Raw genomic sequence first — 72089 nt, 5'->3', positions numbered from 1 at the left:
TAATCCGAGCAAACAAATCAGATAGCAGCGGCAAGGGGTACTGAAATTTGACCGTGATTTTATTTAGAAGGCGGTAATCAATACAAGGTCTCAGCGAACCATCCTTCTTGGCCACAAAAAAGAACCCTGCTCCCAATGGCGATGACGACGGGCGAATATGACCCTTCTCCAAGGATTCTTTTACGTAACTCCGCATAGCGGCGTGCTCAGGTACAGATAAATTAAACAGTCGACCCTTAGGAAACTTACTACCAGGAATCAAATTGATAGCACAATCACAATCCCTATGCGGAGGTAGGGCATTGGACTTGGGCTCATCGAATACATCCCGGTAATCAGACAAGAACTCTGGGACCTCAGAAGGGGTGGATGATGAGATAGACAGAAATGGAACATCACCATGTACCCCCTGACAACCCCAGCTGGACACAGACATTGATTTCCAATCTAATACTGGGTTATGGACTTGTAGCCATGGCAACCCCAACACGACCACATCATGCAGATTATGCAACACCAGAAAGCGAATATCCTCCCGCTGCGCAGGAGCCATGCACATGGTCAGCTGGGTCCAATACTGAGGCTTATTCTTGGCCAAAGGCGTAGCATCAATTCCTCTCAATGGAATAAGACACTGCAAGGGCTCCAAGACAAACCCACAGCGCCTAGCAAACTCCAAGTCCATCAAATTCAGGGCAGCGCCTGAATCCACAAATGCCATGACAGAATAGGAAGACAAAGAGCAGATCAAAGTAACGGACAAAAGAAATTTCGACTGTACCGTACCAATTGTGGCAGACTTAGCGAACCGCTTAGTGCGCTTAGGACAATCGGAGATAGCATGAGTGGAATCACCACAGTAGAAACATAGCTCATTCTGACGTCTGTGTTCCTGCCTTTCAGCTCTGGTCAAAGTCCTATCGCACTGCATAGGCTCAGGTTTATGCTCAGATAATACCGCCAAATGGTGCACAGATTTACGCTCACGCAAGCGTCGACCGATCTGAATGGCCAAAGACATAGACTCATTCAGACCAGCAGGCATAGGAAATCCCACCATGACATCCTTAGGGGCTTCAGAGAGACCCTTTCTGAAAATAGCTGCCAGCGCACATTCATTCCATTGAGTGAGCACGGACCACTTTCTAAACTTCTGACAATAAATCTCTATCTCATCCTGACCCTGACACAGAGCCAGCAAATTTTTCTCTGCCTGATCCACTGAATTAGGTTCATCGTACAGTAATCCGAGCACCAGAAAAAACGCATCAATATTACATAATGCAGGATCTCCTGGCGCAAGGGAAAATGCCCAGTCTTGAGGGTCGCCACGTAATAAAGAAATAATGATCTTAACTTGTTGAACTGGGTCACCAGAGGAGCGAGGTTTCAACGCCAGAAACAGTTTGCAATTATTTTTGAAACTCAGAAATTTAGCTCTATCTCCAGAAAACAAATCAGGAATAGGAATTCTTGGTTCTAACATAGAATTCTGAGCCACAAAGTCTTGAATATTTTGTACTCTTGCAGTGAGATGATCCACACATGAAGACAGACCTTTAATGTCCATCACTACACCTGTGTCCTGAACCACCCAAATGTCTAGGGGAAAAAAAAGGCAAAACACAGTGCAAAGAAAAAAAAACGGTCTCAGAACTTCTTTTTTCCCTCTATTGAGAAGCATAGTACTTTGGGCCTCCAGTACTGTTATAAATAGGTAATTCAGAACCACAATTGACCTTGAAGTTCAGAGCACACAAAGTGACCTGACAATAACCAAAAAACATAGGATGAGCTCTGAGACATGGGAAATCTGCTGACCGCAATCCCTAATCCTATCACACCACACTAGAGGTAGCCGTGGATTGCGCCTAACGCTCCCTATGCAACTCGGCACAGCCTGAGAAACTAGCTAGTCCTGAAGATAGAAAAATAAGCCTACCTTGCCTCAGAGAAATTCCCCAAAGGAAAAGGCAGCCCCCCACATATAATGACTGTGAGTTAAGATGAAAATACAAACACAGAGATGAAATAGATTTAGCAAAGGGAGGCCCGACTTACTGAATAGACCGAGGATAGGAAAGATAGCTTTGCGGTCAACACAAAAACCTACAAACAACCACGCAGAGGGGCAAAAAGACCCTCCGCACCGACTAACGGTACGGAGGTGCTCCCTCTGCGTCTCAGAGCTTCCAGCAAGCAAGAAAAACCAAAATAGCAAGCTGGACAGAAAATATAGCAAACAAAAGTAACACAAGCAGAACTTAGCTTATGCTGGGAGACAGGCCACAGGAACGATCCAGGAGGAAGCAAGACCAATACTAGAACATTGACTGGAGGCCAGGATCAAAGCACTAGGTGAAGTTAAATAGAGCAGCACCTAATGACTTAACCTCATCACCTGAGGAAGGAAACTCAGAAGCCGCAGTATCACTCACATCCACCAACGGAAGCCCATAGACAGGATCAGCCGAAGTACCACTTGTGACCACAGGAGGGAGCTCGACCACAGAATTCACAACAGTTGAGCCTTCTGATTGTCCTGGTGTGGATTCTGTGGTGGACAGGCTGCAGCAGATTTTGACTTATGTGGTGGACAATTTGACGTTGTCTCAGGAAAGGGCTCAACGTTTTGCTAACCGCCGTCGGTGTGTTGGTCCCCGGCTTCGTGTGGGGAATTTGGTTTGGTTGTCTTCTCGTCATGTTCCTATGAAGGTTTCTTCCCCTAAGTTTAAGCCTCGGTTTATTGGACCTTATAAGATTTCTGAAATTATCAATCCAGTGTCTTTTCGTTTGGCTCTTCCAGCCTCTTTTGCCATCCATAATGTTTTCCATAGATCTTTGTTGCGGAGATATGTGGTGCCCGTTGTTCCTTCGGTTGATCCTCCTGCCCCGGTGTTGGTTGAGGGAGAGTTGGAATATGAGGTTGAGAAAATTTTGGATTCTCGTTTTTCGAGGCGGAAGCTTCAGTATCTTGTCAAGTGGAAGGGTTATGGCCAGGAGGATAATTCTTGGGTTGTTGCCTCTGATGTCCATGCCGCCGATTTGGTTCGTGCTTTTCACTTGGCTCGAGCCTGAGGGTTCTGGTGAGGGTTCGGTGACCCCTCCTCAAGGGGGGGGATACTGTTGTGAATTCCGCTCTTGGGCTCCCTCCGGTGGTTGTAAGTGGCACTTTTGTGAGTTCTGCTCTTGGGCTCCCTCCGGTGGTTTTAAGTGGTATGGCTGCTCCTTGGATTTAGCAGTCTGCACCTGCTTCCACTGATTGTCTTTCTGCTCGGCTATTAATGCCTGGCTCTTCCCTTCAGCAGTGCCACTTGTCAATGGTTCCTGGTTGGATTCACATCTCTCTTGGATTTCCCTGATATCCTGACCAGTTCAGCAAAGTTAAGTCCTTGCTTGCTCTTTTCTATCCACAGTTTGTGGACTTATTTGTTCTGTGCTTTCTATGTTTTGTCCAGCTTGTCAGTATGGATTAATTCTGTTAAGCTGGAAGCTCTGGGAAGCAGATTTACCCTCCACACTTTTAGTCAGGTGTGGAGATTTTTGTAAACTATGTGTGGATTTTTGTAGTTTTTAATACTGACCGCACAGTATTCTATCCTGTCCTATCTATCTAGCTAGACTGGCCTCCTGTGCTACATCCTGGTTTCATTCTGTGTATGTCTTTTCCCTCTCCACTCACAGTCATTACTTGTGGGGGGCTATCTATCCTTTGGGGATTTTCTCTGAGGCAAGATAGTTTTCCTGTTTCTATCTCTAGGGGTAGTTAGTTCTCAGGCTGTGACGAGGTGCCTAGGGAGTGACAGGAGCATCCCACGGCTACTTCTAGTGTTGTGTTGAGCTTAGGGACTGCGGTCAGTACAGGTACCACCTCCTTCAGAGCTCGTCCCATGTTGCTCCTAAACCACCAGTTCATAACACTCCTGGCATCATGATGTTCATCGGCCAGACAAGCGGCTTCCTCAAGATTCGTTGGCCGCCTGTCCCGAAGCCATTCCTGTGTCTCGGGGGTAGTCCATTATAAAATCGTTCTAACAAGAAGACCTGGAGGACGTCCTCCTTAGTGGTTGCTTGGCTCCCTTGTACCCACTGTATCAGTGACCGCCGTAATTTACAGGCCCATTCAGCGTGGGTATCAGTTACACGTTTTAGAAGTCTGCGGAACTTTTGGCGGTATGCCTCTGGTGTCAGTGCATACCGGGCCAAGATCACTTCTTTGATCCGCTCATAGTCCATACAGTCCTCATCAGGTACCGTGCGATAGGCGTCCGCTGCCCGGCCTGTCAGCTTGCTGGCCAGAATCTGAACCCGTTCCTCTGACTTCACTTGATGAAGGGCACACTGCCGCTCAAAGTAATGCAGAAAGCCATCAATGTCTTCCTCTGCCTCCCCCAACTGTCGGAAGGCATTATACTGGATCTTTTTGTGGCTTACTGTTGAAGGTACCTGGTCGAAGGCCAGAGCTCCCCCTGCTCGCTGACTCTCCTCTCTCCGCTCTGCCATCTCGGCCAGCTCCACGTTGGTCCGCTCTGCCATCTCCATCTTGGCTAGCTCTACCCTGGTCCGCTCGGCCATCTTTTCCTTCAGATCAGTACGCACATCAGCCATCACCTCTCGTATGATCTCTACTGCAGGGTTTGGGCCATAGAACACCAGTCTGTTCTTTACCTCCCTCTGGAATTCAGTCTCCTCCACGTTCACATTGGGGGGCGCTGCACTGTCGTGTTCCATGATGGCTGCTATCAAATCCGCTTTTGTTTTGTTGCTGGCGATTAGCCCTCGGGCTTCCACCAGATCTTTTAATGTAGTCCTTTTTAACTTCTGGTAGTTGTTTTCCATTCATTCCTTTGCTCCTGTAGAAGGGGTATCATATCCCGCTGTCTGCCACCAGTGTAACGGGGTCTACCAAGCTGGGGTACCTCTTTCAGTACCACCCCGTGTTTCAGGAGGTCCACTCTGCTTTGGCTGGAGTCTGAATGAAGGACGCTGGCTGGAATCGCTTGGTTACATGGGCGCATATAAAAGATCACTGCTTCTCCACGTATTTCCAGTCTGACAACACTTTACTCACAGGACACAGAATATATCACACAGATACAGAGGGCAGGCCAATAGAAAAGCGGCGGGCCAGACATACATTACAATAGCATACAGGTGGCCGGAGCCTGCCGAGATTTACTGTGGGAATTGCAAAGGTGGGGGGAGGACAAAAGGTGAATATTGTGTCCCCTCTGCCCAGGGGCGCAGCCTGTGGGCTGATGCATTAGGGACATGCATCTCACATGGAACCTATTATACATACATATAACTGCACAACATATTCTGTGTGCTGATTGGTTCCGTAACACGTGACAGGGGGAAAACCCAATTATCTCATTTTTGGGAGCAGGTCATTTGTGGGAAAATAAGACGAAGCTCCCTACTGTTAGAGAAGGGATTTCTAACCTACTCAGGTATTCTGTCTTTTAGGTGCTTAAGCGATGAAGCAATAATCAGAGACACACACTCGTTGTCTGTCCAAATAGTCTCTGTTCTTAATTTTTAGGGCTGGGCTTTTAAAGCCCCAAGATCAAAAGGAAATATAGAGTTACATAATAAATTGGCAATAATATGGATTATACAATAAGTTGTCATACAAATCTTGGGCTACAAGATAAATTAGAAGAGAAGAATGTGGGGGTGCTTTGCACATGTCTGCGGTTTTATGAGATTTTGGCTGAATATTCAGGATTTTTGGGTGGATTCAGACAAAAACAGACACATATCATTAATCTGGACAAAAACAACAAGATGTCCTTGACAATTTCTGGGAATTATTGACCACTGCTATGTGGAATGTCAGGGAAATCGTCCACAAGGATACCCAGATGATAACATCTTGCACAATACTTGTTTTTCTGTAATTCTGTTATTTTTTTGTTATTTAAAAGTTAAGATTAACCATTTCTTTAACACTACTCTAGTTCTTATGATTAAAAACAGGGAAAAAACTAAGCAGCTCCTTAATATTGATGGGCTTACTCCAGTTACTCCTATATGGCAAAACTCAAATTTGCCAGAAATATTCAGGTAAAAGGGCTTTAGCCCCTGTCGATGAGCAGGGATCCTATTCAGTTGGATGGAGTCTTTATAAGTTTTCAGCAGTTCCCGCAAACCGCACTACTAGTACGGCGCACTGATTGTGTGGCCTCACGCTGAGCGTGGCGGCAGTTGACAGCTGACACCCCGCAGCAATGCCCACGATTGGTGCTAGCACTGATCTTGGGCATTTAACCCCTCTGATGCCGCTGTCAGTAGTGACAGAGGCATAGAGAAGCATCACACAGGGAAGGGGCTCCCTGCGTGCTTCCATCAGAACAAGGCAATGCGATCACCTTGGCCTGATGTTCTCCATGGAGACCCAAGATGGCCGCGGGGTCCTTCCGGATCCGGCAGGGAGGTGGCTTGTGAGCGCATGCTGAGAACAGGTGCTGTCATACCTCCTTCTCTGCCTGTCAGATCGCTGATCTGATACTCTGCAGTGCAGAGTGTCAGACCAGCGATCTAACATTATATAGTGATGTTCCATCCTGGGACAATGTAAAAAAACGTTTAAAAAAATATTAGAATGTGTAAAAGTATTTTTTTTTAATTCTTAAATAAAGAAAATAAAAGCATTTTTACAATAAATAAATTTATACAAATAAAAAAACCCAAAACAATAAAAGTACACATATTTGGTATTGCTGTGACGACCTGACCTATGAAACTGTCCCATTAGTTAACCCCTTCAGTAAACACCGTAAAAAAACAATGCTTTGTTATCATACCGCCGTACAAAAAGTGGAATAAAACACAATCAAAAAGACGGATGTAAATACAAATTGTACTGCTGAAAATATCATCTTGTCCTGCAAAAAAACAAGCCACCATATGGCTCCATCAGCAGAAAAATAAAAGTTATAGCTCTCAGAATAAAGTGATGCAAAAATAATTATGTTTTCTATAAAAATAGTTTTTATTGTGTAAAAGTGCCAAAACATAAAAAAATAAATGAGGTATTGCTGTAATCGTACTGACCAGAAGAATTAACTGTTCTTATCAATTTTACCACATGCGGAAGGGTATTAAAAAAAAAGAAAAAAAGCAATTCATGAATTGCTGTTTTTTGTTCATTCTGTCTCCCAAAAATCAGAATAGAAAGCGATCAAAAATGTCATGTTCCCGAAAATGGTACCAATAAAAACAACAGCTCGTCCTGCAAAAAACAAGACCTCACATGACTCTGTGGGCCAAAATATGGAAAACTATAGATCTCTAAATATGCTGATGCAAAAACTAGTTTTCGCAATAAAATGCGTCTTTCACTGTGTGACAGCAGTCAAACATAAAAACCTGATATAAATCTAGTATCGCTGTAATAAGCATCGACCCGAAGAATAAAGTCGCCTAATCACTTATACTGCACGAGGAACGGCTTAAAAATAAATAAAACCAATCCTTCACATGCTGTTGATTTTTTCATTCTGCCTCCGAAAGATCATAGTAAGGGTTGGAGCACATTTATCCTGCATGCTGCGTTGAGCAATAATTTATTAGGTAATAAGGCCTCTTTCACACTTCCTTCTTTCATCTCCCGTCATAATGTGTCGTTTTGTGAAAAAGAACATCCTGCGATTTTGCCCACAGGATGCGTTATAGTTCTCATAGACTTGTATTAGCAACGGATTGTGACGGATGGCCTTCCATTTCATCCGTCATGCACTGGATCCGTCATAAAATTACTGTCGGTCGAGCGGAGACAACGCATAGAGGAACGTTTTTACTGCACGTCGGAAAATCGATCCTCCGCTGCCGGTCGTTGGCTATAATGGAAGCCTATGGGCGCAGGATCCGTAGCTGACTGTGAAAAGCAGAAATCCAGTGACGGATGCCGTCTTTTCAAACTGAGCATGCACGGAAGAATTTCCCGTCAGGGAAATTCTCTCTCGCTCTCTCTCTTTTTACTATTGATGCTGCCTATGCAGCATCAATAGTAAAAATATATAATGTTAAAAATAATTTAAAAATAAGAAAATCGTGATATTCTTACCTTCCGGCATCCCGCGCGGCACCTGCAGCCCTCGCGATGCTGCCGGCATCTCCGGTTCCCAGTGATGCATAGCGAAATGACCGATGACGTTTGGTCTCGCGAGACCACTACGTCATCACAGGTCATTGTCTCGCTATGCATCACTGGGAACGGAGCATCGCGAGCATCGAGAAGGCTGCGGGGACTGCGCGGGATGCCGGAAGGTAAGAATATCACGATTTTTTAAAAAAAAATTTATTATTTTTTATCATGGGTTGTGTTGTGTATGCGTTTTCGCAGCGAAAAACCTCGGCGAAGATGCATACGCAACGTGTGCACATAGCCTTCTAGGATGCACTGGAACGGTCAAAAAAAGGCTCCAGTGCATCCGCTTTTTACAATCAGCACAGAATCCGTCTTTTCAACATTTTAGGGGATCCTATGCAGATTGTAAAAACGGAAGTGTGAAAGAGGCCTAACTACGGAACACTTACTGATCCGATGATTCTGAGACTGTTTTTTCATGACATATTGTACTTCATGGTAGTGGTAAAATTTCTTCGATATGACAATTTTCAAACTTTTAATTTTTATGCCCTTAACCACTTTCTCTCATCAGACAGAATAGTACATCCGAGGACAGAACCCCCGCTTTGATGCGGGCTCTGGCGGTGAGCCCACATGAAAGCTGGGACATGTCAGCTGTTTTGAATAGCTGACATGTGCCCGTAGTAGGAGTGGGCGGAATCGTAAATAGCGCTTCCAGCCATCGGGATGGAAATGCGTGCATCGCTGTGCCCCACCACGTGATCATGGGTCAGAGATGCATCAGCATGAGAATCAGAGGTCCCCTTAAGACCTCTATGGTTGTTGATGCCAGATTGCTGTGATTCCTATGTAGCAGAGCAGATCAGGCTATGCCAGCTTCTAGCCTCCCATGCAGGCTGTTGAAGCAGGCAAAAGTATAAAAAAAAGTTTTAAAAAATATGAAGAAAAAAAAACAATATACAGTACAGACCAAAAGTTTGGACCCACCTTCTCATTTAAAGATTTTTCTGTATTTTCATGACTGTGAAAATTGTACATTCACACTGAAGGCATCAAAACTATGAATTAACACATGTCGAATTATATACTTAACAAAAAAGTGTGAAACAACTAAAAATATGTCTTATATTCTAGGTTCTTGAAGGAGTTCGCAGAGATGCTTAGCACTTGTTGGCCCTTTTGCCTTCACTCTGCTGTCCAGCTCACCCCAAACCATCTAGATTGGGTTCAGGTCTGGTGACTGTGGAGGCCAGGTCATCTGGTATAGCACCTCATCACTCTCCTTCTTGGTCAAATAGCCCTTACACAGCCTGGAGGTGTGTTTGGGGTCATTGTCCTGTTGAAAAATAAATGATGGTCCAACTATACGTAAACCGGATAGAATAGCATGCCACTGCAACATGCTGTGGTAGCCATGCTGGTTCAGTATGCCTTCAATTTTGAATAAATCCCCAACAGTGTCACCAGCAAAGCACCCCCACACCATCACACCTCCTCCATGCTTCACGGTGGGAACCAGGCATGTAGAGTCCATCCGTTCACCTTTATTGCATCGCACAAAGACACGGTGGTTGGAACCAAAGATCTCAAATTTGGACTCATCAGACCAAATCACAGATTTCCACTGGTCTAATGTCCATTTCTTGTGTTCTTTAGCCCAAACAAGTCTCTTCTGCTTGTTTCCTGTCCTTAGCAGTGGTTTCCTAGCAGCTATTTTACCATGAAGGCCTGCTGCACAAAGTCTCCTCTTAACAGTTGTTGTAGAGATGTGTCTGCTGCTAGAACTCGGTGTGGCATTGACCTGGTCTCTAATCTGAGCTGCTGTTAACCTGCGATTTCTGAGGCTGGTGACTCGGATAAACTTATCCTCAGAAGCAGAGGTGACTCTTGGTCTTCCTTTCCTGGGGCGGTCCTCATGTGAGCCAGTTTCTTTGTAGCGCTTGATGGTTTTTGCCACTGCACTTGGGGATACTTTCAAAGTTTTCCCAATTTTTCGGACTGACTGACCTTCATTTCTTAAAGTAATGATGGCCACTCGGTTTTCTTTACTTAGAATTTGTATTATGGCAAGAAAAAAGCAGCTAATGGTCTATTCAGTAGGACTATCAGCTGTGTATCCACCAGACTTCTGCATAACACAACTGATGGTTCCAACCCCATTTATAAGGCAAGAAATCCCACTTATTAAACCTGACAGGGCACACCTGTGAAGTGAAAACCATTTCCGGTGACTACCTCTTAAAGCTCATCAAGAGAATGCCAAGAGTGTGCAAAGCAGTCATCAAAGCAAAAGGTCGCTACTTTGAAGAACCTAGAATATGACATATTTTCAGTTGTTTCACACTTTTTTGTTAAGTATATAATTCCACATGTGTAGATAATTCCACATTCATAGTTTTGATGCCTTCAGTGTGAATGTGCAATTTTCATAGACATGAAAATACAGAAAAATCTTTAAATGAGAAGGTGTGACCAAACTTTTGGTCTGTACTGTATATAAAAGTTCAAATCACCCCCCTTTTGCCCCATTCAAAATAAAAAACATTAAAACAAAAAATCAAACAAACACATATTTGGTATTACCGCGTTTAGAATCGCCTGATCTACCACGAAAAAAAAAGGATGAACCTAATCGGACAAGTGTGGAATTGCACTTTTTTTGCAATTTCACCGCACTTCAAATCTTTTTCCCATTTTCTAGTACACGACATGCTAAAACCAATTGTGTCGTTCAAAAGTACAACTCGTCCTGCAAAAAAATAAGCCCTCACACAGCCATACTGACGGAAAAATAAAAGTTATGGCTCAGGGAAGAAGGGGAGCGAAAAACGCAAAACCGAAAAAAGTTGGGGTCATTCAGGGGTTATATCAGAGAGATATGTCACACAATAGTTAATAAATAACATTTCCAACATGTCTACTTTACATCAGCACAATTTTGGAAACATAATTTTTTTGTGTGCTAAGAAGTTATAAGGGTTAAAAGTTGACCAGTGATTTCTTATTTTTACAACAAAATTTGCAAAACCATTTTTTAGGGACCACCTCACATTTGAAGTGACTTTGAGGGGTCTATATTACAGAAAGTACCCAAAAATTACACTGTTCTAAAAACTGCACCCCTTAAGGTGCTCAAAACCACAGTCAAGAAGTTAATTAACCCTTTACGTGCTTCACAGGAACTGAAGCATTGTGGAAGGAAAAAAATGAACATGTAACTTTTTTTCACAAACATTTTATTTCAGAACCAGTTTTTTTATTTTCACAAATGTAAAAAGAGAAAATGAACCACAAAATGTGTTGTGCAATTTTATCGGAATACTCTGATACCCCTGATACATGTGGGGGTAAACCACTGTTTGGGCGCACGGCAGAGCTCGGAAGGGAAGGAGCATCGTTTGACTTTTTCAATGCAGAATTGGCTGGAATTGAGATCGGACGCCATGTTGCATTTGCAGAGCCTCTGATGTGCCTAAACAGTAGAAACCCCCCACAAGTGACCATATTTTGAAAACTAGACCCCCAAGAAATTTATCTAGATGTGTTGTGAGAACTTTGAACCCCAAGTAAGTTTATAACGCAGAGCCGTGAAAAAAAAAGATTTTTTAGCCCCCAATTTTGTATTTTCCCAAGGGTGACAGGAGAAATTGGACCCCAAAAGTTGTCCAATTTGTTCTGAGTACGCTGATACCCCATATGTGGGGTAAACCACTGTTTGGGTGCATGGCAGAGCTCAGAAGAGAAGGAGCATTATTTGACTTTTTCACTGCAGAATTGGCTGGAATTGAGATCGGACGCCATGTCACGTTTGGAGAACCCCTGATGTGCCTAAACAGTGGAAACCCCCCAATTCTAACTCCAACCCTAACCCCAACACACCCCTATCCCTAATCCCAACCACACCCCTAACCATAACCACAAACCTAACCCTGACACACCCCTAACCCCAACCATATTCCAAACCATAACTTTAGCACCAACCCTAACCTTAGCCCAACTCACTTTAGCGCAATTCAAACCCTAATGGAAATAAATATATATTTTTTATTTCATTATTGTTCCCTAAGGGGGTGACAAAGGGGTTTTTTATTTACTATTTATTTCATTTGATTACTGTGATAGACCCTATCACAGTGATCAAAATGAACCGATAGGAAAAATCTGCTTTTGTTGCCGAGTGCTGGCCGCCACATCTCATCTCGGTGGACGCACTGCGCGTGCACCTGCCATTGTCTTACCGGAAAAAGACGCTGAAGGCCATGGGGGGGGGGGGGGGGGGAGGGGAGGGGGGTAAGAAGGAGGACCCAGGGACACCGGAAGGTACGGGGGAAGGGGGGGAATCGGGGACCCTATTTCTCTCTCCTCTGATGTGTGATCATATTCTCTGGGGTCTCGGCTACTCCCGGCAACCAAGACCCTGGAGAAATTCCGACTGTGGGGGGCACTATATACTTTTTCCTAGGTGCCGCTAAAAAGCGGTGCTGTTGTCTAAGTACCCTTAATTGCCGCCGTGAAAAGGCATAACGGCAGTCGTTACGGGGTAATTGAAAATGAGCAGTGGGATGACATATTATCCTTGATTCCCCAGCTGTCCACTAGTGAGGCACAAAGGCTGTCACAGATGTACGTGCTGCATCGGGTACACAAGACTCCCAAATTCCGGCATAAAATTGGGGTAAGAGGATGACTTGTGTCCAAGATGCGGTTCGGGCCGTGCCGATTTGCTACATATGTTTTGGACATGTGGATTCATCTGGAATTTCTGGACCAAGTCATAGACCACATAATCACGGTATTTAGGGTTGTGATTCCTACACATCCTCTGGTTTGTGTCTTGGGTTTTGTGGACGGGGTTGCTGAAGATGCAAACAAAGTTGGCACTTACAAGAACGTTATATCAAGCCAGGAAAATTATAGCAGCACACTAGGACAGGGCACCACCTACGTTTAGGGAATTTATGGAAAAAATGAATCAACTGCTACGTCTGGAAGGAGTATATAAAAAGAGGAGAGCCCAGCATTAATTCTGTAAAATTTGAGAGGATTGGAAAATTCACCAAGGCATGGATATTATTTCCTTATGTGGGGGTGCTGGGTAATATTATTACTTGTATCGAGAGAGATATGTCTGATTAACGTCCTTGGAGTGAAGCATGTAAAATCTGTTCCCATAATGTCCTTCCTGTTTCAGGTGAAAACTAAAGAACTTGGAGACTTGGGACTTATCTTTCATAATGTTTATTTTCACATGAGTGCACAGATTGCCGTATTCAGATTAAATATGTTGATTAATATAATAAGATACTTGCTAATTGCTATGTGGTCCAGAACAAGGAGGGGGAGGGGGTTTGGATGGGTGTTGTCTTTTGTTGTATGTTGAAAAATTCAAGAAAAATGTATCTCATTTATAAAAAAGATTTTACAAAGAGGTTAAACAATACATCATATGCAGAGTATGAAATAAACAAGATTAACACAGGAAACTTACTATGGTGATCACAGAGATGATTTGTCTTAGCGAAGGAGAGCACTGCGATTGGCAACATCCAGTGAACAGGATCGTACATACGCTGATATATATCTTTCTGCATGAACCCAGATCATAATTAGCCTTGACCTTTTATCAGCACCTAAAGGTACCTTCACACATAACGATATTGTTAACGATATCGTTGCTTTTTGTGACGTAGCAACGATATCGTTAATGAAATCATTATGTGTGACAGCGACCAACGATCAGGCCCCTGCTGGGAGATCGTTGGTCGCTGAACAAAGTCCAGAACTTTATTTCGTCGCTGGATCTCCCGCGGACATCGCTGGATCGATGCTTTCCGGCTGACCGACGCTCACAGCCAGTACAGGAGGAGTGCAGAGCACAGCGCCGGGGGACAGACAGCGTTAGGTAAGTATGTAGTGTTTGTTTTTTTTACTTTTAGGATGGTAACCAGGGTAAACATCGGGTTACTAAGCGCAGCCCTGCGCTTAGTTACCCGATGTTTACCCTGGTTACCGGCATCGTTGGTCGCTGGAGAGCTGTCCGTGTGACAGCTCTCCAGCGACCAAACAGCGACGCTGCAGCGATCCGGATCGTTGTCGGTATCGCTGCAGCGTCGCTTAATGTGAAGGGGCCTTAAGTGACACCCAGACACCCCTCATTGATGACCTCACGTGGGCCGGGTTGTGGGATGTTCTCAGCCCTTTAGGATTTTATAAAATTCCCAACATTGCAGACCGCAGAAGTTCAAGATCGCCGCTATGTTTTTTATCGCAATTTTACCTTTCCATATAGATAGTGATCATGACATGGCTGGAGTCAGCGATCTGACCACTACTGATTTGGGGCTTATAGGCAGGTATTGCTGTATGGATTTTAATGTTTTTTTATAACAGTGTCTTATAGTCAAAAACCTATGGTAAGTTGTAATCTCCCGTTCTCATTCAATTATACGACTGTCAGTTATATCTTTTTGTACAATTTGTCAATAACATATAATATGATTATCCAATAATTCATTTTTCACACTCCAGGTATGGTAATGGATTCTCTCTGTGTGGCATTTTCCAGCAGTGTCGGCGCTTGCGTTCCCAGGATTCATGTGAGGTTGTTACATCATGTAAAACCTGCCCCCAATCAGCACTGGCGTCACCATCCCCACCTTCGGACAAATCAAACATCAGGAGGAAGTCAGAGAGCAGCTGCCGCCCTGGCTGCCAGTTGATATTCAATACATCCAAAGGCGGGAACAGTACAGCCGGCAGTGATTGGGAGCAGGGCTCGTGTGATGTAACACCCTCAGTGAGCCTCGGGAATGTGGGTCCTGACACCGCTGGAACGGCACCGGCACAGAAGAGATGAGTGTTTTTATTTTAATGAGGCCAAACATGAGGAATGACAAGGGGTTGTTGTCGGTTAAATCACTTCCAACATCTGAACATAATGAACTTCAGAGCAGTCACACAAGGGAGCTTTTTTTTTAAGAGTTGATTTTCAAGCAAAATATGTACAACATTGAGGGTATGTTTCCACGGTCAGTAAACGCTGCGGATTTGATGATGCGTTCATCCACAGCGTCCAGATGTTACAGCATAATGGGTGGGAATTAAAGAAATCCCATCTCCACTATGCATTCAGAGACACCTGCGGCAGCCCTGTGTAAGTGAACATGCAGAGGGTCTTTCCAAAGCACAGCATGTCCATTATGTTGTGGAGACGCTCAGTCTCCGCAGCATACATTTCCCATAGACTATCATTACATGCGGTAAAATCGTGTTATCTTTATAGTCACATGCGTAGTAAGTGCGGAAACGCAGCTTACTACACATGTGTACTAATATAAATAATGTCTTATCTTGCTTCAGCCGCAACATCGCATACACTGCAGTTCTCGCGATGAGCTCAGCTGACCGCGAGAAATGCCTCGCAGGTTACCGCTGTAGACCGAGTTATCTTCGGTGGTCATCTACAAGCTCCGCTGTGTCTGGATGTCAGGCTGGATGGTAGCATAATGTCACCATTCAGCCAAAGGCATCCAGATGTAGCAGAGCTGGACTCATCGTGAGACACTCGGTAATGGACTACGGCGGACAGGAAGTATTTGTGTTGGTTTATTATTTTATTTTGCTTGCAGGAGATTGAGGGATTCAGGGATTAGGCGATGCAGTAAGTATGATTAATTAAGATTAATAAAGGATTATATTCTGGCTGTGTCTTTATTTACCATGTAACTATAGGATTGGTAATAAATAAGTGTAATATAGACGCTTCTCCATTACTAATCCATGGGCTTGATGTCACCTGACAATACAAAGGTGACATAAACCCCACAAATATTACCCCACTTGCAACCGCTACAGGGCAAGTGGGAAGAGCCGGGTAAAGTGCCACAATTACCGCATCTTTGGATATGCCAGTTGTGGGGCTGCTATTTTTAAGCTGGTGAGGGACAAAATCCATGGGCCTCACCAGCCTGAGAATACCAGGCCGCAGCTGTCTCCTTTTTCCTTGCCTGGTTAACAAAAATAGGGGGACCCCACGCCGTTTTTTTTTTTTTTGAGGGGATCCCACTATTTCTGCTAACCATCCAAGGTAAGTAGACTGCTGCGGCCTGGTAATATCAGGCTGGTAAAATTCTTGGATCTTGGATCCTTACCAGACTGAAATAACAGTCCCAGTAGTCTGCTTTAGGCCGGCTTCACACTCAGCGTATGAAAATACGGTCCGTTTTTTACGGCCGTAATACTCTGAAAACTCCCCAAAATAGTTGTCCGTAGCTCCTCCGTAGGCAGGGTGTTTCAGCGTATTTTGCGCATGGCATCCTCCGTATGTAATCCGTACCGCGTGTTTTTATCGCAGGCTTGCAAAACCGACATACGGCTATACAAGGGATCCATGTGTATAAAAAAACAAACAACAAACATATATACTGTATATAGTAGTGGCTCGAGTTCATATGAGGACAAACAGCAGAGGGCGCCCTCTTATGAACTCAAGCCAGGGAGCTTTCTAGGAAAGTTCCCACGCTCCAGGAACAGCCAGCAGAGGGCGCCTCACCGCAAATGAAGGTAAATATAGGTCATTTACCTACTTTACCTTCATTCCCTGGGGTTTTGCAGCCAGGAGCAGCTGCATTAGCAGAGCTTCTAGCTGCAAAATGTTTTAACCCCTTCAGATGGATTTACATCGTGGGACCTTACAGATCTTCGGAAGGTATGTATATTGTTGGTTTATTATTTTTACTTTGTTACAGAGCGAGGGTCTTCAGAAGGATTGAGCGTAGAATAAATTATTACAACAACCTATGTTTAAATTTCAATAAAATAATTTTTAATAATGTGTGTTTTTTTTAACCCTTTACTAGTATTGGATTAATAATGGATAGGTGTCATAATTGACGCCTCTCCATTATTAATTTGGCTTAATGTCACCTTTCAATAGCAAGGTGGCATTAACCCTTCATTACCCCATATCCCACCGCTACACGGGAAGGGGAAGAGAGTGGCCAAGTGCCAGAATAGGCGCATCTTACAGATGTGCCTTTTCTGGGGTGGCTGGGGGCAGATGTTTTTAGTCAGGGGGGGGGGGCAATAACCATGGACCCTCTCCAGGCTATTAATATCTGTCCTCAGTCACTGGCTTTACTACTCTGGCAGAGAAAATTGCGCGGGAGCCCACGCCAATTTTTTCCGCCATTTAACCCTTTATTTTAATAGCTACAGAGCCCAAATTTTGCATATACACACTACTAACATTAGTAGTGTGGAATATGCAAAAAAAATGGTGATATGAGATGGTTTACTGTATGTAAACCATGTCTCATATCATGTCGGGTTTTAGGAAGGAGATAGCAAAAGCCGGTAATTGAATTACCGGCTTTAAAGCTATCTAGGGCTGTATGAAATAATAATATATATACATATATATATACCTATTCTATGTGTACACATTTATTCTACCTATTCTAATGTAAGCTGTCAGTGTGATTTTACTGTACACCGCACTGAATTGCCGGCTTTTCTCTCTAACAGCGCTGCGTATTTCTCGCAAGTCACACTGCTGGTCCGTGTGTAATCCGTATCTTTGGGGCTTCCATAGACTTTCATTGGCGATTTTTTTGCGCAATACGGTGACAAACGCAGCATGCTGCGATTTTCTACGGCCGTAGAAAGCCGTATAATACTGATCAGTAAAATACGGCAGATAGGAGCAGGGGCATAGAGAATAATTGGGACGTTTGTTAGGCGAGTTTTACGGACGTATTTTATGCGCTCATACGTCCATAAAACTCGCTAGTGCGAGGCCGGCCTTACTCTCACTGGTTAACTAATATAGGAGGACCCAAAGCCATATTTTTTTAATTATTTATTAAAAAGGAAAGGACCTCTGTGTGCTTTTCTTCACTTCCTGTGTCATGTATTTCTGGCTGTGTCATAAGATTCACCATTATATAAATTAGTACACATGCGAAGTAAGCTACGTTCCCGCAAATAACACGCATGTGATAAGGAAGATGTTGTGGTTTTACCACATCTGATGATAGTGAATGGGAAATTTACCCAGTGGAGATGAAGAGTCTCCACTACATAAATTGACATGCTGCGGTCTGGAAAGACGTGCTGCATGTTCGTCTCTGCGGGTGAGCCGTGAGAGTCGGTGCACGCCTAGTGGACATGGGATTTCTTGAAATCCCATCCACTATGCTGTTACAGCTGGATGCTGCAGGTTGGATATTGCGGATGAATGCAGGGCCCAACCCGCAGTATATACTGACTGTGAGAACATATCCCAATATGGCTACAAACAGGAAATCACTTTTTAATTCCTTCCCAGAAGCCAGCTGTGAATTAGCTTTATTCCAAGTGACACAAAAACATATGCAATGAAAAAAACGGATCAAATACACATGTAAAAAATGCAGGTGACCTGCCAGTGACCTCAGGTGCAGATTTTACCTGCGTCAAATCCTGAGCAAATACTGAGCCATTCGTTACCATGGATATATAAAAAAGGCTTCTCCCCTATGAGACTTTTATTGTTACTGAGAAGAGATGTTTTCTTCACAAAACATTTCCCACATTCTGAACATGGAAAAAACTTCTTCCCTGTGTGAGTTCTTTGGTGTCTATCAAGATGCGATTTACAGATAAAACATTTCCCACATTCTGAACATAAAAAGGCTTCTCCCCTGTGTGAGTTCTCTGATGTCTGAGAAGAACTGATTTATCTTTAAAACATTTCCCACATTCTGAACATGAAAAAGGCCTCTCCCCTGTGTGAGTTCTTAGGTGTATTTCAAGATTCGATTTACGGTTAAAACATTTCCCACATTCTGAACATGAAAAAGGCTTCTCCCCTGTGTGAGTTCGCTGATGTCTGATAAGATCTGTTTTAGTTTTAAAACAATTCCCACATTCTGAACATGAAAAAGGCTTCTCCCCTGTGTGAGTTCTTTGGTGTCTTTCAAGAATCGATTTACAGTTAAAACATTTCCCACATTCTGAACATGAAAATGGCTTCTCTCCTGTGTGAGTTCTCTGATGTTTGAGAATGCCTGATTTAGTTGTAAAACATTTCCCACATTCTGAACATGAAAATGGCTTCTCCCCTGTGTGAGTTCGCTGATGTCTGATAAGATGTGTTGTAGTTTTAAAACAATTCCCACATTCTGAACATGAAAAAGGCTTCTCCCCTGTGTGAGTTCTTTGGTGTCTTTCAAGAATCGATTTACAGTTAAAACATTTCCCACATTCTGAACATGAAAATGGCTTCTCTCCTGTGTGAAATTTCTGATGTTTGAGAAGATTTGATTTAGCTGTAAAACATTTCCCACATTCTGAACAAGAAAATGGCTTCTCCCCTGTGTGAATTCTCTGATGATTGAGAAGATCTGATTTAGTTGTAAACTCTTTCCCACATTCTGAACATGAAAATGGCTTTTCCCCTGTGTGAAGTCTCTGATGTGTGAGAAGATGTGATTTACTTGTAAAACATTTCCCACATTCTGAACATGAAAATGGCTTCTCCCCTGTGTGAATTCTCTGATGTTTGGGAAGACTTGATTTCGCTGTAAAACATTTCCCACAGTCTGAACATGAAAATGGCTTCTCCCCTGTGTGAATTCTCTGATGATTGAGAAGACTTGATTTAGTTGTAAAACATTTCCCACATTCTGAACAAGAAAATGGCTTCTCCCCTGTGTGAATTCTCTGATGATTGAGAAGATCTGATTTAGTTGTAAACGCTTTCCCACATTCTGAACATGAAAATGGCTTCTCCCCTGTGTGAGTTCTCTGGTGACAAACCAGATGTGATTTTTTATTAAAACATTTCCTACACTTGGAACAAGAATAGTAATTCTCTACTGTGTGAATTTTTTGATGTTTTACAAAAGATTTTTCAAAACGAAAACTCTCTCCATATTCTAAACTTGAAAATGATTTTCTTGCTTTATGACCAGTTACTTTTTGAATGCTTATTTTGTGACTTTGATTTTCCTTAATAGTCCGTAATGAATCAGAAGACAGGACCTGTTTGAAAGGATCAGATGAGAGATCATCGCTGTGAAGGGATGATGGTATATCTGGAGTAATGGCATTTACTTTAATTGTATGTTGTGGAATCTCAAGATCATCTGATTTAAAAATTGAAGATGTCAGCTGTTCCTCTTGTCTCCTGGTACAGCCATCTGCCAAGAATAAAATCAAACAAAATTTTAAATAAAATATCCTTGACTTATATTTTTGAACTTTTCTACTTAAACTGTCTGTAAATATAGCAAGTTAAGTAAAATATTGATTTACCAAGACATTGACAGCTCACAGGCCAATAGAAAACCTCATAAGATGCACGAGTAGATCTCTGCTTCCCAAATATCGAATTAAAAGCCACCAAACTGTATTGCAGGCAAAAATAATACCAATAAAAACTTTAGTCATCTGATATTAAGTCTCCACTCAGGTCCATCATCGGTCAGTGGAAAAACAGGTTTCCCCATATTTTACGGCTCAAAGTTTTTTGAAAATCAACATTGCTTCAATAAATCAATCCAGCAATATCAGCGCTGCTGGATGGTGCCAGACACAAGCTTGTTCTCCTCTGGTTCAGTCCTCTGTGCTCAGCTCCTGGCTTCTGTTTTAATTACCTGTTGCGACACGGATTTGTTTACTGACTACTCTTGCATCTTCTGATTAGGTATTTTCTCTGCCTTCCTGGTTCTGACCCGGCAACCTGAATATTCTTCTTCCCATGTCATGCAACTGAACAGAAGGTAAAAATGTGGCCCAAGCCTAAGGCTCTTTGGGCAGGTCCAAATCCATGTATATCCTTCAAAGGATGATGCGCAAGGAAATTCCCTGGAATATGATGAGCAAGGGAATCCCTGGGATATGGAAAACGGAGTAGATAGCGCCAATCCTGTTTGTAGTAGCCATCTATTGAGCTGCCAGGTGACCATGAACAGCGCCCCCAATATATTTGGTCTCCAAACTATTCCAGCAAGATTTAGATTCGAATAGCTAAATGGCACTCCTTCTCTTTTTAACCCCGCCATGTGCCCAGACAGTGGAATACAACCGTATATAGGTATTGCTGGATTCAAGAGAAGTGAGAAAATTATTTGCAAGGTCCATTAGTTTCTTATTACACTTTTTGATGAATTCCAATATTATCACCACATAAAATAACACATATCAAATTTGAAATATGGGACCGGATGAGGAAGATAAAACTGGCAGCTGGAAGTGGTTAAATTTAGAGTATTTGGGGAAATAACTACTGTAGTCAAAAACTGAGTATAGACAATAATATCTACTGAAATTATCAAACTCAAATGTATTCATCAGTAAAACATGAGTAACTAATGGTGAAACTTCTCTGGAATAATTACAGTATGTGGCTTGGTAATTCCCGCATGTTTTTCGGCTGTCGAAGAGTCGCAAAACATGCGGCCACAGGGACTCAAACTTGTCATTCAAGAATAGAGAAATTATAGCTTACAGGGAAAAAATGTTACACAATTTACTGTATAATAACTGGTATATAAGGCAAAATTTAAAAAGTATTTATTAAAAAATTAGAATTTAAAGTAAACCGAATTTGAGATCTAGAATATATATATATATATATATATATATATATATATATATATATATATATATATATATATATAAAAAAAACTTGACATCTGAGGGTCACAGAGGAATTATGGAGTATGCTGGTTTTGTCAGCCAGGTATTGCTTGTTCATATTTAAAAACTTTTTCATCCTTGTCAAAAATACTCAGATATCAGGGCCTGGATGCTGGGAGGGTGTCATGAGCTTAGACCAGGCCTTTGACAGTGTACCCCTGCATCTGCTGTACCTGGTGTGTCTCCCTCGCCTTTCCTCCTTGGTTGGGCAAACTGCCCCCTGCTGCTAACGTTGTCTGATGGGAATTTTGTCAACATCTTTTCTTTCTGGACTTCTGGTAAAGCACCATTTTAGTATACTTCTCCACCTCAGAAGGGAGTTCAGAAAAAAAAGTTCATGCAGTCTGTTCAGCGCTCCCAGGTAACAGGCACCAGGCAGGGGTATTACAAATCTTCAGTCATTTATTTAAAATAAAAAACAATATATAGAACAACGCGTTTCGGCTATATGCTTATTAAAAATAGCCTTCCTCAGGTATGATATTGCTTTATAGGTTGCTAGAGTTATATAGTCTACACAGGTCCACTGGAATAATCAATTATGTTAATTGATCAAGACCTGATGGTTCTTCAATTTGCTTATTTGCCGCTTAGTGGTTTTCAGTATACAGCCTTAGTTTATCTGTGTATAAGTTTAAACAGTTAAAATACATAATAAAATATAAAAAACACTTAAAACCATTAATTAGCATAAATACAATACAGGTGGACAAAATGTGTATCTATATCATTATCAATAAATGCAATATATATCCAAAATTATATCCAAAAAAAAAGTTTTTTCTATAAAGTATAACATCATACATCTCTTCTGTTTATATAAACAAATAAATCTGAAAAGACTATTCATTTATTTGATCATAGTATTAATTCTATATCTTTAATTGATGTAAGAACTCATTACATGCGTTCATTTTTGACCGCTAAGGAGAAAAACAAAAAAAAAAAACCCACCAAAAACTGGAGATTTAGCCGTATCGCCCAATGAAGACCCTATGGTTTTCTTCATGGTCCTCATGACACTAGCTTCACTAGCAAAAAAGTTTATGAACTAGCCTAAGGATATATCATAGATTGTTATATCCTTACGCTAGTTCATAAACGTTTTTGCTAGTGAAACTAGTGTCATGAGGACCATGAAGAAAACCATAGGGTCTTCATTGGGCGATACGGCTAACTCTCCAGTTTTTGGTGTGTGTGGTTTTTTTTTTTTTCTCCTTGGCGGTCAAAAATGAACGCATGTAATGAGTTCTTACATAAATTAAAGATATAGAATTATTACTATGATAAAATAAATGAATAGTCTTTTCAGATTTATTTGTTTATATAAACAGATGAGATGTATGAAACTTATTTGCTATACTTTTTAGAAATTTTTTTTTTTTTTGGATATAATCACTGAATATATATTGTATCTATAGATAATGACAGATACAAATTTTGTCCACATGTATTGTATTTATGCTAATTAATGGTTTTAAGTATTTTTTATATTTTATTATATATTTTAACTGTTTAAACTTATACACGGATAAACTAAGGCTATATACTGAAAACCACTAAAGGTACCGTCACATTTAGCGACGCTGCAGCGATCTAGACAACGATGCCGATCGCTGCAGCGTCGCTGTGTGGTCGCTGGAGAGCTGTCACACAGACAGCTCTCCAGCGACCAACTATGCGAAGTCCCCTGGTAACCAGGGTAAACATCGGGTTAGTAAGCGCATGACCGCGCTTAGTAACCCGATGTTTACCCTGGTTACCAGTGTAAATGTAAAAAAAAAACAAAAAAAAAACACTACATACTTACATTCCGGTGTCGCGTTCTCCGGCGTTCTGCTTCCCTGCACTGACTGTGAGCGCCGGCTGGCCGTAAAGCAGAGCGGTGACGTCACAGCTGTGCTTTACGGCCGGCCGGCGCTGACAATGCAGGGAAGCAGAGCGCCGGGGGACAGACACCGGAATGTAAGTATGTAGTGCTTTTTTTTTTTTTTTTTACATTTACACTGGTAACCAAGGTAAACATCGGCGCTTAGTAACCTGATGTTTACCCTAGCTACCAGTGAAGACATCGCTGAATCGGCATCACACACGCCGATTTAGCGATGTCTGCGGGAGATCCAGCGACGAAATAAAGTTCTGGCCTTTCTGCTCCGACCAACGATGTCACAGCAGGATCCAGATCGCTGCTGCGTGTCAAACACAACGATATCGCTATCCAGGACGCTGCAACGTCACGGATCGCTAGCGATATCGTTGTTAAATTGTTCAGTGTGAAGGTACCTTTAGCGGCAAATAAGCTAATGAAGAACCACCAAGTCTTGATCAATTAACATAATTGATTATTCACGTGGACCTGTGTAGACTATATAACTCTAGCAGCCTATAAAGCAATATCATACCCAAGGAAGGCTATTTTTAATAAGCATATAGCCGAAACGCGTTGTTCTATATATTGTTTTTTTATTTTAAATAAATTACTGAAGATTTGTAATACCCCTGCCTGGTGCCTGTTACCTGGGAGCGCTGAACAGACTGGATGAACTTTTTTTTCTGAACTTCTCACCACGGTGTCTCCTAGCTGAGAGATCCGTTGTATCCAGACTATAGCTGCATATCAGGGAGACAAGGCATCTGATTCAGACCACAAAGGTCGATACGCCATGATACAAGCCACACCAAAGGTGAGCAATTTAGCCTTTGAAAATGGAGTTGAACGAAATAATCTGCACTTAGATCTGCGCCCTGTTTCTTGTCTTTTTCCCCTCTCCTAGACCCTATAGCCTCGGGGTCATATTTCCACCTCAGAAGGGAGAGATGCAAAGTTCTCCTTGTAGCGTGGGTTTAGCAGGGTGTACAAACAGTAATTTTTTTTTAATCAAATAGATTTTTATTGATTTATAAAATGCAATAAACATTTAACAATAACACATGTGTTTTTCAATTGCCCCCCAGCATTAACCACCCTTTACCCATCCCACCCCCCTTCATCCCCATCCCTCCCCCCGTTCCCACTTAGACAGCTCACGTCCTTCTTTTAACATGTCTTGTAGCATTATATACTTTAGTATAATATAATGTCCTTCACTATGAATTTATATACCATTATTTTATAGGCGAAACCTCCTCAGGCCTATTTTCCCTTAATCTCCTCCTAACCCAACCAAGGCGTCCAAAATTTGTCATACAGAACCATTTTCCCTCTTTTCTGATATACTCCCTTTTCTAAGGCTATGACCTTCCCCACATACTTGATGTATTCTCCCCTCGAGTGAGGCTCCTCTTTCATCCAATTTCTTGATATGACCTTTCGAGCCATGTATAGCAGTCTAGCGATTGCTATTTTCAATGTGTTATCTACAATTATCACATCCACATATCCCAGCACGCACACTACTGGTTCCCTTGGAATAACACATCTATACGCCCCTTTTATCCGGCTAAGAACCACTAACCAAAAAACAGTCAACCTCGGACACGACCAGAGCATGTGAAACATTCCAGCATTATCATTCCTACACCTAGGGCATTCCGAATCGGGTCTCAACCAAGCTCTATATAGGACATCCGGAGACCTATATACTCTATGTATAACATAAAGCTGAGAAAGTCTATATGGCTCATTCATTGATAGCTTCGGTATCCATTCTAAAACAGATTCCCATGTTTCATCCTCCAAGGGACCCAACTCTCATTCCCATTTAGCCCTCACCCCAAACGGATATCCAAATAAGTAAGTATGGAGTAAGTCCCTATATAAGGAAGAGATAACACCCCTCGATGTTCCCTGTCCGCAGATATATTCCAATACGAAGTCACTTTGGATTTTGAGGCAATCCCTCCTATTCTGAGCCAAAAAGGCATGTCGAACTTGTGCATGTTGATAACCCCCGGATGTCTCGAGGCCATACTCAGAATGCAGCTGGGAAAAGGACTTCAACTCCCGTCGCTCTAAAATCTGATAAACATATCGGATCCCTTTAGCCTGCCATCCTGATATACATCCCATTGCCAAAAATTCTGGTAAATTATTATTAAACCATAGTGGAGAAAACATGGTAAGACAAGTGACCCCACGAACATGTTTGACTCTTCCCATATTTTATATATCAAAAGCAATGTTGGATATATTTTCCCAAGCATCCCAAGGGAGCCATCCTCTAAACACTGTACCGCCGGACTACTTTTGGTAATCTTTTCTATTAAGGTTGTACCCCGTTGGCGGACGTCACCTGCTCCCAGCACTTTAAATGTTGACATTGGGCCACAAGGAAATATATCTCAGGATTAGGCAAGGCCAGACCCCCCCGTGTCTTTAGGTCGCTGAAGCGTCTCCAACCTAATTCATGGGTGCTGTCTCCCCCACACCAAACTTCTAAATAATGAGTTAATCAGTTTGAATTTCCCACATGGTATCCAGATAGGTGAGTTATGAAGAACATACAATATTTTAGTCACCCAGCTCACCTCCCACATCATCCACCATGAATAAAATTGATTTATTCCAGTTTATTTTTAGTCCTTATAGAGAGCCAAATCCCTCAATGAGCCGCATAGCATTGCTCAATGAGTCATGCGGGTCTCCCAGAAATAGCAGTATATCATCAGCGTAAAGCGCTATCTTCTCTTCTATCGACCCATATTTAAACCCTAAAACCTCGGTGGACTGTCGAATTGTGGCGGCCAACAGTTCCACGGCCAGAGCAAACAAGAGGGGAGAGTGGACACCCCTGTCTCGTTCCTCTATGCAGCTGACAGCCAGTACTTTTTTGGCGAAAATGAAAATAACATGAGGGTCACGGGAAAGGCAGCGGTACATAAAGTCTGCCATATGTGCCAAGTTTCCTACAGCCAACACCTCCCTGTCTCCACCCTTTCTTCTTGTCCTCCCCCCACCTTTGTAATTCCCACAGTAAATATCGGCAGGCTCCGCCCACCTGTGGCTATTGTAATGTATGTCTGGCCTGCTGCCTGTATCTGTGTGATATATTCTGTGTCCTGTGAGTAAAGTGTTGTCAAGACTGGAAATACAGTTAGGTCCATATATATTTGGACAGAGACAACATTTTTCTAATTTTGGTTATAGACATTACCACAATGAATTGTAAACAAAACAATTCAGATGCAGTTGAAGTTCAGACTTTCAGCTTTCATTTGAGGGTATCCACATTAAAATTGGATGAAGTATTTAGGAATTTCAGCTCCTTAACATGTGCCACCCTGTTTTTAAAGGGACCAAAAGTAATTGGACAATTGACTCCAAGGCTATTTCATGGACAGGTGTGGGCAATCCCTTCGTTATGTCATTCTCAACTAAGCAGATAAAAGGCCTGGAGTTGATGTGAGGTGTGGTGCTTGCATTTGGAAGGTTTTGCTATGAAGTAAACATGCGGTCAAAGGCGCTCTCCATGCAGGTGAAACAAGCCATCCTTAAGCTGCGAAAACAGAAAAAACCCATCCGAGAAATTGCTACAATATTAGGAGTGGCAAAATCTACAGTTTAGTACATCCTGAGAAAGAAAGAAAGCACTGGTGAACTCATCAATGCAAAAAGACCTGGGCGCCCACGGAAGACAACAGTGGTGGATGATCGCAGAATAATCTCCATGGTGATGAGAAACCCCTTCACAACAGCCAACCAAGTGACAAACACTCTCCAGGAGGTTGGCGTATCAATATCCAAATCTACCATAAAGAGAAGACTGCATAAAAGTAAATACAGAGGGTTCACTGCACGGTCCAAGCCACTCATAAGCATCAAGAGTAAAAAGGCTAGACTGGACTTTGCTAAAAAAAAACATCTAAAAAAGCCAGCTCAGTTCTGGAATAACATTCTTTGGACAGATGAAACCAAGATCAACCTCTACCAGAATGATAGAAAGAGAAAAGTATGGTGAAGGCGTGGTCCAGCTCATGATCCAAAGCATACCACATCATCTGTAAAACATGGCAGAGGAAATGTGATGGCTTGGGCATGCATGGCGGCCAGTGGCACTGGGTCACTAGTGTTTATTGATGATCTGACACAGGACAGAAGCAGCCGAATGAATTCTGAAGTATTCAGAGCCATACTGTGTGCTCAGATCCAGCCACATGCAGCCAAACTGATTGGTCGTCGTTTCATACTACAGATGGACAATGACCCAAAACATAAAGCCAAAGCAACCCAGGAGTTTATTAAAGCAAAGAAGTGGAATATTCTTGAATGGCCAAGTCAGTCACCTGATCTCAACCCAATTGAGCAGCATTTCACTCATTAAAGACTAAACTTCAGACAGAAAAGCCCACAAACAAACAACATCTGAAAACCACCGCAGTGAAGGCCTGGCAGAGCATCAAAAAGGAGGAAACACAGCATCTGATGATGTCCATGAGTTCAAGACTTCAGGCAGTCATTGCCAACAAAGGGTTTTCAACCAAGTACTAGAAACGAACATTTTATTTAAAATTATTTAATCTGTCCAATTACTTTTGGTCCCTTTAAAAACAGGGTGGCACATGTTAAGGAGCTGATACTCCTAAACCCTTCATCCAATTTTAATGTGGATACCCTCAAATGAAAGCTGAAAGTCTGAACTTCAACTGCATCTGAATTGTTTTGTTTAAAATTCATTGTGGTAATGTCTAACCAAAATTAGAAAAATGTTGTCTCTGTCCAAATATACCGTATATACTCGAGTATAAGCCGAGACTTTCAGCCCAAATTTTTGGGCTGAAAGTGCCCCTCTCGGCTTATACTCGAGTCAAGGAGGGTGGCAGGGTCGGCGGGTGAGGGCGCTGAGGTATACTTACCTAGTCCCAGCGATCCTCGCGCTGTCCCTGCCGTCCCACGGGCTTCTGTGCTGCAGTGTCTTCCCCTCTTCAGCGGTCACGTGGGACCGCTCATTACAGAAATGAATAAGCGGCTCCACCTCCCATAGGGGCGGAGCCGCTTATTCATTCCTCTAATCAGCGGTGCCGGTGACCGCTGATAGAGAAAGAAGCTGCGGCACCGAAGACCAGGCAGAGGGACAGCGCGAGGATCGCCAGGACTAGGTAAGTATAGCATATTCACCTCACAACCTACAAATTTCTTCCAAGATAAATATATTGCTCCTAAAGACAACAAAGAAGCATATCAACCTACAACAAGTGTATATAGTCCTAGTACTCTATTTATCTAAGAAAATATATATTGAGGACTATATAGCAAAAATAGAAGCCAGTAACCAAAGTTTATCAATATAACAAATTTTATTAAAGTATCATAAATACAATCATCATGACAGTAATATTTCGTGAGATTTTACCAAGAACAGACAAAAAGACAGGAGACAAAAAGTTTTGCCAGGCAGCAAAACGCAGGGTGAAATAACCTCACCACCTAAACTCCCTATATATATATTATGACGGCCCCAGTCTGAGATGCCATGTGTAATGGACTACCATGGCAATTAAATAGAAAATGGGCTCAGGATAAAAGAAAACAATCCACATTAGAGTGAGATATAGGTAAAATACCATGTGTGGTTTATCAAATTGAGCCTATAGTAAAGCGAATATTAGTATATAAATTTATAGTACCTGTAGCCATGGTCAGTCCAAGGGGGGTGGGTAGAGCCTGCTGCCGTGCTGCCAGGCGCCTCGACGCGCGTTTCGCCCGATGAGCTTCGTCAGGAGGCGTGGCTAGTGCGGCAGGAGAAGTTCCCTTTATGGAGCGTATAAGTGGATTATATGTGCAGCAGGTGTGTGGTGTACCGTGGATGTAGTAGCGCTGATGATGTCATCAAAGCGGGCATATGAACCGGGGCATATATCTAACAGAAAGTATAGCACTCTATCTATGTTTAATGGTGCAAAAAGGACCGCACCATACATACAGCATCATATGACTGTCTATAACCAACACCATTGGTTGAAATAAGAAAGGTCCTTTTTGCACCATTAAACATAGATAGAGTGCTATACTTTCTGTTAGATATATGCCCCGGTTCATATGCCCGCTTTGATGACATCATCAGCGCTACTACATCCACGGTACACCACACACCTGCTGCACATATAATCCACTTATACGCTCCATAAAGGGAACTTCTCCTGCCGCACTAGCCACGCCTCCTGACGAAGCTCATCGGGCGAAACGCGCGTCGAGGCGCCTGGCTGCACGGCAGCAGGCTCTACCCACCCCCCTTGGACTGACCATGGCTACAGGTACTATAAATTTATATACTAATATTCGCTTTACTATAGGCTCAATTTGATAAACCACACATGGTATTTTACCTATATCTCACTCTAATGTGGATTGTTTTCTTTTATCCTGAGCCCATTTTCTATTTAATTGCCATGGTAGTCCATTACACATGGCATCTCAGACTGGGGCCGTCATAATATATATATAGGGAGTTTAGGTGGTGAGGTTATTTCACCCTGCGTTTTGCTGCCTGGCAAAACTTTTTGTCTCCTGTCTTTTTGTCTGTTCTTGGTAAAATCTCACGAAATATTACTGTCATGATGATTGTATTTATGATACTTTAATAAAATTTGTTATATTGATAAACTTTGGTTACTGGCTTCTATTTTTGCTATATAGTCCTCAATATATATTTTCTTAGATAAATAGAGTACTAGGACTATATACACTTGTTGTAGGTTGATAGCATATTCACCTGTCCGCGTTCCAGCCACTGGGCGTTGCTCCATCTTCCCGGCCGGCGCCTCCATCTTCCCGGCGTCTGCGCTCTGACTGTTCAGGTCAGAGGGCGCGATGACGCATATAGTGTGCGCGGCGCCCTCTGCCTGATCAGTCAGAGCAGAGACGCCGGGAAGATGGAGGCGCCGGAACGAGACGCTGGGAGCTGCAATCAAGGGAGGCGAGTATGTGTTTTGTTTTTTTTTATTGCAGCAGCAGCAGCGGCGGCAGAGATTTATGTGGAGCATCTATGGGGCACAATGAACGGTGCAGAGCACCGTATATGGGCACAGCTATGGGGCACAATGAACGGTGCAGAGCACCGTATATGGGCACAGCTATGGGGCACAATGAACGGTGCAGAGCACCGTATATGGGCACAGCTATGGGGCACAATGAACGGTGCAGAGCACCGTATATGGGCACAGCTATGGGGCACAATGAACGGTGCAGAGCACTATATGGGGCACAGCTATAGGGAACAATGAACGTGCAGAGCACTGTATATGGGGCACAGCTATGGGGCACAATGAACGGTGCAGAGCACTGTATATGGGGCACAGCTATGGGGCACAATGAACGGTGCAGAGCACTATATCGGGCACAGCTATGGGGAAATATGAACGGTGCAGAGCACTATATGGCACAGCTATGGGGAAATATGAACGGTGCAGAGCACTATATGGCACAGCTATGGGGAAATAATGATCTATTTTTATTTTTGAAATTCACCGGTAAATGCTGCATTTCCACCCTAGGCTTATACTCGAGTCAATAAGTTTTCCCAGTTTTTTGTGGCAAAATTAGGGGGGGGGTCGGCTTATACTCGGGTATATACGGTATATGGACCTAACTGTACGTGGAGAAGCATTGATCTTTTATATGTAACATACATAGTAACATAGTTAGTAAGGCCGAAAAAAGACATTTGTCCATCCAGTTCAGCCTATATTCCATCATAATAAATACCCAGATCTACGTCCTTCTACAGAACCTAATAATTGTATGATACAATATTGTTCTGCTCCAGGAAGACATCCAGGCCTCTCTTGAACCCCTCGACTGAGTTCGCCATCACCACCTCCTCAGGCAAGCAATTCCAGATTCTCACTGCCCTAACAGTAAAGAATCCTCTTCTATGTTGGTGGAAAAACCTTCTCTCCTCCAGACGCAAAGAATGCCCCCTTGTGCCCGTCACCTTCCTTGGTATAAACAGATCCTCAGCGAGATATTTGTATTGTCCCCTTATATACTTATACATGGTTATTAGATCGCCCCTCAGTCGTCTTTTTTCTAGACTAAATAATCCTAATTTCGCTAATCTATCTGGGTATTGTAGTTCTCCCATCCCCTTTATTAATTTTGTTGCCCTCCTTTGTACTCTCTCTAGTTCCATTATATCCTTCCTGAGCACTGGTGCCCAAAACTGGACACAGTACTCCATGTGCGGTCTAACTAGGGATTTGTACAGAGGCAGTATAATGCTCTCATCATGTGTATCCAGACCTCTTTTAATGCACCCCATGATCCTGTTTGCCTTGGCAGCTGCTGCCTGGCACTGGCTGCTCCAGGTAAGTTTATCATTAACTAGGATCCCCAAGTCCTTCTCCCTGTCAGATTTACCCAGTGGTTTCCCGTTCAGTGTGTAATGGTGATATTGATTCCCTCTTCCCATGTGTATAACCTTACATTTATCATTGTTAAACCTCATCTGCCACCTTTCAGCCCAAGTTTCCAACTTATCCAGATCCATCTGTAGCAGAATACTATCTTCTCTTGTATTAACTGCTTTACATAGTTTTGTATCATCTGCAAATATCGATATTTTACTGTGTAAACCTTCTACCAGATCATTAATGAATATGTTGAAGAGAACAGGTCCCAATACTGACCCCTGCGGTACCCCACTGGTCACAGCGACCCAGTTAGAGACTATACCATTTATAACCACCCTCTGCTTTCTATCACTAAGCCAGTTACTAACCCATTTACACACATTTTCCCCCAGACCAAGCATTCTCATTTTGTGTACCAACCTCTTGTGCGGCACGGTATCAAACGCTTTGGAAAAATCGAGATATACCACGTCCAATGACTCACCGTGGTCCAGTCTATAGCTTACCTCTTCATAAAAACTGATTAGATTGGTTTGACAGGAGCGATTTCTCATAAACCCATGCTGATATGGAGTTAAACAGTTATTCTCATTGAGATAATCCAGAATAACATCCCTCAGAAACCCTTCAAATATTTTACCAACAATAGAGGTTAGACTTACTGGCCTATAATTTCCAGGTTCACTTTTAGAGCCCTTTTTGAATATTGGCACCACATTTGCTATGCGCCAGTCCTGCGGAACAGACCCTGTCGCTATAGAGTCACTAAAAATAAGAAATAATGGTTTATCTATTACATTACTTAGTTCTCTTAGTACTCGTGGGTGTATGCCATCCGGACCCGGAGATTTATCTATTTTAATCTTATTTATATGCGCCCATGTAACCAAGCAATTCCAGCCAGCGTCCTTCATTCAGACTCCAGCCAAAGCAGAGTGGACCTCCTGAAACACAGGGTGGTACTGAAAGAGGTACCCCAGCTTGGTAGACCCAGTTACACCTTGATCAGAAGCTCTGGCAACTCTGTGTAGGTTTTCAGCAACTGAGGGTTAGTGCCAAGTTAAGTGTCAAGTTCAGTTAGATAAAGTGTGGGGACAAAGTGAACATGTTACTCAAGGCAGTTTATTGTCAAACATCCTTCCATGCGAATCCATCAGTAGGCTTGGGAACCACGAGATGGACATCGGGGCCTTTAGGTGCTCTAAGCCTACAGAACTACAGGGAAAGAAGGACAAACTCTCAGAGGCAGGAGGTGATGGAATTCGGGTGCATTGCTTGTGCTGAAATTGCTAGTGCTAGCAGAGTTCGCGAGAGAGATGCTCTGCCCATACTGAGAACTAGGGCTAACGTCAAGTCCGATACCGGTGCTGAAGACCTTTGTCAGGACTAGCGACCCGACGGGCACTCACTGGCAGCTGAACAGGGGGTTGGCCTGGATGGCTGGTGCTGGGGACAGCCTGTGACTCATGAGAGCAGTACCAGTGGTGCTTGTAGGAGCTGGGCACGCTCAAGAGAAGGGAAACAGGACCTGCGGTCACGTGACCGTGAGTTAGAGGGGGTGGGCGGAGCCTAGCACCGCTGTTTGAGCCCACAGCTCGGGGCTGCAGTGGCTTCGGGGGGAAAGTGCAAAAGGGAGAAGACACCCCAGGGATGTAAAAAGGGGTGACAGAAAAACACGTAGTCACACAAGCCAAAGTCAAACACAGAGAGGTCGGCGCAGTGTACAGGGGCAGTCAGAAGAATAGTCAGGACGTAGCAAGAGATCAGTAAACCAGAATGGGCAATAGACGGTACAGAAATGGCAGGCAAGAATCACAGCAGGGATGGAACCAGATCAGAAACCAAACAAATAGAAAGTAGTACATGCACAAAGCAAAGACACACCAGGGTCAGATGCACTCAGCCAAGGTTCAGAGTATAAACGACAAAGATTGGCCTCATAGTGAGGCTATAAAAAGCCTCCCAGACACAGAAAGAGGCCATCCGAGTTAACCCTGCAACTACCTGACCCGAGAACCCAGTTAACCATGACAACCTTAACCCGTTAGGCCCTATCCTATATGCCTGATTGTAATGACCAAAAGCGGTCAAGTAAAAGTTTGACTGATTTAACAAATTCAGTGTCCCCTGGATTGTTTGCTGCAAAAGTTCTGGAAGATGGGAGCATAGAGCCAGTGGAGGCCTCTGGGCCACAAGAAAGTGTGATGCACCCCACACGCACCAGAACTCTGGGGCTGGGACACGTTTTGTCTGTAAGGTGCCAGAGTGTGCATAGGCAGCAACTTGCCCACAACTACATCAATCAGTTACCTTATACAAGCATGGTACATGTGTGAGCTTGCCAACCTTCAGAATCTCCACCAGGTTACACCCATTATCACACACCACCATACCAGGTTGTAGGGTCTGCGGATAGAGCCACAGATTTGTCTGGTCTGTTTTTCTTTTCAATAACTCTGCAGCGGTGTGTGGTTTGTCTCCTAGCCAAATTAGCTTCAGCTGAGTCTGTTTCCGCTTTGTTAAGGCAGCGGTGCAGAGCTTCCAGCTTCCGGCTGATGTGGACAACGTGCTCGAAGATAGCAAATCAAAGATGATAGATGAGCAGTAGTGGCTGCAGGAACTGAAGTAGGAAGTGGAGGAAATCCTTATAGAAGTAGGGCCAGCAATCCTCTGTATCGGTAGCACATGTACCATGCCAGTGTGGGACTCGGGCTCAGCCTCAAATATTCACTCAGAAAGCCGTCAAGCAAATGTAACATCCCTGAGCACAACCGATTGTCCACTTAATGACCAACACGTGGACAATCACAGTAACCATGTGTAATGTGAATACAAAAATGGCTATTTTGAGTCCATATTGAAATATACTGAATGCATACAGACCATTACAGAGCAGCAGTTCTTGTCATACATTTACAGACAGACAATGCTCATTGTGACACAATCTTGAGAGCGGTTTATTTATTGTCTAAAGAACTTTCAGTTCACAAACAGTTTTAAGTTTCTGTTTGTTATTGTAAAACAAGGTTTATTTAACCTCTGTCTGTGGTGGTTTTATCTAACCCTTGTGGGCTTTTTATGTATCCATGGGTTTATGGCCCATTGTCTGATGTATGACTGATATCTTGGTATCATCTTATCTTGAAAGCTGGCCACTTGAAGGGCAGGGTGAAACCAAAGTTATACATAGTGCAAATCACTATATAAGGCCAGAGAAACATGACTTAGATAGAAGCATAAACTGGTGTACTTGTACTTACACGTGTACAGTGTTGTGAAACCTGCATAAGTGGGGACGCCCGTTCAGTGTTGTGAGTTTTCCAGGGTTTCTCTGTCTTGGTGTTGCTTCTCTGATTTTCAAGACGGATGATGTTTAAAAGCCCCTTGGTGATGGATGATGTGAGTATATGTACTTAATCATTATATGAATTTAATCCTTATATGTACTTTGTATCTTAAAATATACAAATGTGTATGCAATCATACTATTCAAATCATGTTATTCCTTTAATTTTGTATTTTTAAATAAAATTGCGTTATATTGCAATTATTAGCCTTCTTTAAAGCCGTATCCGAACCCTAGTGTTAAAAACTTGGCAATACACCATGTTAATAAGGTCACGGGTGAGAACAGTGGACACTTGCTGGTATAACACGGGGACTCCAAATCAGGGTACAAATAGTGACGGCTGTGAACTTGGCAGCAAAGGACCAAATGTGTATACCTATAGCAGGCCATTTAAAAAAATATATATATTTCTAACTAAGGAAATTTCATACAAACCTAATTCTACAGTATATATCACAATAGTCAGTTTTAGAACAACCAAATTTGTAAAACATATTTGGGGAACTGCAACAGTCCAAGTGTTTTATTTCTTTATTTTTATTTTAAAACACCGTATTACACAAAGCACGTTTAACTGTATGGAGGACTAACTGAATCCTCAAATTCAACACTTTATTAGAGCGTTACATACCAACATAATGTTACAAGACCCTTGTTTTACAGTTTACAAATGAATCATTGAATCCACAAAAAGTTTTGGAACTTTCTTTGCAGTCTTATATACCATAGAAATTTAACAGAAAACACCAAATGCTTTATGGATGACTAATTGAATCCAGACAAATTATGAAGAGTGTTTTTAGAGTTGTATATATCACCAACATGTCACCAAATGCACCAAATACTATATGGATGACTAATTAAATCCAGAAATATTTTTCAACGCTTTCTGTAGTTATATATCACCGTAATGTAATAAAAGCCGCGTTCAAATGTATTTGAATAATTGAATCCAGAATTTATTTTTTATTTTTTTAAGTAAATATTTTGATAGTGTAGTTGATGTACTTCTACAGTCATAAAGGCTTTGCAGAAAGTGCAAAGCAAGGAAACATATGGAAGGTAATACATAGACCACTGAAAGACAACAAGTTGCGAGCCTCATTCAAATATGTTTAAAATGTATTGCTGTACTCTTACACTCAAAAAAAGCTTAACAAAATGTGCAAAGCCAGGAAAAAAATGTAAAGAGGGTAATGCAGTAATCCTCTTCAGGTGTGAGCTTCTACTCCTTCCTCGGGAGGCTTGAAGAACTGCCTCCACCCATTTCGTTGAGCCCTATTCCCAGGTGCCTTAGTTGTAAGTGACCTGGTTATGGGCAGTAGCAGAGCTCCTGACATATAGAAATGGGCAACAGAACTGTGTCACATGCACCAGCGCCTGCTCCCGCATAAGAGGTGGAGAACCCCAAGGACAGTACGATCTCTTGGGAGTGATCTCGAGTAGCATCAAGGAGCTTCTCCCAGGCCCGTTCATTCCTCAAGAAGGGTTCATCATGCTCCCTTCCTTCTGGGATCCCACCCACCGCATACCAGCGATGTTGACTTTCCAGGCTTGTTCATTCTTTAAGAAGGGTTGATCCTGCTCCCTTCCTTCTCAGATCATACCCACTTGCATACCAGCGATGTTGCCCCTCCATTTTGAAAAACAAGACAACTAATTGCAGCCTTCAAGGCAAGTGTTCCTCCTCTACTGCCCACTGGTTGAATTAGATGTGATAATGATTCCTATTACCTTCTATGGACTCCCATCTCCGCTGCCACTTGTACGCAGGGACCTCACCGGAGATGCCAACTGTAGGCACCTTGTGGCTAGTGGGCCCAATAGCATTTCTCCAGCCCAGGTCCTGGCTCGCCTCCTTGTCTCTTCTGACCACTCTAGGTCCCACAGTCTGCTCACCACTTCCTGGATCCTGACTCTCCCAACCGCAGTCCACAAGAACCCCACCAGTAAAGGGTGCAGCCTTGGTTAGTCCTTGGTGATTTCAGGAAAGAATTCGGCTCCTGCCACTACTGCTGTTGTGCACGTTTCTCTGGCTCCAACATTCCTCCGGTCACTCCCTCATGACTAATTGAATCTGGAAAATGTTTGAACACTTTTTTGGAGTGTTATATAGCACAGCAAAGTGCCCAAGAGCATGGAATTCTCCATGGATGAGTAAGTGAATACACAAAAATTTTCAACGTTTTTGGAATGTTATATAACAACAAAATAGAAATTTTTGTGTACTCACTGTAAAATCCTTTTCTCCGAGCCATTCATTGAGGGACACAGACCGTGGGTGTATGCTGCTGCCACTAAGTGATACAAAGAAAGTTAGCTCCTCTTCTGTAGTATACACCCTCTTGCTGGCTCTTAGCTAACCATTTCAGTGCAAAAGCAGTAGGAGATCAATAACAATAACAATACATGAGCGTATAGCATGTCACATTATATATGAGAGTATATGAGAGTATATGAGAGTATAGCATGACAAATTATAAAAAACAAGCACAAGCTAATAATAGGATGAGAGCTGTGTCCACCAATGAATGGCTCGGAGAAAAGGATTTTACAGTGAGTACACAAAAATCCCAAATTCTCCTTCGCCTCATTGGGGGACACAGACCGTGGGACATTCCAAAGCAGTCCCTGGGTGGGAAGAACATCAGATCAGGCCTTGTGAAACTGGTACTTACAAGTGCGCCACCGCGGCCTTCAGGGTCCGCCTGCTCAGTTTCACATATGTGGAGGGTTGGAAATTATACTTCTTAAGGAATGCGTGCAGAATGGACGAACCGGCAAGGTTGCAGGCGTGCACTGCTGATGCCTGGTGCTTAGAAACCAAGAAACCTACATAGAGCATGCACCACGTCCAGATATGGGGAACCCATTCCGTTTTGTGGACTACTGTGGAAAGAGATGAGGGAAAAACGATCCCCTCATAACTGTGGGAATACCATACAACCTTGGTAGCAAGGGACGGGGATAGCCTGAGGGCAACCTTGCCTTGATGGTAATAAGGGAAAAAAAAGTCTAAAAGAACAAAGAGGCTAGCTCTGAATACTCCTCAGGATGTAGAGATCAGAGAAAAAGTCGTAGTTACTCACCGATAACGGTGTTTCTCGGAGCCCATGACAGCACTACGGAGAGAGGGGATCCGCCCTTCAGGGACAGGAAACCTACAGATAAAAGGGCGGTACCTCTCCCTCGCATCAGTTGGTTTACAGAGCATCGGAGGACCTCCAGGTTAGTTTACAACAGAGAAAAAATCATATTACAACATTTCTTAAAAGAGGAACCCCGTGCCTATACTCAAACTATATACAGTATATAAATTATATGTAATTAAAGGTGCTCACCGCACACGTGATGGGAGGGAATAAGCGAGTGCTGTCATGGGCTCCGAGAAACACAGTTATCGGTGAGTAACTACGACTTTCTCTGTCTCCCATGACAGCACTACGGAGAGAATTGCAGAGACTAAGCTTAGGGAGGGACCACCGCCTCGAGAACCCTTCGTCCGAAGGTTAAGTCAGACACAGAGGCTAGATTTAATCTATAGTGTCTAAAAAAGGTCGATGGTGATGACCAGGTGGCCGCTTTACAGATTTGCTCTATTGATACCTCTGACCTCTCAGCCCATGAGGTAGCTACTGCTCTTGTGGAATGTGCTCTTATACCATCTGGGATCTCATTCCCCGAGGATGAATATGCCAAGACTATCGCCTCCTTTATCCACCTCGCCAAAGTACCCTTGGATGCCCGAAATCCTTTTCTGGGACCCTGGAAACAGACAAACAGAGAGCCTTCCTTCCTATACTCTCTGGTGGAATCTAAGTATTGGATTAGGCACCTTCTGACGTCTAGATTATGGAAGTTTTGCTCTTTCTCATTTTTTGGGTTTGGACAAAAGGATGGCAGGGAGACTTCTTGTGACCTATGGAATTTTGATGCCACTTTTGGCAAATAGGCCGGGTCAGGTCTAAGAGTGACTCTATCATCTAATATTTTAGTGAAGGGTGGATTAGAGGATAAGGCTTGAATGTCACTTATTCTGCGTGCGGATGTTAACGCTACCAAGAGAATGGTTTTAAGTGATAGAGTTTTAATGGAAATCGTCTCTATGGGTTCGAATGGAGGACTCGTTAATGCTGAGAGGACTAAATTTAAGTCCCATGAGGGCACTTTCTGAGCGACTAATGGCTTTGATCTTGTCACCGCCTTAACGAATCTAATTATCCATGGGTTGGCTGCAATATTATGGTTATAGAGTGCTCCTAGAGCTGCTATTTGTACTTTAAGAGTACTAACCGACAACCCCTGTTCCAGACCTTTTTGTAGGAACTCCAGTATTTTAGGAATTGAGGGCCCATCTTGGACCTTTACTTTGGAGACGGACAGAAATTTTTTCCAAGTTTTCCCATATATTTTAGTAGTGATGGGTTTTCTACTTTTTAACAACGTGGTAACTAAATTATCCGAGAAACCTCTTTCTTTTAATAGTCCCCTTCAAAAACCAGGCTGTCAAATGTAAGTTCGATTCCTGTGGGTGGAAGATTGGCCCTTGATGTAGAAGGTCTGGTATATTCGGCAGGACCCATGGGTCCGAGACCGAAAGCATCCTCAGCCAGGAGAACCACGTCCTTTTTGGCCAGAACGGGGCTATGAGGATCATTTTCGTTTTGTCCTCTCTGACTTTCCGAATGACTGCCGGGATCAGAATAGTTGGAGGAAAGGCATAAGTTAATTTTTGAGTCCACGGAATCATAAAGGCATCTAGAGCCTGTGGATTCCCTATCGGGTTCAACGAGCAGAATTTTTTCACCTTTTTGTTTTTGTAATTGGCGAATAGATCTATTGTCGGTGCTCCCCACATTTTTGTGATCTGATCGTAGATGGAATGGTTTAGGGACCACTCTCCTTGTTTTAACAGCGATCGACTCAGGTAATCTGCTCTCTCGTTGTTTGAACCCTGAATGTGTAGCGCAGAGAAGGATAGTAGATTTTCTTCTGCAAGGTTGAAAATTTTGGCTGAAGAACTCATGAGTGCCTGAGACCTTGTTCCTCCCTGGTGGTTTATATACGCTACAGTCACTTTGTTGTCTGAAAAAATTCGGACATGATGTCCCTGAATATAGGCCAGAAAAGAAAGAAGAGCCTGAAGCACTGCCCAAAGTTCTTTTTGGTTTGAGGATGCTGATATTTCCTGAACTGACCAGGTTCCCTGGGCCACTCTGTCCCCCATATGAGCCCCCCACCCTGTGGGACTCACATCGGTTGTTATCACCCGGGATATTTGTGTCACCCAAGGAACTCACTTTGATAAGTTTTGGCTCTCTGCCCACCAACGAAGGGAATGAATAACTGAGGAACTCAGGGTGATTTGACTTTCCAATTTGTCTTTTAGTATTGACTGCCATTCGAGTACGTGCCACTGAAGTTCTCTTGTGTGGAACTGTACAAAGGGTATAGATGGTAGGCATGAGGAAAGAGAGCCTAGTAGTGACATTGCTCTCCTTAGAGTCATGGAAGGATGGTGAAAAGTTTGCGATATCATGGCTAATATGTTGTCTTTTTTGGGGTTTGGAAGTCGGCATTCTTGTACTCGGGAGTCTAATGTCAGACCTAGGAACTCCTGTACTTGACAGGGTTCCAACTTTGATTTTTTTAAGTTTATGAGCCACCCCAAGTCCGTCAAGATAGTCATTACCCGGTCCCTCTGTTCTTTGCAACTTTGGGCCGAGTTGCTTACGATGAGAAAGTCGTCTAGGTAAGGGACTATTAATATATTTTGTTCCCTTATGTGGGCCATCATTTCCGCTATTACCTTCGTGAATATTCGAGGGGCTATAGAGATTCCGAACGGAAGAGCTCTGTACTGAAAAAATCTTAATTGTCCTTTTATGGGAACTGCCAATCTCAGGAATTTTTGAGACTGATTGTGGATGGGCACATGATAATATGCATCGGTTAGGTCTATCACGACCATGTAGCAATTTGGAAACAGGATTTTTATGGTGGACTTTATTGTTTCCATTTTGAATTTGTAATTTTTTACGTATTTGTTCAGGTTTTTTAGATTTATAATGGTCCGAAAGGACCCGTCGGGTTTTGGTACTAAAAAAAGAGGGGAGAAAAACCCTTCTCCTACTTCCTGAGGAGGGATTTCTTGAATTACAGATTTTTGCAGTAGGGAAATGATTTCTTTCTCTAAAGCTGCTTGTTCTGCCACTGAAGATCTTATTTTTGTTTCTATGTACTTCCGGGGAGGAAAAGAAATAAAATCTATTTTTAGACCGTACTGTATGATGTTTAGAATCCAGGTGTTGTTGGATATTTTCTCCCAGGCGGGAAGGAAAGATGTGAGTCTTCCCCCTACCGTAGGCACAATGTCATTTGGCGGGTTTTTTGTCACGAGAGGTGTTGCCAAAGAGGTAACCTCTATCCCTTCTCCTGCTTTCTTCCCATTTATTCTGCTCCCTGGGGGGTCTGCGGCGGAAAAATCTCCGATTCCGAAAGGACTGCCTGAATGGGGCTGGGCCCAAATTTGGAAACCCTTTCTTTTTGTCTCCTGCTTTTTGGAGAATGTCATCCAGGGTCTCTCCAAACAGAAAATTTCCTTCACACGGAATAGAACATAGCTTCAGCTTTGTCTGGAGATCCCCAGGCCAGCTTTTGAGCCATAAGGTTCTTCTGGCTGCATTGGAGAGAGCAGCGGCCTTAGATGTTAACCGTACGGAGTCTGCCGAGGAGTCCGCCAGGAATGCTGCTGCTGCTCTGATTGCAGGGATAGAATCTAGTAATTTATTCCTGGGTAGCCCGTCTCTAATTTGACTCTCTAATTGATCGATCCATACCATTAGAGATCTGGAGGTGCAGGTAGCCGCAACAGTAGGCCTCAAGCTACCCCCAGCCGATTCCCATGCCCCTTTAAGAAATGTGTCTGCTTTTTTATCTAAAGGGTCTTTGAGGGTACCCATGTCCTCGAACGGGAGCGCAAATTTTTTCGAGGCTTTTGCCACCGCTACATCCAACTTTGGTGCCTTATCCCAGGAAGTGGATGCGTCATCATCGAAGGGATACTTTCTTTTAAGCGAGGGCACTGAAGAGTTTCTCCTATCAGGTTTTTCCCATTCTTTTTTAATTAGGGATTGGACATTGGGATTTAAAAGGAAGGTTTTCCGTTTTTTTTGTCCCAAGCCACCAAACATAACGTCTTGGGCTGTTTTGTCAGGTTTAGGCTCCTCCACCCCCATAGTAGCCCTAACAGCTCTCACTAAGGCATCCACTTCCTCGAGAGGAAAACAATGTCGGCCTGAATCTTCCTCGGAGGAGGATAGGGAGGAGTCAGAATCGTCCGAATCTGCGTCATCAGATGAGGATCGGACAGAGTGGGATTGTACTGTTTCTTTTACTTTATCTTTTCCTTTTTTGGAGGAAGATACAGCATTCTGAACCTCAGATCTAATAATATTTTTTAGCTCTGATGCAAAGTCGGGAGTCTCCTCACATAGCACACGCTGGATGCAGGATTTACAAAGCTTTTTGTCCCAGGCTACTGGTAAAGCTTTGTCACAGATGGGGCAGGATTTGTTTTTCCTTTTCTCCAGCTTCTTCTTTCCCTATTAAGGGAGAAGAGGGAGCCCTATTATAATACATTCACGAAGATCAACTCACCATTCGGACGTGCAGGCAGGTACCGGTTCTGGAGGGGGCCCTGGGTCTGGAATGGAAGGTTCCCGAGGAGGTGAACTAGTCTTCGCAGCAGACCTGCTGCGCTGTGTAGAACGGCTGCTAGACCCACTTCTGGCGCTCTTAGGGTCTGTCTTCTTGTGGTGCTGCTGCCTAGGCTGCAGCTCCTGTGGATCGCTGTCCTCCATGATTTACAGGGAGATGGTGCGACAACTGTGTGTGCACCATCTCCCTATTTGTATTTGGCGCCTCCTCCGGCGTTCCCCCGCACTTCCGGTCCTGCGTCACGTCCAGGGAGAAGAGAAGCTACTGCGCATGCGCGCGGCGATGACCCGGAAGTCCTGCCGCATTTCCGGAGCGGCGGCCATCTTAGTACACCCGGAGCGTGCGCTTGTCGGCACAGAAGCTCCGGGTGATCCAGCGCCCCTTCCTCTCTCAGAATCGGCGGCGTTCTCCCTCCGCTCACCCTGAAGAACCCCTCGGTTCCAGCGGTGGCGGCTTCGGGAGCCGGACAAGCCGCGGCAGGAGCCTCCTCGCTGCCGGTACTCGACCGCCCGGTCCCGGTCCATCGGTCTTCATACAGGTACCACCGGAAAGAGGTTCCCTGTTCAGGGACAGGAAACCAACTGATGCGAGGGAGAGGTACCGCCCTTTTATCTGTAGGTTTCCTGTCCCTGAAGGGCGGATCCCCTCTCTCCGTAGTGCTGTCATGGGAGACCGAGAAAAAGGTGGCGACCTTCCTGATAGTAAAGTCTGTTCGGATCAAAAAAAGGAGTCTACTGTAAGACTCCTAGAAACATTAAGGTCCCAAAGGTCTAGTGGTATGCGATAGGGGAGAACCACAGGTGAAGACTCCCTGCGAAGGAAGTCCATATTTGCAGTTTGTTGCAATAAGACGGAAAAATGCTAGTTCCGCAATTGAGAAAACCTGACATGGTCAGTGAGGATCTCCCAGGATTCCTGCTTCCGAGAAGATCTCGGAAGAAGTGGAAGAGGGGTTATTGAAAATGGAACCATGGAAGAACAAGAGTATGTACTACGATGGCTTTTAGATCTGGAGGCTGAACCATGAACGTAGCGTACATTGGCATTCAGTCTGGACGCTATCTGACCTACATCTGGAGTGCTCTGGAGAAGACAGATCTGATGGAAGACTTCCGAGTGAAGTTCCCACTCACATGAGGCGGGACCCTGACGGTGTCTGCCGCCCAGAGTTCTACTCTTGAGATGTGTAGTGCCGAGATCACCGAATGAAAGATCGTGGCCTGACAGAGAATGTGAGGTACCTCCCGACCGTGGGCATGTGCTAGATGATTGACGTATGGCACAGACGTGGGATTGTTGGTTTGAATTCGATGGGGTGACCCGCCAAAAGGCAGTGCACCTGCTGTAGAATTAGCCGCATAGTTTGGATCCCTAGAGCAATGAGTAGTCACTAATAACCTCTGAACCCAGAAGAAAGGATCTCCCCTGGATGAGGAAGGAGCTCAGAGGCTACCCCCTGAAAGCCTGATTGACCTGCAGGAAGAGAGAGGAGCGAAGGAAACCGCTTCCATTGTCGTCACCAATTTCCCCCAGAACCCACCTATCAAGGCGAATGGAAAGAGGGGAGAGAGGACAAATGCGCGAGCTCCCTATTGAAGGGCAACGGCCTTGTCTCAAGGGAGAATCACCGACCTTCTGCAAGATTCCAGGATCATCCTCGAAAAGGATATTTGCTGGGCTGGAAATGAGGGAAAAACTTGTCTATGTTTAGCTGCCAGCCCAGGAGAGAGAGGGTATTGCAATTTATATAGACGACTAAGCGCTGGGCTGGAAGAGCGGCTAGAAAGTCGACCAAATAAGGCAGGACGACCACGCCTCTAGGGTGCAAGAGGAACATAACGGCCGCCATAACCCTTGTGAACACTCTGGGTGTGGTAGCAAGGCCGAAGGACAAGGACGTGATTTGAAAATGCTGTCCACGAAAGGGAAAGCAAAGGAATTGTTGAAGAGGGGAAGACATAGGAATGTGAATGTAAGCATCCCAAATGTCGGTGGATGTGAGAAACTCCACATTTTTCCATTGAAGTAATGGCTGAGCGGAGGAACGCCATCCGTAGAAGGAGGACCTTGTCAAGCTTGGTAGAAGTTTGAGGTTCAGGGTCGGTTTTACTTATCGGTCCCCTTTTTGGAACCAAGATCCCTTAGATTTAGACCGTCCTGGACAACTGATCCACTGCTGATTGGTCTATAGGAAACATGCAAACTTTTGTTCCTGCATGAGGAACACTCCCAACTTCTCACCGAATAACCGATCACTCTGGTAAGGGAGTGATGTCAGAGGCCTTTTGAACGTAGAGTACGTTTCCATTCTCTGAGCTTTAATGTCCTTCTGAGTGTAATGGCATTTGCTACTGATATGGTATATCAGGTATATGCATTCAAGAGGCGCGAAGCAGTAAGTCTGCTTGCCCAACTGACCAGCTGTACCGTCTTTGGGAAAAGGTTACTGTTGGAAAAGAAAATATTGAAGGCTTCTGATCAGGAAACCATTGCCCTGGCAACACACACGCGGCGGCTAAGGAAGGGTAGAGCGCTGAACCGGAGGCCGCAAGGCGGAAACGAACCAGATTGCTATCTGACAGTCCGTTGTCTTTTTAATGGATGACCCATCGAGCAGGGATACCGGTAGGTATACCACAGGAGATTCTACCCAGGTTAATCTGCCAAGTGGCAGAATGCGCGGCTGCATCCAGTAGGTCAGGAAAAAAGCCATCTCTTGCTAGCGACGCTTTCTTTGATGGTCACTTATCCGGACACCCCTGTGCGGGTGACTGACAAGTCATGCAGAGTTGAAATGATGAACCCTTGATCCACCATCCTCTTAACAGGGGAGTGGAAAGGGATCGTCCGCCTTCTGCTATAAATAGTGGCGATTCAGAGGGGGGTGCTCGGATGCCAAAAAGGGTGCTTTTGTACATCCACAGAGTTCAGGTCTCTAGGTGGACAGGGCTCGTTGTCCAGCTTTGGCTTGGCTGCAGAAGAGAATACATGGAGGTGACACTCCATGTGCTCGTCTGTTGCCAGTGTGAGGAGATCGGTGCCCTTTAAGGGACCTGTCGCCTTTAAAAAATAGTCCAGGAATTGCATCCTACATCGCAGGAGAGGATACGGGGGCACCACTCCATGATCTTGAATATTGGTGGTGAGGCGAGATTGGTGCCCTTTAAGGGACCCGTCACCTCTAAAAATCAGCCCAGGCATCCCTATGTAGAGCATCCTTTGAAGAACAGTGTGAGCAGAACCGGACTCCTCGCCAACCTACGGAGTGCGGGAGACGGGTTCAATAAGTAAATCCTGTTTGCTAGAGCGAGGAGCGGTGGTCGCGGATGCCAAGACATGATAGCTGTACTACATGTCCGTTTTCCAGATGCCTGCAGGTATCTGGAATGCATGCGGCCCCTGCTAGCCGACGGCCCCATGGTATGAGAGGATCCATCCACCTCAGTGATGGGATCAGCGATCCATAGAGGGATCCAATGGCTTTGGAGAGTTCAACAGCGATGATACCCGCTTAGAGGGACTAAGTACCCTGGACTCTGTGACAGTGGGGGGCTCCTGAGCGTATTAGAGATCGCCGGCTTGCAGAGTGTCGAGTTCTGCGCTTTGGGATAAAAGCAGGCTGGCAGGATTTACATGCGGTGAAATAGAAGAGACTGAAAAAGTCATATTACAGTTGTTGTAAGGCTTTGCTGAGATTTGAACTTAAAGCTCTCCGTTTAGAAGCCTCCATACTATAAGTCCTAAAGTATTCTTTCTTGAGCCCTTTTACAGGGCTACTTACAGAAAATGGTAGAAGGGGATACCACTGAGGGAAGGGGGGGTTGCGTCCCTAACCCTGAGCAGATATGTCCCAGATCCTGCTCCTGTGGCCAACGCTGAATTGGTTCCTGTTGCAGAGTAGCACTGATCTCAGTGCCCAAATACAGGATCCATTTCCAGAGGAAATGAGAGGGGGGGTAGGAAGATGGCCCCCAAGAACACAACAGGCGCCTCTCGTTTTGGACGAGAAGCGCCAGAATCGTGGGAGGGGCTGCCATAATGCGCCATAGCGTGGGCAGCGCCTCTGGATTGAAGCCTAAACAGCCACAAGCCGGGGACTAAATTTTTCGGTGCCTGCTAGAACAGTTACCGGCTTGGGGCCTAGCGCAGGCCAAAAGCCGGGGCTAACGTTTTTTGCCGCCGGAAAACAGGCAGAGATACCGGCTTGCGGCCTGATACAGGCTGCGAGCCGGGGGCTAAATTTGTTAGCGTGCGACCTCGGTTCCCCTGCCGAAACAGTAACCGGCTTGCGGCCTAGTGTGGGCCGAAGCCGGGGACAAAATTAGAAGCACGATAGCGGGGAAGGGATGCTGGCCAGAAAGTCCAGAGGATTGCGCTGCAGGAGCCCCCCGGGATCCCAAATTTACCGCCTGAGCTGGAGAGAAGGCAGAGCCGGCACTCTGCTTGCAGGTGAGGGTTGTAGAGGGGGCAGGAACCCTCCATCCACTATCCCCTTTTAGAAGGGAGGAGGAGAGGGACCGTCCAGCTCCTTGCAGCACCGCTGTTTTATCAGTGGTGGTGCAGCGGGAGCAGCACGGACGCCATAGGGGCCTCTGTGTATCCTAAGGGTTCGGTCCCCTAGGATTTCAAAGGGCTGTGTCCAGGTGTAGCCTGGCTCAGAAGGGGGTACATGGAGGCGACACTCCGGGTTTCCGTCTGTTGCTGGTGTGGGGAGATCGGCGCCCTGAAGGGAACCGTCGCCCTGAAGATAGCTCAGGCATGGCTTACCACGTCGCAGGAGAGGGTACAGGGAGGTATACTCGCCATGCTCGCCTGTTGATGATTCGGGGGAGATCGGAACCTTGAAAGGATCCGTCGCCCACTTCACTCCGTTAATTCAAAAATAAAAATTTACAGAAAAGTAAAAAATAAAATAAAAACGTTGGGGTCTCCTACAGACACTAAGCAAGAACTGGTTAGCTGAGAGCCAGCAGGAGGGTGTATACTGCAGGGGAGGAGCTAACTTTCTTTGTATCACTTAGTGTCAGCCTCTTGTGGCAGCAGCATACACCCACGGTCTGTGTCCCAAAGTGAGGCGAAGGAGAAATGTACAACAAAGCAAGTAATACACTATGGATCACCATATATAACAATTTTTCTAACAAAAAAAAAAACAACTAACACAGCTATATATACTGAGCAACTGACTACAAAGCCCTAAACACTGCCTACAGACTGCATTCATCCACTCTCCCTGCTCCTGCAACTCTCTCTTCAGCCCTAGCCTAAATGCAATTTGTACAGCTCTGCTAAAATTAAGAAACCACTGCAGTTTTCTAAAAATTACCATCTCTACATGTCTGACAGCCATTCCATTCCAGTGTCAGTTGAATTCCAACCAAAGTACACCTCATTCTACTTAATGTGCATCTGATTAGGTGATCACCTGAACCAAATCTTATTTAATGAGGGAAAGTATAAAAAACCCTGCTGTGGTCTTCACAATCCTCTTGCAAGAGGACAAGTTGAATGGCAAAACAAGTGCTAGGAATGGCCTAAAGTAATTTCGTAACAGGCTTCTAAAGGCAGGCCTCAAGTCATGTAAAGTTAGAAAAAAGCCTTTCATCAATGAGAAGCAAAAGAGGAGCCAGGCTGAAGTTTACCAAAGACCATAAGTATTGGACCATAGAGGACTGGAGTAAGGTAATCTTCTCTGATGATTCTAATTTTCAGCTTTGCCCAACACCTGGTCGTCTAATGGTTAGACGGAGACCTTGAGAGAGGCAGACAAGCCACAGAGTCTTGCACCCACTGTGACATTTGGTGGAGGATCGGTGATGATCTGGGGATGCTTCTGCAAGGCTGGAATTAGGCAGGTTAATCTTTGCGAAGGACGTATGATTCAAGCCGCATACAAGGTTATCCTTGAAAAACACTTGCTTCCTTCAGCTCAGGCATTGTTTCCCAACTCTGAGGACTGGTTTTTCCAGCAAGACAATGCCCCTTGCCACACAGCAAGGTCAATTAATGTGTGGATGAAGGAGCACCACATCAAGACCCTGTCATGGCCAGCCCACTCTCCAGACCTGAACCCCATTGAAAACCTCTGGAATGTAATCAAGAGGAAGATGGATAGTCACAAGCCATCAAACAAATTAGAACTGCTTAAAATTTTGTGCCAGGAGTGGCATTAGGTCATCCAAAAGCAGTGTGAAAGACTGGTGGAAAGGATGCCAAGACGCATGAAAGCTGTGAGTAAACATCATGGTTATTCCACCAAATATTGATTTCTGAACTCTTTGCGAGTTAAAACATTAGTATTGTTGTTTCCAAATGAATAAGAACTTGTTGTCTTTGTATCATTTGAGGTCTGAAATCACTGTTTCTTTTTTATTATTTTGACGATTTCTCATTTGCTGCAAATAAATACAAAACTTTTAGCTTTGAATTTCAGAGACAGGTTGTCAGTAGTTTATAGAATAAAACAACAAATGTCCCGCAAGGTTCAGTCCTAGGGCCCCTGCTCTTCTCCATTTACACCTTTGGCCTGGGACAGCTCACAAAATCTCACGGCTTTCAGTATCACATCTATGCCCACGACACACAGATCTACATGTCTGGACCAGATATCACCACCCTACTAACCAGAATCCCTCAACGTCTGTCTGCTATGTCATCCTTCTCCGCTAGATTTCTGAAACGTAACATGGACACAGGGCCGGCGTTTGGCACAGGCAGACCAGGCAGTCGCCTGGGGCCCCCTGCCTCTGCAGCCCCTGTATGAAGTGCCCAGAGGGTGTACAGCAGTGAAGCAGCAGTCCCAGAACGTGTCTCCCAAACCCCCCTTGAGACCCCCTCAGTGCTGTGATTTACTCATTTGGTCCCGGAGCTCTGTGATGATTGCTGTAGGATCAGGTTTCACAGTCACATACAGCAGGGATCAGCATGGGCTCTGACCAGTCACTAAATCATTGCTTGTAATCTGATAGGACAATGTCCTGTCACTACTGTCTGGATGACACAAGACAGGAATATTGTCTGCTGAATCAGGGCATTTATTATTCAGAAATAAATGAATTCCCACGTGAAATAATAAGGATAAACTATACACATATATAGTACAGGTGTGCATAGGAATCAGCGTTTTTGGTGCATTTTTTTTTTTGTTGAAGCCAAAGCCTGCTCTCTTGGCAGTAAAAACACTGCTTTCAAAACACCCATTTTTTAGGGTATGTGCAGAGGATCCGGAAATGGCAGCCCTTTAAATGCAGTGGACATGTGCTGCGTCCAAAGTGCTGCCATCTTTTGAACACAGGTGATTCAGCGTGTGTTCATTGAACCGTGTGGAATCCCTGCGTCCTATACATTGCAGGGGTGAGATTTCTCTTGCGGAGACTCGCGTCTGCGCAAGATAAATTGACATGCTGAGGTCTGGAGAGACGCAGTTGTGAAATTCAGTCAACGGAAAACAAAAGGGTGTGCAGGAGATTTCTGAAAATCTCAGTTTTTGCTTGTGTTGTAAACTGCTGTAAATTTATTATTTGCATAAGAAAAAGTTGCAAAAATTCTGCCTATGAACACTTTGTCTAAAACCGGCCCTGCATGGACAAAACAGAATTCATCATCTTTTCCCCATCTCACATGACCCCATCCCCCAGCGAACCTATCCATTACAGTAAACGGCTGCCCCACTCTCCCCAGTCCCACAAGCTCGCTGCCTCGGGGTAATCCTCGACACGGATCTCTCCTTCAAACCACATATCCAAGCCCTTTCCACTTCCTGCCGCCTTCAACTCAAAAATATTTCATGGATCTGTACATTCCTAAACCAAGAATCTGGAAAAACCCTAGTCCATGCCCTCATCATCTCTTGCCTTGACTACTGCAACCTCCTGCTCTGTGGCCTCCCCTCGAACACTCTCGCACCCCTACAATCTATTCTAAACTCTGCTGCCTGACTAATCCACCTGTCCCCCGCTATTCCCCGGCCTCTCCCCTCTGTCAATCCCTTCACTGGCTCCCCATTGCCCAGAGACTCCAGTACAAAACCCTAACCATGACATACAAAGCCATCCACAACCTGTCTCCTCCCTTAAATTTGTGACCTCGTCTCCCGGTACTTACCTGCATCCTCACAAGATGTGCTTCTCTACTCCCCTCTTTCCATAATCGTATACAAGATTTCTCTCGCACATCACCCCTACTCTGGAACCCTCTACCACAAAATATCAGACTCTCACCTACCATCGAAACCTTCAAAAAGAGCCTGAAGACCCACCTCTTCTGACAAGCCTACAACCTGCAGTAACGACCGATCGACCAAACTGCTGCACGATCAGCTCTACCCTCGCCTACTGTATCCTCACCCATCCCTTGTAGATTGTGAGCCCTCGCAGGCAGGGTCCTCTCTCCTCCTGTACCAATTAGGACTTGTATTGTTTAAGATTATAGTACTTATTTTTATTATGTATACCCATCCTCACATGTAAAGCGCCATGAAATAAATGGCGCTATGATAAGTAATAATAATTTTAACTCAAAAATATACCTATAAAGAGAAAAATCAGACAAACTGAAAATTTTGAAGTGGTCTCAATTTTTGCCAGAGCTGTATCTGATACAAACTTCAAAGCACAAGATTAGAAGGGCTGTTAGTATGATGGTTCAGCTTCAGCACCAGTATCTACACTACAGGACTCTGAGATGTTGTACTGCGCACACACGCCTGGACAAGCACTCTCTCCCTCCAATAACGGTCACAGAGCTCTGCAATGGTGTCACTGTGCCGAAACTAACGCCGCCTACCATTTTAACAAGCCCCTGATGATGTTACACAGCCAGGAATGAGAGTAATGCCACTACCAAGATGGCTACAGCATTACAGTGACCTGCAGGCAATCCCCGCATGTTTTTTGGCTGTGTAACAGTCACCACACAAGCGGAGTGGGGACTCAAAATCGAACACCGGCTAATGTTTGCCGAGTAGCGAGCACATCCGAGCACCCAGATAATCAAGTGATATCCGAGTATCATTGAGCACATTCGCTCATCCCTAATCGGGATTCTAGGAAGCCAACAGCATCATTACCCTCCGCTTTCTTTTAGAGGACCATCATAATATTTTTCTTCAAATGATTTTCTAGCTTGTCAGCACGTTCTATGTACACTGTTATTTAGTAACATAGTAAGGCCGAAAAAAGACATTTGTCCATCCAGTTCAGCCTATATTCCATCATAATAAATCCCCAGATCTACGTCCTTCTACAGAACCTAATAATTGTATGATACAATATTGTTCTGCTCCAGGAAGGCATCCAGGCCTCTCTTGAACCCCTCGACTGAGTTCGCCATCACCACCTCCTCAGGCAAGCAATTCCAGATTCTCACTGCCCTAACAGTAAAGAATCCTCTTCTATGTTGGTGGAAAAACCTTCTCTCCTCCAGACGCAAAGAATGCCCCCTTGTGCCAGTCACCTTCCTTGGTATAAACAGATCCTCAGCGAGATATTTGTATTGTCCCCTTATATACTTATACATGGTTATTAGATCGCCCCTCAGTCGTCTTTTTTCTAGACTAAATAATCCTAATTTCGCTAATCTATCTGGGTATTGTAGTTCTCCCATCCCCTTTATTAATTTTGTTGCCCTCCTTTGTACTCTCTCTAGTTCCATTATATCCTTCCTGAGCACCGGTGCCCAAAACTGGACACAGTACTCCATGTGCGGTCTAACTAGGGATTTGTACAGAGGCAGTATAATGCTCTCATCATGTGTATCCAGACCTCTTTTAATGCACCCCATGATCCTGTTTGCCTTGGCCGCTGCTGCCTGGCACTGGCTGCTCCAGGTAAGTTTATCATTAACTAGGATCCCCAAGTCCTTCTCCCTGTCAGATTTACCCAGTGGTTTCCCATTCAGTATGTAATGGTGATATTGATTCCTTCTTCCCATGTGTATAACCTTACAACCTTACATTTACAATTTGGCTTTGTAGTTTACAGATCTGGGCAGGTAACGGTCAACGTCTCCTCATCCCAGGAAGTAGGTGGATCCTCCAGGTTGTAAGTTCAATAGGAAAGGGCTTTCACAAATTCACAAAATCATTTCAACATTTTCAGATGGAGGAGAAGGATCTACTCTAGAGGTAAAATGGTGATCACACGATCGTGATACGACCGAACTACACAACTACTTTTTGAAAATTTAAATAGGCTGCTATCCACAAGTCATGGGAGAGTCCCAATAGTTTGGGACAAGTTGAGGGACTACTGGACGGAGTTAACAGACTGTTCCGGATCAAGTGCGCTCTCCTCCGTGTTAGGAGAGGATGGAAGGATGGGATGGGAATTTGTTGGGGGTGTTTTACTGTTGTGTGGGGGGAGGGGGGATGGGTTTGGGGAAATATTTGCATAATGTACACCGCCATGGTTACTGTGGTTGTGACTTCAGCAGCAACTGGATGAAAGAATGCGGGATAAAATGTTCTGTGGAGGGAAAATGTCTGGAAGAATGAGAGTTGTGAGTTGGAACGTTAGGGGTTTGGCGTCTGGAGTGAAGCGGCAAGATGTGTTTAAATTTCTGAATGATGCTAAGACGTCAGTGATCTGTCTGTAGGAGACTCACAAGGTGAAGGAGAGAACGCATTTTCTGACTAAAGGATGGGTACAGGTGGGATACCATGTCACATATTCAGCATATTATAGGGGGGCCAGCATCCTCATCTGTGTTGGGGTTCCTTTCGAGTATCACAAAGTGGTTATAGATCAGTCGGGTAGATTCATGTGTTTAATTTGTAAATTGTACGGATGTCTGATGTGGTTGGTTTCAATTTATTTTCCACCACCATATTGTGGAAATGTAATCGACAGTTCTGGAGATAATGGAGGAGACACCGGGGAACAATTTCGGATGATTCCCCCATGAGTGTGATACTTGAGGGAGTGGGATCTGTACCTGCTAGGGGTTGCATGTGGAGGCTGAATCCGTTTTGGCTACACCTCATTGACTTAGATGGATACATAGGGGGGACATTAAGGAATATTTTAAAATTAATGCTGGGTCGCCTTCGGTATTGACGGTATGGGAAGCTATGAAGGCCTATTTCAGAGGGCTCTGCATTAAAGAGATATCCTGAGTCAAGGTAGAAACGGGCAGGAAGGATCAGATGTTGATAGAGAGTTGGAGAAGGTGGAGGAGGCATTAATCAACGATCAGTCCCCAGAAGCACAGGGAAGGTTGAAGGTAGCGCAGAATAGAGTATGTCAGATGGCAATGAAAAAGGCGGAATGTAGGAGAATGTTTCAAACTGCTAAATATTTTGAGGAGGGGGACAGGGCGGGTCACCTTCTTTCTAGAATAGGGTTGCTGTCACCACCATTAGGTAAATCCCTTGGCTGCTATCCTCGCATTTGTTATATTTTGCACCTTATATGATCCCCTCTTATTTTTGTTTAACCATGCACGCCCCTGCTACTTTGGCCTCATTATGAGCATGTTCTGGCAATGCATGTATCATGTTGCAGACATGACTTATGTTGCAGGATAAATTAGTACAATACTATTTGCAATTAGGCTGGTTTCACTTTGTATGGGATTATTTTCCTAGCACTTAGAGTTATGTCTGCAACATTTTACACATTTAACTTTTTTCTACTTTGGAGGATCTTTATACTTTTATATTGCAATCTATATGCTCTATGAGGATTACATCTGGTAAATATATTTAGCATGCCTGTGCGTTATTTTTTTCATGCGCAATGTACGTCACATTTATGTCTTGCACTGTGCCATATTGTGCGTTGATTACCGCACTTCTGTAGATGTATTGCTTCTACATGGCTACTATTTCTTGGGCATATTTTTCTGTCCCATTTTTTATGAATTTGAATATTTTGTATTTATTTATTTGTAACTAGATGGCAGCCCGATTCTAAAGAATCGGGAGTCTAGAATCCATATATACTTTATTTATTCAAATGTAAAAATAATACAATTAATAAATAATAGTAAGAAAGAACAAAAAATGGCTGCACTCACCAGCTCTTGACAATTCTTGTTATTTAAGGTACAGTTACACAGGATCCATGAACATGCTTATGAGGGGAGGGATGAAACATCAGACGACAACTTTGCGTGTTGTGGCAAATGCCACAACAACGGTTCTTTGCTTAAGAACAATGTCAGGTAGTAGGAAAATACCCAGTTAATAATAGGCAATAGTTCTTTGCAGGAATGCAGATATTAATAAATAGGCAGTTTATATTGCAGAGAAATTGCTGGGCAATAATGGACAATGTCCTTATGTGGCAAATAATAGAGCAATATACCCAATGTGGCAAAGAAGAGGCTAATAAACGGCAGTCTCTCAGTATAACAGTCAGTGAATAATAGGCAGTATATGGAGAAAACACCAAACAAAAGTTCAAAATTGGTGTGAAAATGTCACTGAACCACTTCACAACTAAATATATATAGTTTTGGTAAATGGTATTATCATTTTTTTGACGAAATTCGGCAGGAGCTTGAAGAGCAACGTCACTGGGCCCGCCTCCACGCAGTAGAAACTTGCTGTGAGGTAAAAATTCAAAAATCACACCAAAATGGCGGGCGGAGGGTGTCACAGTACGGCACGTTTCTGATTGGTCGCTCGCAGCAGGAGGCAACCAATCAGACACTGGACACTGTTGACGTCACTTATCTCCGGACATTAGCTCCGGACATTATCTCCGGACATTAGCTCCGGACAGGAAGTTGGCACAAATTGCAGGAAGTAGTATTCTAGGCAATTATATATTAGATAAAATTTCATTATTTTATGGCTATATTGCTTCTCTTTTGCTTTTTCGGATGTGCATATTAATTTGGAGCATTGCCACATAACTAGGCAGGTTATTCTCCTATTTTTTTGATGTATTCTTTCTAGAATAGTGGCGGCTCAGAGAGACCCCACACATATAGTCTCTTTGAAGAGAAAGGATGGGAAGGACCATACTGGTTGCAAAGCAATTTTGGAGGTGATGATGGAGTATTACTCGGATCTTTATAAATAACGGGTTCAGCCAACGATGGAGGAGGTGGATGGTTTCTTGCCAGAGGTACAGCTCCCCAGACTCTCAGAGGCAGATCGGGGTCTTCTTGAGGAGCTTGATGCTGCATTGGCCTCTATGCCCAATGATAAAGCCTCAGGGGTGGATGGGATTCAGGGGGAGGTGTATAAAAAAATATAAAGAGGTATTGCTTCCCGCTTTGTTGGAGGTGTATGGTGATGGTCTGGTGGAGGGGGCGTTGCCGCGGTCCATGCGTGAGGCAATAATTTTAGTGTTGCAAGAACAGGGTAAGGATCCGGCTTCTTATCGCCCAATTTGGTTATTAACGACAGATATTAAAATGTTGCCCAAGATATTGGTTATTGATATAACAAGGTGATAACGACACTATAAATCGGGACCAATCCGGATTTATGCCCAATAGTTCTACCGCATGTAACCTTAGACGATTATTTCTTAATATGCAGGTAAAGGCAGACAATTTGGGTCGGAGGGTTGTGGTGTCTTTAGATGCCGCTAAGGCGTTTGATACTGTGGAGTGGCGGTATTTGTGCGCAGTCATGAAGGCTATGGGTTTTGGCGAGAGATTTATAAGATGGCTGCAATTGTTATATGTGTCTACAAGAGCCAGGATACGGGTAAATGGGCTCTTGTCAGGGGATTTCCGTTTATATAGGGGAACCCGGCAGGGGTAAGTGAGTTGTTTTCATTAAATGAAAATGTATTAATAGGTTTTGTATTCATTGCACCTGTCTGGAAATTGTGTCAGACTGTTACTGGCGTGTCATATGCTTTAATAAAAACTATGGTTAGAGGAAAAAAAAAATAATTCCTTTCTTGGCGCTTCCGGAAGACAAGGATAGTTTGAAGGTTGAGATAATTTGCTCAGTACCAAATTTATTAGGACACTTTAATAAGAACAAAACAACACGTTTCAGCCCACAACGGCCTTCATCAGGTATTAACTTTCTTTTAAAACAATTTTAAAAGCACATATATCTTTATAGACTGGTGACTCCTAACACATAGCACACACCTTGTCTTCCGGAAGCGCCAAGAAAGGAATTTTTTTTTTTTCTCTAACCATTGTATTCACATGCAATCCTTGGATCAAGGCTGGCATAGTTCCTGCAATAGTGCTGCATACCGGAATATTATAAGGCGTGGATCCATCATACGGATCAATTGAATGTACATACAAGACATCTAAAGGGTGAGTGCAACAATATATATTTCTTGCTGTGAATATACACCTACACTTAGACTCTGCGCCCCTTGTCAGCCCCTTTTATATCTCCTTCTGATATCCTTGTTAATAAAAACTATGTGATTTAAAAGAACTACACGACTGATAAAGCAGCCACAGCCGGTGACTGAGAAGAATCTGTGACTACTCTGCATTTAGTGGTCACTACTCACCTGGGTAGCCATATGTAGGAATCTCCTCTTTATACCGTTCATCACCCCTCACATATGTCTCTGTAGTATTAATATGGGTCAGATCTTCACCCTGAAACAAATGTTGTAAAAGTCACCAACAGATGGAGAAGTCACATCCATGTTCAGCTCTAATCCTGCCATCTCCACCGTTCTCATTACACAACTATAAAACATATAATACTGGGGGATAAAACAAGACTGAGCACAAGACCTTCACAGACATCTGCACATCATAGGGGAGATCTCATGACCCCTCTCCATCTACCTGATGATCCTGAGGAACAATGGGATCTTCTTGCTTACAGTCCTCTGGAAGAAGTGGATGAGGACATCTCTCTGGTGTTGTCCTCTTACTGGACAGATCTGGAGGAAACACATACAGGGACTGAATTCATTCTTTACATACAGATAATTATAGGCCGTGTGTATTTAGTCCTGTCTATTACCTGGTGATGTGAGGGTCTGGGGAACCTCCATCATGACGTCCTTGTACAGATCTTTGTGTCCTTCTAAATACTCCCACTCCTCCATGGAGAAATAGACGGAGACATCCTGACACCTTATAGGAACCTGACACATACAATGATACCGTCATCCCCCCCGATTCCTTCATAGAGTTACTGTATAATGTCCCAGCATTCCCACCTCTCTAGTCAGCAGCTCAATCATCTTGTAGGCGAGTTCTAGGATCTTCCGGTCATTGAAGTTCTCATGTATCAGGTGAGGTAGAGGCCTTGTGATTGGTTTCAGGGGTCTTCCCCATCCATCAGACACCAGGTCCTGACAGCGCTCACTAGAGGTCTTCTTCACTACTGTGTAATCCTGGTTATGGAGAGACACATTAATAAATCTCAGTACAGACATTTCCAGAGTCCTCACCTCTCCAGTTCTGTCCATCTGTTATTCCCATAGATAAGAATGATGTAATGTGACGCCATCAGAATCTCTCACCTCTCCAGTAAGACAGAAGAGGATCTCTAGGGTGAGGTGTAATATTCTCTCCGCCATCTGGTCCCTGTCCATATCCATCCTTGATGATTAAGTCAGAAATTTTCTCTCAATATACAAGATGTCCACTGAGAGGATCTGATATTGCAGGGAAATAAATAGGAAGAAAGTGAGCCAATGTAACATCATAAAGGATGACAACAAGGGGAAACATATCAGGAGATAGAACGTGTAGATGTTGTATTCTCTAGTCTTATACGGACTGGAACACAAGTTGTAATACTGACTAAGACATGTCCTCCATGCTCCCAATCACTGGCTAAGTTGGCCATTGCATCAGCAACTTATTGGCTGTAGGAATCACAAGTTTGTTGAGACTGAGCAGGATGTGCTGCAAAAGAGCGGAGAGGATGGAGGTCTGCTGAGACCAGCTGTGACTGTGAAAAGTCATCATGTCATCTAGATCGAAAGAAAGACGACCTCCAGAGAAGATGTAAACCATAAGACACCTGGATGCAAATGATGTACTCCCGCCTCGATTACTGCAACACCCTCCTCTGTGGCCTCCCCGCTAACTCCCTTGCACCACTCCAGTCTGTCCTTAACTCTGCTGCTCGGCTAATCCACCTCTCTCCTCGCTACTCCCCTGCTTCTCCCCTCTGCAAATCCCTCCACTGGCACCCAATTCCCCAACGAATCCAGTTCAAACTACTAACACTGATCTACAAAGCCGTCCGCAACCTGTCCCCTCCCTATATCTCTGAACTAAACTCCCACTATCTTCCCTCACGTAATCTTTGATCCTCCCAAGACCTCCTACTCTCCACCACACTTTTTCGTTCCTCACACAACCGCCTCCAAGATTTCTCCCGAATGTCTCCCATCCTCTTGAATTCCGCGCCTCAACACGTCCGATTATCCACCACCCTCGGATCCCTGAGACGGAACCTTCAGGAAAGCCTACAATAACCATTCTGCTGCCTCACTAATCACCCGAGCTGCCGCCTCACCAACCATCCGAGCTGCCGCCTGACCACCATCAGTGCTGCAGCACCCCGACATCCTGTCTCTTCCCCATTATCCCGAAGAATGTAAGTCCGCAAGGACAGTGTCCTCTTCCCTCTGTACCAGTCGGTCATTGTAAATTTGTTTATTGTTAACGATATCTATAACCCTGTATGTAACCTCTTTTCTCATGTACAGCACCATGGAATTAATGGTACTATATAAATAAATAATAATAATGTATCTTCTTACCAGTTTTAACCCCTTAGCAACCGCCGATACGCCTTTTAACGGCGGCCGCTAAGGGTACTTAAACCACAGCGCCGTTAATTAACGGCGCTGTGGAAAAAGTGAATAGCGCCCCCCAGAGTCGGATTTTCTCCGGGGTCTCGGCTGCCGGGGTAGCCGAGACCCCAGAGAACATGATTCGGGGGGGGTTTTACCCACCCCGCATTTGCGATCGCCGGTAATTAACCGTTTACCGGCGATCACAAAAAAAAAAACGCGATCTCTTTTTAATTTCTCTGTCCTCCAATGTGATCGCACATCGGAGGACAGAGAAAAGGGGTCCCAGGTAGCCCCCCAATACTTACCTGTCTCCCCCGGTGCTCCTCGTGGGTCCCGGTGGGCGCCGCCATCTTCAAAATGGCGGGCGCATGCGCAGTGCGCCCGCCGGCCGGCCCCGCGAGAATCTTTGGGGTCTCGGCTGCCGGGGGTAGCCGAGACCCCAAAGAGCATGATCGGGGTCGGTTTTACCGACCCCTGTTTTGCGATCGCCGGTAATTAACTGTTTACCGGCGACCGCAAAAAAAAAAAAAAAAAAAAGTAAAGTGTAATTCTCTGTCCTCTGATGTGATCGCACATCAGAGGACAGAGAAATAGGGGGATTCGGGGACCCTATCATACTCACCTGTGTCCCTGGATCCTCCTGCTGCTCCTCCTGGACGCCGGCAGAAGAAAATGGCGGACGCATGCGCAGTGTGCCCGCCATCTGTCTCCATCTGCCGGCCGGCAGGAGAACAGCAGTTGGGGCTAAAATTAGGGTTAGGGTTAGGGGTAGGGCTAGGGTTAGGGCTAGGGTTGGGCTAAATTTAGGGTTAGGGTTGGGGCTAAATTTAGGGTTAGGCTTCTTTCACACTTACGTCGGTACGGGGCCGTCGCAATGCGTCGGCCCGACATACCGACGCACGTTGTGAAAATTGTGCACAACGTGGGCAGCAGCTGTAGTTTTTCAACGCATCCGCTGCCCAATCTATGTCCTGGGGAGGAGGGGGCGGAGTTACGGCCACGCATGTGCGGTCAGAAATGGCGGATGCGACGTACAAAAAAACGTTTCATTGAACTTTTTTGTGCCGACGGTCCGCCAAAACACAACTGATCCAGTGCACGACGGACGAGACGTGTGGCCATCCGTCACGATCCGTCGGCAATACAAGTCTATGGGCAAAAAACGCATCCTGCGGGCACATTTGCAGGATCCATTTCTTGTCCAAAACGACGGATTGCAACGGAATGCCAAACGACGCAAGTGTGAAAGTAGCCTTAGGGCTAGGGTTAGGGTTGGGGCTAAAGTTAGGGCTAGGGTTGGGGCTAAAGTTAGGGTTAGAGTTGGGATTAGGGTTAGGGTTTGGATTAGGGTTGGCATTAGGGTTACGCTTGGGATTAGGGTTAGGTTTGGGATTAGGGTTAAGGTTAGGGTTGTGATTAGGGGTGTATTGGGATTAGGGTTAGGTTTGAGGTTAGGGTTGAAATTAGGATTAGGGGTGTGTAGGATTTAGGGTTTTGATTAGGGTTATGGTTGACATTAGGGTTGTTTTGGGGTAAGGGTTGTGATTATGGTTAGGGTTAGTGATTAGGATTATGGATCAGGTTGGGATTAGGGTTAGGGGTGTGCTGGGGTTAGGGTTGGAGCTAGAATTGGGGGGTTTCCACTGTTTAGGTACATCAGGGGGTCTCCAAACACGACAGCCAATTTTGCGCTCAAAAAGTCAAATGGTGCTCCCTCACTTCTGAGCTCTGCAGTGCGCCCAAACAGTGGGTTACCCCCACATATGGGGCATCAGCGTACTCGGGATAAATTGGACAACAACTTCTGGGGTCCAATTTCTCTTGTTACCCTTGTGAAAATAAAAACTTTTTTGTGGAAAAATATATATATATTTTTTTTATGACTCTGCATTATAAACTTCTGTGAAGCACTTGGGCATTCAAAGTTCTCACCACACATCTATATAAGTTCCTTGGGGGGGTCTAGTTTCCAAAACGGGGTCACTTGTGGGGGGTTACTACTGTTTAGGTACATCAGGGGCTCTGCAAGCGCAACATAACGCCCACAGACCATTCTATCTAAGTCTGCATTCCAAAACGGCGCTCCTTCCCTTCCGAGCTCTGCCGTGCGCCCAAACAGTGGTTTACCCCCACATATGGGGCATCAGCGTACTCAGGATAAATTGGACAACAACTTTAGTGGTCCAATTTATCCTGTTACCCTTGTGAAAGTAAATGGGGTCACTTGTGGGGGGTTTCCACTGTTTAGGCACATCAGGGGCTCTCCAAACGCGACATGGCGTCCAATCTCAATTCCAGCCAATTCTACATAGAAAAAGTAAAACGGCGCTCCTTCACTTCCAAGCTCTGCTGTGCGCCCAAACAGTGGTTTACCCTCACATATGGGGTATCGACGTATTCAGGAGAAATCGCACAACAACTCTTGTGGTCTAATTTCTCCTGTTACCCTTGTGAAAATAAGAATTTGTGGGCGAAAAGATCATTTTTGTGTAAACAAAAGCGATTTTTTATTTTCACGGCTCTACGTTATAAACTTCTGTGAAGCACTTGGGGGTTCAAAGTGCTCACCACACATCTAGATAAGTTCCTTAAGGGGTTTAGTTTCCAAAATGGTGTCACTTGTGGTGAGTTTCCACTGTTTAGGCACATCAGGGGCTCTCTAAACGTGACATGGCGTCCGATCTCAATTCCAGCCAATTCTGCATTGAAAAAGTCAAATGGCGCTCCTTCACTTCTAAGTTCTGCGGTGCGCCCAAAAAGTGGTTTACCCCCACATATGGGGTATTGGCGTATTCAAGAGAAATTGCATAACAAAATTTATGGTTACATTTCTGTTTTTACACTTGTGAAAATAAAAAAAATGGTTCTGAAATAAGATGTTTGCAAAAAAAAGTGAAATGTTCATTTTTTCCTTCCACATTGTTTCAGTTCCTGTGAAGCACGTAAAGGGTTAATAAACTTCTTGAATATGGTTTTGAGAACCTTGAGGGGTGTAGTTTTTAGAATGGTGTCACACTTCATTATTTTCTATCATATAGACCCCTCAAAATGACTTCAAATATGATGTGGTCCCTAAAAAAAAATGGTGTTGTAAAAATGAGAAATTGTGCTGATGTAAAGTAGACATGTGGGAAATGTTATTTATTAACTATTTTTCGTGACATATCTCTCTGATTTAAGGGCATAAAAATACAAAGTTTGAAAATTGCAAAATTTAAAAAATTTTCGCCATATTTCCGTTTTTTTCATAAATAATCGCAAGTAATATCGAAGAAATGTTACCACTAACATGAAGTACAATATGTCACGAAAAAACAATCTCAGAATCAGCGGGATCAGTTGAAGCGTTCCAGAGTTATAACCTCATAAAATGACAGTGGTCAGAATTGCAAAAATTGGCCTGGTCATTAAGTACCAAATTGGCTCTGTCACTAAGGGGTTAAGGACATAATGGAAGTTGTAGGGTAAATTCATGCAATACATTGGTTTATGGGACTGAATTGATATTGCAATTATTGTACTAAGCTTCGTTCTTATATTCAAGTACTCTTGGTTCTGGTCATGTATTCATATACTTGTGGTGGTTCTGGTGACGTAGTCAAGTACTGATAGAGGTTCTGGTGATGTATCAATTTAATGCTGATGGTTCTCGTGGTGTAGTCAATTACTGATGGTGGGTCCGTTCATGTATTCATGTACTGATGGTGGTTCAGACAATTACCTGGTATTTTGTTCACTGGTGTTATGTTTGCCTTGTTTCACTGTACTTTGTTCTACTGCTGCCTGACCTAGGACCGTGCTGTGTGACCCACTATCTTCGGCTACGTTCAGACTAGCGTTGTGCTAGTGTGCGTCGCGTGACGCAGCGGCGACGCATGCGTCATGTGCCCCTATGTTTAACATGGGGGACGCATGCGTTTTTGTTTGTTGCGTTTTGCGACGCATGCATCTTTTTTGCCGCAAGCGTCGGACCAAGAAAACGCAACAAGTTGCATTTTTCTTGCGTCCGATTTTCGGCAAAAAACGACGCACGCGTCGCAAAACGCAGCGTTTTTGCGTGCATTTTGCCGCGTTTTTGCGTGCGTTGCGTCGCACAACGCTAGTCTGAACGTAGCCTTACTGGTATTTTGATCCCTGGACATTTAACTGATGATTTTCTTTTATCACCTATGACGTACTCTCCTGACCTTGGAACTTTTGATTACCCAGCCTTGTGGGTTGTCCATGAGGAGTGACTAGCATCACACATATACAGTGTATGGGGGATGGCGGTATTGTTGGAACATTACACTGTGTGGGGGAATGGCTGTACTGTGAGAACCATAGTGACCTATGATGCTTTGATCTCAGAACAAGGCTCCATAGGTTGTACTATGATGGTGAACGAAAGATTGTCTCTTGTCTATATTCATTTATTTCTCTCTTTTCAGGTTTTTCAGCTTGCCATTTTTGGACAAGGTTGGATTTCGTGGACTCCTGAAAACCAGCATGGATTTTTTTTTAATTATTTCAATAATTTGGTGAACAAGGGGTAGGGGAGTTGTTATTTAAAAAAGGAAATATTTTTCTGAGTGTTTTTGTCTTTCAGCTTACTGGATTAGTAATGGGGGTGTCTGACAGATGTCTCTCCAACACTAACCCCTAGGATTGATGCCAGCTGACAAATTCCCCCAAAGAATTACTCCGATTGCCAACGCACTAATGCAATAGAGAAGAGCCAGGCAAAGTGGCCGAATTGGCGCATCTAATGTAATGCACCACTTCTGGGATGGCTGAAAGCTGATATTTTTAGGATGGGAAGGGGCCAATATCCAGGGACCTTGCCAGCCTGATATCAGCCCCAGCTGTCGGATTTACCTTGGCAGGTTATTAAACAAGGAGAAAAATAATGGCATTCTGTGAGAACTTGTTTGGGCTTCTGTCCGCACATCCTGCAGTTGTCTGAATGGATCTAATGTGGACTTGGGAACCAGCGGAGCCGCATTCTGTCCACAGCTGTTACATCAATGTTCACACCACACAGAGACCCCAAAAGCGTCTGCTGAAAAGGTTAATGTCCCCCACACCCAGTAATGGAGAATAACCACATACTTCCACCCGCAGAGCCGCACTCTACATAGAGAATAATGGAGCCTCCAGCACAGACCTCCACCCGCAGAGCCGCACTCTACATAGAGAATAATGGAGCCTCCAGCACAGACCTCCACCCGCAGAGCCGCACTCCACATAGAGAATAATGGAGCCTCCAGCACCGACCTCCACCCGCAGAGCCGCACTCCACATAGAGAATAATGGAGCCTCCAGCACCGACCTCCACCCGCAGAGCCGCACTCCACATAGAGAATAATGGAGCCTCCAGCACCGACCTCCATCCGCAGAGCAGCATTCTACATAGAGAATAATGGAGCCTCCAGCACAGACCTCCACCCGCAGAGCCGCACTCTACATAGAGAATAATGGAGCCTCCAGCACAGACCTCCACCCGCAGAGCTGCACTCCACATAGAGAATAATGGAGCCTCCAGCACCGACCTCCACCCGCAGAGCCGCACTCCACATAGAGAATAATGGAGCCTCCAGCACCGACCTCCACCCGCAGAGCCGCACTCCACATAGAGAATAATGGAGCCTCCAGCACCGACCTCCACCCGCAGAGCCGCACTCCACATAGAGAATAATGGAGCCTCCAGCACCGACCTCCACCCGCAGAGCCGCACTCCACATAGAGAATAATGGAGCCTCCAGCACCGACCTCCATCCGCAGAGCAGCATTCTACATAGAGAATAATGGAGCCTCCAGCACAGACCTCCACCCGCAGAGCCGCACTCCACATAGAGAATAATGGAGCCTCCAGCACCGACCTCCACCCGCAGAGCCGCACTCCACATAGAGAATAATGGAGCCTCCAGCACCTACCTCTACCCACAGAGCCGCACTCCACATAGAGAATAATGGAGCCTCCAGCACCGACCTCTACCCACAGAGCCGCACTCCACATAGAGAATAATGGAGCCTCCAGCACCTACCTCTACCCACAGAGCCGCACTCCACATAGAGAATAATGGAGCCTCCAGCACCTACCTCTACCTACAGAGCCGCACTCCACATAGAGAATAATGGAGCCTCCAGCACCGACCTCCACCCACAGAGCCGCACTCCACATAGAGAATAATGGGGCCTCCAGCACCGACCTCCACCAGCAGAGCCGCACTCCACATAGAGAATAATGGAGCCTCCACCACCAACCTCCACCCGCAGAGCCGCACTCCATATAGAGAATAATGGAGCCTCCACCACCAACCTCCACCCGCAGAGCCGCACTTCACATAGAGAATAATGGAGCCTCCAGCACTGACCTCCACCCTCACTCCACATAGAGAATAATGGAACCTCCGGCACCGACCTCCACCCGCAGAGCCGCACTCCACATAGAGAATAATGGAGCCTCCAGTACCTACCTCCACCGCAGAGCCGCACTCCTCATAGAGAATAATGGAGCCTCCAGCACCGACCTCCACCCGCAGAGCAATACTCCTCATAGAGAATAATGGAGCCTCCAGCACCGACCTCCAACCACAGAGCCGCACTCCACATAGGGAATAATGGAGCCTCCAGCACCGACCTCCACCCACAGAGCAGTACTCCACATAGAAAATAATGGAGCCTCCATGACCGACCTCCACCCGCAGAGCCGCACTCCACATAGAGAATAATGGAGCCTCCAGCACCTACCTCCACCCACAGAGCCACACTCTACATAGAGAATAATGGAGCCTCCAGCACCGACCTCCACCCGCAGAGCCGCACTCCACATAGAGAATAATGGAGCCACCAGCACAGACCTCCACCGCAGAGCGGCACTCCACATAGAGAATAATGGAGCCTCCAGCACCGACCTCCACCCACAGAGCCACACTCTACACAGAGAATAATGGAGCCTCCAGCACCCACCTCCACCCGCAGAGCCACAGTCCACATAGAGAATAATGGAGCCTCCAGCACCGACCTCCACTCCACATAGAGAATAATGGAGCCTCCAGCACCGACCTCCACCCGCAGAGCCACACTCCACATAGAGAATAATGGAGCCTCCAGCACAGACCTCCACCCACAGAGCCACACTCTACACAGAGAATAATGGAGCCTCCAGCACCCACCTCCACCCGCAGAGCCACAGTCCACATAGAGAATAATGGAGCCTCCAAGCACCGACCTCCACTCCACATAGAGAATAATGGAGCCTCCAGCACCGACCTCCACTCCACATAGAGAATAATGGAGCCTCCAGCACCCACCTCCACCCGCAGAGCCACAGTCCACATAGAGAATAATGGAGCCTCCAGCACCGACCTCCACTCCACATAGAGAATAATGGAGCCTCCAGCACAGACCTCCACCCGCAGAGCAGCACTCCACATAAAGAATAATGGAGCCTCCAGCACCGACCTCCACCCACAGAGCCACACTCTACACAGAGAATAATGAAGCCTCCAGCACCGACCTCCACCCGCAGAGCCGCACTCCACATAGAGAATAATGGAGCCTCCAGCACCTACCTCCACCGCAGAGCCGCACTCCACATAGAGAATAATGGAGCCTCCAGCACCGACCTCCACCCGCAGAGCAGTACTCCTCATAGAGAATAATGGAGCCTCCGGTACTGACCTCCACCCGCAGAGCCGCACTCCACATAGAGAATAATGGAGCCTCCAGCACCTACCTCCACCGCAGAGCCGCACTCCACATAGAGAATAATGGAGCCTCCAGCACCGACCTCCACTCGCAGAGCCGCACTCCACATAGAGAATAATGGAGCCTCCAGCACCGACCTCCACCCGCAGAGCCGCACTCCACATAGAGAATGGAGCCTCCAGCACCTACCTCCACCGCAGAGCCGCACTCCACATAGAGAATAATGGAGCCTCCAGCACTGACCTCCACCCACAGAGTCGCACTCCACATAGAGAATAATGGAGCCTCCAGCACCGACCTCCACCCGCAGAGCAGCACTCCACATAGAGAATAATGGAGCCTCCAGCACCGACCTCCACCCGCAGAGCCGCACTCCACATAGAGAATAATGGAGCCTCCAGCACCGACCTCCACCCGCAGAGCCGCACTCCACATAGAGAATAATGGAGCCTCCAGCACCGACCTCCACCCGCAGAGCCACACTCTACATAGAGAATAATGGATCCTCCAGCACCGACCTCCACCCGCACTCCACATAGAGAATAATGGAGCCTCCAGCACCGACCTCCACCTGCAGAGCCGCACTCCACATAGAGAATAATGGAGCCTCCAGGACTGACCTCCACCCGCAGAGCCGCACACCACATAGAGAATAATGGAGCCTCCAGCACTGACCTCCACCCGCAGAGCCGCACTCCACAGAGAATAATGGAGCCTCCAGCACCGACCTCCACCCGCAGAGCCACACTCCACAGAGAATAATGGAGCCTCCAGCACCTACCTCCACCCGCAGAGCCGCACAGGACCTGTGATGAGGTCACAGGAGGGGAGGAGTCAGGGGTCACATGATCAGGGGCCTCAGTGTATGCAGGACTCTGCTGGTTGTCATGGTGCTGAATGAGGGGAAGTACTGTATATGTGTGTATTCTGACTCATGGCTATGTAGAACGTAGTGGTGTCTGGATAGACCTTTCTTTTTAGGCGCTTCCGTATTCACCTGTACTCACGTTCATACCGATTAATCAGACAGCTTAACTCAGCCACGATCTCATGTAAGAAGACTCCAGGAAAAGAGGGTTGCTTTAACTGAAATTCTTGTATTATGATGAAAGTAGCAGGTAAAAAGGAATATTCAACAGAGGACATGTAGTAGGATGCATACAGATGGAGGAATGATGACAAAATGGAGAATAAGGGCGAGAACAAACATACATCACAGACTACAGTGAGAGAGTTGGGACAAAATACAGAGAAAGGCAAACTTCTGCCTAGAAAGAAGGATCGAACACAAGCTATGCAAATATTAAATGATTTCCCAAGTCGTGAGACATGACACTCCCTGTCTGAAATCCTTGGATTTCACGATGTCCGTAATTCTTCGAAGTGGTTCGAACCTGAAAAAACAAGAGGAAAGAAAACATGCATGCAATAATAAACATCAAAGATTTTTAAAGTCCAAACTCGTTGTTGTCGACCCGTAGATCACACCGAAAGATAAGTCCAAATATATTAAACCCATCTTCAGATTGGGGAAGCCGCAAACATGCCAACTCTTCCACCAACCCAGAATCCAATGGGAATGTTAACAGTTCAATCCAATGGAAAATGTCAATATTCAATAAAACTGGGGGACGAGGAGGAATGCTCCCCGCCGTGAGCAACGTCCAGGAGCATGTTCAGTTCATGTGATGTCCTCCTTTCGTAGAAGCAGCACGAGTTCAGTGACCGGGCGGAAGAAGGTTCGGGTAGAGCCCCCTTTTGTCACCTTAACTTCTACCTTACGAGTCTTTCCGTCCTCACTGGGTAGGACCTTGGCGATAAGTCCCATTGGCCAGTCATTACGATGAGCCTCTTTGTCCTTTAAGAGAACAAGGTCTCCTTCTTGAAGATTGGGACTGGGCGTCTGCCATTTGTGACGGTTTTGAAGCAAGTGCAAATATTCAGTCTTACAACGATGCCAAAACACGTTAGCCAGATGTTGTACTTGCCTCCACTGACGTTTGTAAATGTCCTTGTTATCGAAATTCCCAGGCGGAACTGTAGCAGCTCCAGTCTTCTGTGTAAGAAGTGTAGCTGGAGTAAGGATCGTTGGAGCATCGGGGTCGGATGATACTGGAACCAAAGGTCTAGCATTTATTATGGCTGACACTTCTGCGAGGAAAGTGACCAGAACTTCATGAGTAAGGGGAAGTTTATGGTCCAGCAACATGGAGTCAAGGAACCTTCGTGCGACACCAATCATGCGTTCCCAAGATCCACCCATGTGTGAAGAGTGTGGAGGGTTTGGAGTTAATTTGGTCTTACCCAGGATGAAACCACAATGTACCTTATTGGCTCCTAAGGTCATCAGATAAGCTACTGCGGCTATGGCTTCTGTAGATGCATCAGAGAAAATATGGACTTCTCTTCTGATTGCAGTCAAAGGTGACCTTGGAGAATAACAACGTGGGACTTGGAGTTGCTGTAAGAACTCCAGAGACTTCTTCCATGCTTCCCACCTTTGCTGTTTCTGAGTTGGCAGCGGGGTGTCCCAATCCGTGTTCTCGGCCGTAAGCTGTCTTAACAGTATCTTGCCTTGAATAGTGATGGGTGCTACAAACCCGAGAGGATCATAGATGCTATTTATGACAGATAGGACTCCTCGTTTGGTAAAGGGTTTGTCATAGGGTGACACTTGGAAGGTGAAGGTGTCCCGTTTGATATCCCACAGTAGACCAAGGCTGCGCTGTGTTGGAGGAACATCAGAACCCAAGTCGAGGTCCTTTAGGTTTGTGGCATGGTCCTCAGATGGAAACGCGTTCATTACCTCTTGACTGTTAGAGATAATCTTGTGGAGTCAGAGGTTTGATGTGGATAGCATTTCCTGTGTCCTGGAGAGTAGGTCAATAGCATCTTCACTTGTGGGCAAGGACTTGAGTCCATCGTCCACGTAATTGGCAATTGCCGAGCATTGGATCCGTACTCTCTCTCACCTTCCTGGGCTGTCCGTCTCAGACCATAGATCACCACAGCAGGTGAGGGACTGTTGCCGAAGACATGGACCTTCATCCGGTAGTCTATGACCTGATTGTTGACATTGTTGTCTTTGTGCCATAGGAACCTAAGATAGTTTCTGTTGTCTTCTTTCACGATGAAGCAATGAAACATCTGCTGAATGTCGGCCATTATGGCGACGGGTTCTTGTCTGAAACGGATCAATACTCCAAGGAGGCTGTTGTTCAGGTTGGGCCCAGTTAGGAGCAGGTTATTGAGAGAGAGGCCTTCAAACTGAGCACTGGAGTCAAACACCACTCTGATCTGATTGGGCTTGCGAGGGTGATAGACACCAAAGGATGGAAGATACCAACATTCTTCTCCCTCCCTCAGTGGTGGCGCAGGTTCAGCATGATCCCTGTCAAAGATGTTCTGCATAAAGTCAATGAAATGCTTCTCCATCTCTGGTTTCCTCTTTAGGGTACGCTTTAAGGATGAGAACCTTGCAGTTGCTTGCTGCAGGTTGTTCGGCAACCTCACTCTTGGGAAACGAAAGGGTAAAGGAACTACCCAACTGTTGGAGTCATCTTGAGCAAATTCTTTATCCATAACCTTTATGAATTCTTTATCTTCCCTTGTGGGTGTCAACTTGTTGTCATTGCTTGTAGAGTCGAACACCGATGACCCGAGGTTTTCATCCCAGGGCTGGTGCGTGTTCATGTTGTTGAAGGATTCCTGTTGCCACTTGGTGTTGCTCACTTTCTCTTTCACCCAGTAGTGGTGTGGGCATGGTTGGAAATGGGTGCTGCGACCATTTGACAAGATGTGTGTTTTGTAAGAGGAGATGTTGTTAGGTCTCTTCATCTTGTGTATGCAAACATTGCCTACGATTACCCAGCCTAGATCTAAGCGTTGGGCAAATGGTGCATCGTGTGGTCCGTTAATTTGCTGACGTACCTTGTGCAGCCGGAGAATGTCTCTGCCCAGCAGAATCAGGATATCTGCATTGTTGTTGAGGGCTGGTATCTTGTTTGCTATCCTCTTGAGATGTTGATGATGAAGAGCAGCCTCTGGCGTTGGGATCTCTTCTCGATTGGATGGAATCTGGTTGCACTCGACCAGTGTAGGTAACGGTATCTCGACGGTGTTCTCGAAAGATGTTGCTGTAAGACCACTGGCCCTTCTCCCAGAAACCTCTGTAACACCACTGCAGGTACCTAAGGTGTATGGGTAAGCATTTCCCTTTAAGTTAAACATATCAAAGAGTTCTGACCTTGCAAGTGATCGGTTGCTCTGATCATCCAGAAGGACATACACCTTCACGGCTTTCTCTGGGTGACCGTTGGGATATACGTTCACCAGGCAAATCTTCGCACAGGACTTGTCCCAGAGGTCTTCTTCGCAGACTTCTGTGCATGAAGAAGATATTGTGGTATGGCTTGCAGTTTGAGCTGCGTCCTCCCCGCCATGGCTCATGGTGGGGGGAGGAGTAAGTGTAGAGTCAGGACGGAATGGGTGGAGTCCTTGTACGTGGTCCTCACTGTCACACTCCATGCACTTAATTGTAGTTTTACAGTCTTTA

At 44.8% G+C, this 72089-nt stretch overlaps 1 pseudogene; it reads right to left on the bottom strand.

Annotated features, from left to right (window-relative positions):
* Positions 1 to 18154: 18154 nt before the first annotated feature.
* Positions 18155 to 68736, bottom strand: LOC138666920 (zinc finger protein 432-like; annotated as a pseudogene).
* Positions 68737 to 72089: the final 3353 nt, after the last annotated feature.

This window comes from Ranitomeya imitator, chromosome 2, assembly GCF_032444005.1.
Source record: "Ranitomeya imitator isolate aRanImi1 chromosome 2, aRanImi1.pri, whole genome shotgun sequence".
Classification (NCBI taxonomy): Eukaryota; Metazoa; Chordata; class Amphibia; order Anura; family Dendrobatidae; genus Ranitomeya; species Ranitomeya imitator.
Note: the sequence above shows the minus strand (reverse complement) of the source record. Positions and strands in the feature narration are given on the sequence as shown.